Source organism: Terrapene carolina, unplaced genomic scaffold (genome assembly GCF_002925995.2).
Source record: "Terrapene carolina triunguis isolate 2854851 unplaced genomic scaffold, T_m_triunguis-2.0 Scaffold69, whole genome shotgun sequence".
In the NCBI taxonomy this organism is placed as follows: domain Eukaryota; kingdom Metazoa; phylum Chordata; order Testudines; family Emydidae; genus Terrapene; species Terrapene triunguis.
Genome location: NW_020664420.1, coordinates 9,931,333 through 10,003,421, shown reverse-complemented (window position 1 = coordinate 10,003,421; position 72,089 = coordinate 9,931,333). Strand labels below are relative to the sequence as shown.

The window sequence follows — 72,089 nt, the reverse complement described above, 5'->3', positions numbered from 1 at the left end:
CGAAAACCAGGCCCATAGAGTGTCCATTTGGTGCCGTGGGCCACTTCACTGCTCATGAAGTTCTGTGTGTTATCCAACATTTCTACTGCAAAGAAAGGCAGGGCGGGGGGAAGAGAACTTGTCAAAGTGGGAAGTCAAGGGGCCCAGCTGTTTTGTAGGGACAGGCTGGAGTGAGGCCTGGCTGTGGGGATGGGTGGGGAAGGGAGGTGGTCCAAGAAGGAGCTCAAGGATCAAGTGTGCGACCCTCTAGGAATAAAACTGAGAATGATTTGACCCTCATGTGCTGGTGATGTGTTAAATAAAGTGACTAATTAGAGATGAGCAAAATTTTTCATTGAAAACTTTTCGGGGGGGAAATACAAATTGAGCGACAACAAAACATTTTGCAAATTCATGTCGGTTTCACCAAATTGTTTGTGTGGAACCCGCCCTCCCCCCACCCCAAATCCTGAGAAAGCTAATATTTTGTTTTGACATTTTTGAAACAAAACGTTTCAATGTTTCGAGTCAAAAACAACTTTTTGTTTTAAAATTTCCTTCAGTTTTATACATTAAAAAAGAAAACTTACAAACTTTTAAAAATGCTCAAAATCTACAAAACATTTAATTTTTGGTCAAACAAAATGTTTAGATCAACCGAAATCAAAATTCTTTTTTTTTTACTTTTTGGTTTACTGAAAATTTTGAAAAAAATTCATTTCAGGTCAACCCAAAATGAATTTGGTTTTTGATTTTGCAGACCACCAGTGAACTGAAAAATCAGTTCTTCGTACAGCTCTACTCCTAATAATCTATTATTGGAAGGTCAGACGTAGTCATAACAATAATTTGCCTTGCCCTCCTACAGCAGCTTTCATAAGAAGATCTCAAAGTGTCTTAAAGACAGTGAACCTCACCAGACCCCATGTGAGGTAGATCAACATTATCATTTCTGTTCACAAATGTGCATCTGAAGCAGAGAGAATTAAGATTAATATTTTAAAATTTGGAACTATGTTCACAGGTACTGGAACTAGAGGTGCTAGGGGTGCTGCTGCACCCCCTGGATTGCAGTGGTTTCCATCCTATACAGGGTTTACAGTTTGGTTCAATAGCTCTCAGCACCCGCACTATACAAATTGTCCCAGCGCCCCTGACTATGTTGGCTACTAAAATTAGACATTTCAGTCTATGGCTAGGCCCTTAAATAAGTGACCTGCTTTTCAGAGGTGCTGAGCACACACAACTCCCAATAAACTCCCCCTTCACAGTAGCAATACCTGTATGTGTTTTGACACCAGCATCTCCTGCAGGGGAGTCACTTAATGCTGTATTTTTGGCAGGTAAGTAAAAGAGAAACTGATCTGTAATCTCTTTATTTGTAATAGTCACATGCAGACAGGCATTACGATAATGATCTGGGATCTCATACAGGGCTTACTGCATTTTTTAAACAGCATTTCAGTTCACGTCTAAGCAATAATTCCTACCAAGGCATTGTACCTGCAGCCTCTATTATGTAGGCATAAGGTGAATTATTTCCCACAATCATTTTCAAGCTGGGTAAGATGTGCAGTTTTTCAGTGCTTGGGCAAGAGAGGTATTGCTTACAGGTGAATTGAAATGCTGTTTATACATCTCAGTAAATCCTGTAGGAGTTCTTAGATGATTATCAGAGATACATGTAAAGACCAAACTATCACAAATTAACATATTCTAAAAGATGAAAAATCAGTTCCTCCTTCTCCTATCTGCCAAAACCTGAATTCAAGGTTCTGCATTTCCCCTGCAGGAGCTGAAGTGACTAACACATACAATGGTAATCGTTAACAAGCTATCATGTTAACCAAGTTATCCCACCCTCTTATCCAAATAAAACAGGTTGTCATGTTCTAAGGCTGTGCCTAGGCATGGAGGGCTTCTCTGTGGCACTGTAAGCTCACATGCTAGAAACCTGGAAGGAAACCCTAAGAATAGCCAAAACTAGACTAAAGTTTATGCTTCGAGTTCCAATAAAGACAAACACCAGTGAGGGGGTAAATTTGAGCTATATATAGTGTGTAGTTCCTCTCAAAGCAGGGATAATTTCCATCTGCTTACAATGAAGTACTGCAGCATTTCCCTATGCTTCAAACAGGAAATAGCACACAGCAATCATAAGTAACTGCACAGCAAATCAGTAAATGTTAACACTTCAATGGTGCCTACTTTATGCACTGTATAAAAACAGGACTGTAAAACTAGCACCAGGTTTCGTGGCTCTTGATCTCCTTTATTTCAAGTGCTGAACTGCTTGTTGGATCAGTAAACAATTGATATTTCAAGAGTGTCAGTCTCATTTGCACACATCATGCTTAACTCTGCCCTTTCTCTGATATTTGCACACCAATCCCACTGCCAGGGCCGGCCCACAACATTTTGGCACCTGAGGCGGGGAACTCAAATGATGCCCCCATGTCCCCTCGCTTGGGCCTAAACTTTGAAAGGTCTCAATTCTGCCTTCTTCCTGTTCTACTCCTCTCATGGTACTGCTCTGCAACCTACCCCAATAAAGGAGAACTGTGACGAAGTGGGACTGTTCTTAATGTTTCCTCTGAATACTGTGTGGGTGCCTCAGTTTCCCCTATGCATTTCTTAAGTCTCCAGTGTGCATAAATGGCCGACACTCTGTATCCTGGCAACAAATGGCCGGGGCCCTTCCCCCTTGCAAGGGAATAGCTAAAGGTAAACAAAGAGATCAGGTGACCTCCTGGCCCGGGAAAGAGACAAAGGCCAGAAAGGAGGGGCTGGAGGGGGCTTCAGTTGGGAGCTGGCTGGGGATGGGAAGTGAGTGCAGACGGGGTTGTCTGGCTCACTGGGCCCCAGAATGGACCCGGCTGAGGGGTCCCGTTCTCTGTACCTACAAGCTCTGTTTTAGACCGTGTTCCTGTCATCTAATAAACCTCTGTTTTACTGGCTGGCTAAGAGTCACATATGACTGTGAAGTGGGGGTGCGTGCAGGACCCTTTGGCTTCCCCAGGACCCCGCCTGGGCGGACTCGCTGTGGGAAGCGCATGGAGGGGCAGAGGATGCTGAATGCTCCAAGGTCAGACCCAGGAAGGTGAAGCCTTGAGCTTCTTGCCCTGAAGACAGTCTGCTCCGAGGGAGAGGAGGCTCCCCAAAGTCCTGACTGGCTTTGTGGGGAGCAGTTCCAGAGCATCACCCAGGGACTCCGTGACAAGAACTAACAACTTAAAATGCCTTGTTCAAAAATGTTAAGTAACACTTAACTTTCAAACACCTGAACAGCAAATGTAACTTTTCTTTCTTGTCTGCACAGTAAACACCGGCATTTTTATCTGTTTGAATAATCAAAGTGGTGGTTTCCGTACCTTCCTGGTTGCAAAGATCTGAACTGCTTTCTGAATGTCCACAGTCTGGGCCAGCTCATGCTCTATTGAGATGGTTACAAGGCCAACCAGCCTCTCCTGTGTCATTGTGGAGCGTAGATGTGTTTTTATTAACTTCAGCTTGGAGAAGCTGCGTTCTCCACTGGCAACTGTTACAGGAAATGTTAGAAGTATGCGCAGAGCAACAAAAGCATTTGGAAAGAGGGTGGTCATCTTATTTGTGCACATATATTCCAGAACAACCTTTGGAGTTGATCCTGCTGAAATGTATCTTGAAAGGGCTTCCAGTTCATCACCTAAATCACTCGCATCAATATTGCGCATGTCATCATGTGTCAATACTGTCTCTAGTGCCCTGCATTGCTGGTGTAGGTCTTCTTCAGGTATAGTGAGGAGTTTTGCAATATCATACAACATCCCAAATATACTGCTATGTTCCTTGAGCTGCATGAAACGTTCAACTGGCGGTATTGCACAATCTAGCACCTGGTTAAAGAATTCAACTTTGAATTGTTGTTTGGGGTCTCTTATGGGATTATCCCATGCCTCATAATCAAAATGTCTTCTTCTTCAGTGACTCTTGTATTCTTGAATGGGTAGGAAAATAGCTTCAGTGTGAAGTTCCTCTGCCAACTTCTGTGCACTCTTCAGAACGTTTTGAAATCCCTCATCTGAACAGTAAGACTGTAGGTATGACTTTGCTTTGTCCAGTTGTTCCATTGCTCCAGATATATCAAGGTCAACACCTTGGAGTCTCTTGCTTACAACATTTATTTCAAACAGTATGTCATGCCACAACACTAAGCCACACAGAAATTTGAAGTTATGTATGTTTCTGGTGATTCCATTTCCCTCTGCCACTGTTCTCCCACAAACAGTTCCTGTCATAGCATTATCCTATATAATGGCAACTATGACATCATCTGTCTTCCCAATTTGGTGTTTGACAGGCTTTATCGCCTCCACTCGACTTTCCCATCGTGTGGCACTCAGTGGTTTCAGTGTCAGAGAGGATGTTCCCAGATGTTGCTTCAATTTTTGCCACCGATAAGTTGATGCAGAGAAAAATACATAAATGCTTTGAATTACTTTAAAAAATTCAGCAGCCTCACTAGAAGCTGATGCTGCATCACTGACCACCAAGTTCAATGAATGAGAACTGCATGGGACAAAAAAAGCTCGAGGGTTTAACTCTCGGATCCGTGTCTGCACTCCTCTGTTCTTTCCTTTCATGTTGGCACCATTATCGTAGCCCTGACCTCTCATGTCAGCTATCACAATTCCCGTATCTTCCAGCTTTTTAAGAAGCACATTTGTCATACCAGCTCCTGTAGTATCATCAATATCAATAAATTCTAGAAAATGCTCTCTGACAGTCACCATTGCAGGGACATTTTCACTAGTGAAACTCTGTTGTTGTTACAAAAAGCACCATTAAACTCATTTGTTCCGTATGGCTGATGTCAGGTGTGCAGTCCAGAATAACAGAGTAATATCTTGCTGACTTCAGATCTGCCACAATCTTCTGTTTACTTTTGTTGCCAGTAACTGTATGATCTCATTTTGAATTGTTTTTCCAAGGTAGTGGTGTGTGTACATTTCTTGGGTGGTGACTCTTCTTAGATGCTCTTGGAGTACAGCATCAAACTCAGCCATCAGCTCAACAATTTTAAGGAAGTTTCCATTGTTTGGCACATACAGCTGATCTGAAGTGCCACGCAGTGCTATGTTTTGGGTAGCAAGCATTCTCACAATGGCAATGAGCCTTTTCAGAACATTTTGCCAGTAAAGAGACTCTGATGCAATCTTCTCTTGATGCTGATCATCTATGGTGGCCTTTAACCTTAGTCTCATCTCAAGCTCTTTCCACCTATGGAATGCTCTCTGGTGATTTGCTGCCTTCTCATGGCATGCCAGATTTCTAGCCAGATTTTTCCAGTCCTTTGTTCCTGTAGAACCCAATGTGGCTGGAACATTAGACTGAAAGAGTTTGCAACAAAAACAGCATGCAGCATTCTGGGTTTTTGAGTACATAAGCCATGGCCTCTCCACTTTGTCACCATTGGGGATTTCATGCAGTAATGTGTTGGATGGAAACTTCTATTTTCATTGTCTTTGGGGAACATGAAGTTTTTCACTTGCTGTCGCCCATGCAGTACAAGGAAGTCCCTCAGGCTACTGCTCAAGTGGGTCCACAGTCCTGGATCATCTAGACTTAAGGAACTAAACTCAGCAGAAGCTTTTTCTTGCGCCTCCACCACACTTTTCTTTGATCTACACTTTTCTTCAGGAATGTGCATGGTTACATCCATTTGAGATGGAGATATGGATGCTGCAGTAGCTGGCAGGTCACCTGCACTCTGACTAATTGGAAGATCAGGCATCTCCTCACCACTCACATCCTCACTGGGGCTGGAAGGCTCACCGTGAACATTTGTGTCTATGTATCTCAGGAGAGCTCCTTCCTGCTTAGACAGAAAAGATTCCTTTGCTTGCTTGCTTTTCTGAATGTTGCCCCAGCAGGGCGTTTTCTTCTTTCACGCATGACTGCTGTTCTGTGCCAGCTTTAGTTGCTCTCAACACTCAGTTGAAGGAGACAAATAAGCAGGCTGGTAGCAGGGCCTGAGTGAGGGAAGATATCAGCGTCTTAAGGGCCTAACTGGCTCCTACTACTTCAGTTGACTGCCTGTTCTCCTCAAGTGGGTTCAGGGAAGCAGCAGGAAACAGGAAGCTCCCTGAGAAGCTGGTGTTAATCAGTCCAGGCTTCTGGGGATGCTAGAGAGGTACATAAGATGCTCCTCCTCCTCTCTTTCCCTGCAGCTCCTGCTGCTTTCTGTTATTCCCTCTCACCTTTTCTCCTGTCTGCCTGTTATGTCTCTTGTGCCCTCCTTCCTCCAGCACAGCACTCCACCATCTCTGTGCATCTAGAGCAGAGAGAATACATATGCACCAGCAGCAGACACAATTTTCTGCACTCTGGGTCCTAGTGGCACCCCCCACCCCCAGTCTGGCACCTGAGGCGGCTGCCTCAGTTCGCCTCATGGTAAGGCCAGCCTTGCCCACTGCTGACAATGCAGAAATATCTGTAGAAGGATCCAAGAGGAAGAAAAGTGCTTCACATTAGAAATGCTGATGACTTGAAGTCAGTCAATGGGAGTTTCATGCATGCCTCTGGGGGACACACTTTGGCCTGTGAAATCCAAGCTTTGGTTTCCAGTGATGATCTCACAATGAAGATATGAATGTTAAGAACTCAACAAGGAGAATTCTCCATCTCGTCTGTCCTCCCCTAATGTACATTCATCAACAGATTATTTCATTTTAGGGAGTTGAGTTCCTTCTGGTTTTGCCACATTTCAAGCCCTGAGCACAGCTCACCACAAAGGGGTTTATTTCTGAAAAGCTCACTTCCACAAATGAAGTGATCTATCCGGTTCATTTCTTTCAGTCTATTGCTGAATTACTCAAACTTTCCCACTTGGCAGGAAAGTCCCAAAATACTAACTGGAATCTTTATTGCCATTAAAATTATATTACTATAGTCAAACTCACATGAGTCTTATCTCTAAAAATAGCAGAGAATCATGGCTGAAAGCTGTAGCTTCTATGTGGGATCTGAAAAGGGGGTGGAGGGGCAGTTACCTGTCACAAATTTTACACCAAGGTCTTCTTGACTCACATTCATACAACTTGAACCATTTCTCTCCCCCAACCTGTTATTTTTCTGACTAATACTTTCAAAAAGCTGCCATGTACTGTTTGTAAGGCAAACATTGGCAGCTGTACTCTGGCTATTCAAATATCTTTGTACATAATGAGAAAATTATAAGCCTGAAAATTCTTATAGAACATGAGGGCTGAAGTGCCCCTGGAACTGATATACCCATAGAGGAGTCATTAGACCAACTGTATAACAAATCCAGCTATACTTTTACTTCTTAGTTTTTAACAGCAATTTTACCTTCAGAAACACTAAAGACAAACTATTATATGGTTCTAAAAGTAAACATAATTTTTTACTCACACACTTAGCAGATATATAACTAAATCATACTACTCTATGAAACCACTTCAACAAGGAATTTGTACACAAGTACAGCATATTTAACCACACTCTGGTTAACTATAAGTTTCTTTAATTGGTTGGCTGAAAGTCCTAGTTAACCAAAACCTGGTCATGTCCCCTAACACAGTGTGCACGATGCATTGCTCCCTCATTCAGCCAACCCCCCATTTAGTCAAATGGTTTTGATGTTGCAACCTGCGCAGTTCATTTATATGTGTCCATTAACCATTTAGGAGCTGCAAGACTAACGAAGCTGCCAATGCGCTGTTTCTATTTGAGCATGTTCACACACTTCAGAAACGTAAACACTTAATTGGATTCTCTTAATATCATGCATTTGTCTGGGGTTCAGGAACTAAATGTTCTCCATACAAAGTCAAAAAAACCACCTGGTAATATGCCTGGGATGTAACATTTGGATCTAGATCTGAACTGTGTGTCCAGATGTGGGCTTTTGGTTCAGGTCTGCCTGTCTCCAGAAAATAACCATTCAATTAATTTCATTCGTATGAAATGATCAAGTGTGCTACACTCAAACTTCTAAGTTTCATATTGAAACTAATTTAAGAAAGCCCAAAATCAATGTATACAAAAAGCTGTTCAGCTATGGTGCTCAGCAGAGTCCAAAAATAAATGCCGAAAGAACAGTGAAACTTGCATTTTTACATGAAAGTGCTTCCAGCACTAACAGATCTGAATTGCTTCACTGCTGGAGAAGAAATGAAGTGCAGCAGCCAAAACCACAAAGTAGCATATGAAGATTTTTGTCTGCTTTTCCTAGGTTGTAGAGTATGCTGACGGGGCTCGCCAGCCATTTCATTCCATTCACCATTTTATAAGAATGAAATCCTCTTGTGGACCTGCTTTCCCTTACATCATCCCATTCTGTTTATTGCTTGACTCTCAGACCACCAGAAAGGAGTTCATCGACCAGAGTTTGAGAACTGTGTATACTTTGGGTCTAATTCTCCTAGTAATCTCCATTAACTTTTAGTGTTATATGGTCTATGGCACAGCAAATCAGTTCTCATTCCAGCCAGCAGAGAAGAGCGTAATGAAATGGCTAGCATGTATGGATACCAATATCACTGCAGTAATAATGGATAAAATGATGTATGCAATGTTATAATAGCCTCACCGTTTAAATGTTTCTTCTTTAAAACTAATCAGTCAAAATCTTTCTTTGAGTTTAGAATGAATTAAAACTCAGTTATATTGATCTGAATTTCATAAATGAGCACAGGGTTTTGTTTTCTATTAAAAAACAATTTTACAAATTCTCATGAATCAAAAGTTCATTTTAAAGAAAAACTTTGTGATAACATTTAAAGCAAGAGATTAATAAATGTGTTAACTACAGTTCAGATAAAGTCATGAACAGCAAACATAATTTTTCAAAGACTGAAACTCATTACTTACCTGAAGATTTTAAGAGAATAAGAAACTTTGTGCCCAGTTCTGATCTCCCTTACACTGAAATAAATAGAGTGTAGCTAACACTAATGGAGTTCACCATAGTGCAACAGGCATTAATTGGAGAAAGCCCTATCTATGGTCAACATCCCAGGGAGGAAAGTCTGCTTCCCACCTGGCAGTTCACCTCCAGCCTCTAATATCACAGAATATTCAGCTGGAGCTACGCTGCTTTACACCAGATGGATATGTGGCCCTCTAACTCTCTGGTGTCCTCACTTTCTGTCTTTCATAAAATTTCACTTCATTACCTACAACTCTGATATGGAATCTCTAGCTTACTACCCTGGGGTGACCAGTTCTGGGCAGAGGCAGAAACCACCTGCCTTTAGTTAGCATTTTTCATTATCTTTACATAGCCTCTTACGCTTGGTTTCACTAATAAAACTACTTTTAAAAGTTTAGTTGGAAAAAAAAACAGTTATGTGTACAAAATTACATTAGTAGGTTTGCTTCCTTGCCGTGAGAAAAAAATAGATCAATGGAGTTAAGTGTGTATTTCCATACCAAATCCCCCTTCAGTTCCTCTTTAAGGCACATCTGCTTTGTGCTGACGCTCACTCATTGCTCTCCGATCTTTCCTTAATTTGCCCAGTAAAAATGGACAGTTGATCATATTAGTGTTAACACTCTCAAGGCAGTAATAAGAAGTAATAATTCATAACAATTAACGTTGTTTATAGAGCAACTAGCATACTAAGTTACAGTAAAAGAAGTACAGATACTGACCCCAATCCTACAGTTCGGACTCAGACAAATCTCCCCATCAGCTTCAGTAGGGAGTTTTGCCTGAGTAAGAACTGCAGGATCAGCCCTAGAATATCTGAAAACATCTGCAGTTAAATCAGTTCAGTGCAAAGAGAAAGGGGTGAGAAGACTGTTACAGAAAGCTAGTAGTGGCAGCAGCCAAAGGACGGTCAGGGAAAGTTATCAAACTAAAGGTTCTTCTATCAAATTACCCAAAAGATGAGGCTGAGCAGCAGCAGCACTGTCTTGGAGGTGATCACGCCACAGTCCATGTTTCCTGCTGGCTTTGCAGTCGAGCTTTGTGTAGAAAGATCTGGTGGCTTCTGCTGCCTATTCAGCAGAGTCTGTGTGTGTCAGATTTCTGTGCGCTTCTCTCCCACGCCTCTCAGCTTCTTGTCTGAGCCAGGCCTGCTCAGCTATCACATGATTTGCAACTCGCTGGACCAGTCACATGCTCCTTAGCGTACAGAGCAAAACAACATCTTACTGTAGTGTTCTCTTTATTACTGTATGTAGTCTGTCTGTCTAAAAGAGATTACCGTAAACTCGCTAAACTAGCTCTGCAACTACAACTAAGTAGCTTACCATATAAACACTAATAGCAGTGCCACCACAACATAACCCTTGCCAGCATTACCACACTTGCAGGGGTGGATCAAGACCAGGGGTCGGCAAAGTTTGGCACACGGCTCGCCAGGGTAAGCACCCTGGTGGGCCGGGCCAGTTTATTTACCTGCGGATGCAGCAGGTTCGGCCGATCGCGGCCCCCACTGGCCGCGGCCAGCACATCCCTCGCCCGCACCGCTTCTCACCACCCCCATTGGCCTGGGACGGCGAACCGCGGCGAGTGGGGGGCCGCGATCGGCCGAACCTGCCACGTCAGCAGGTAAATAAACTGGCCCGGCCCGCTAGGGTGCTTACCTTAGCGAGCCACGTGCCAAACGTTGCCGACCCCTGATCAAGACTAAACAAGGCTCAAATGTAACAGAACTTTTAAGGCCACCCAGAAAGCTTCGCCCTCTGAGCCAAGTCTCCGCTTACATACAGCCAACCAGCCATATGGATTCTTGTTCTTCACCCACTCTTGAGTCTGTGGTCTTCCTGAGTGAGGCTCAGGTGGAACTGGACCTCTTACCTCCTAAAGGGGCCAGTCACCCTGTCACAGGTAATAACCCTTTAAATAGTTTGTGATCCCTGTAGTGATGCGCACTGCATTAGATCTTTTACAAGTTGCCAGAAACCAGTCAGAGTAGCAGTATCTCTGAAGTAGGGCTTGCATGTTTGTTTATAGCAGCCACAGTTCTTTGGGATCCGGATATATTTGGGAGCAGTATTACCTCTTTTAACCTTTTCCCTCTGTGCATCCCTCCTTCATCCTATGTGTTTATTTCTCACACCTTTGTTAGGGGTTTTTCACTCTCTCTCTCTCAGTTCTTGCCTAATTTATCCATCTCCTTCATTTTCTCTTTCCATCTTTTTCCCTCACCTTCTCTCTCTCCTTATTTTATAGCACTTCTTTCTTTTCCATCCATTCCACTCCGATCCCTCAGTCAAAGTCTTGAGAGGGTCAAAAACCTCTTTCCATATAGAATCACAGAAACATAGGGCTGGAAGAGACTTCAAGAGACCATCAAGTTCAGCCTTCTGAGCTGAGGCAGGACCACGTAAACCTAGATCATATCTGATAGGTGTTTGTCCACCCGGTTCTTAAAAACCTCCAGAATTTAACTACCTTTAAAGTTAGAAAGTTTTTCCTAACACCTAACCTAAATCTCCCTTGCTGCAGATTAAGCCCATTACTTCTTGTTCTACCTTCGGGGCATGGAGGACACTTGAGCACAATCCTCTTTTTAAGGGCCCTTAAGCATATTTGGAGGTTGTTATAAGATTTCCCCTCTGCCCCCAGTCTTCTTTTCTTAAAACTAAATATGCTCAGGTTTTTTTAACCTTTCTTCAAAAGGTCAGATTTTCTAAACCTTTTATCATTTTTGTTGCTGTCCCCTGGACTCTCTCCAATTTAATCACATCTTTCCTAAAGTGTGATGCCCAGAACTGGACACAGTACTCCAGCTGAGGCTTCACCAATGCCAAGTAGAGCAGGACAATCACCTCCCATGTCTGATATACTCCTGTTAATACACCCCAGAATGACAATGACTGCTTAGGAAGGAGTACTGTAGAAAGGGATCTGGGGGTCATAGTGGACCACAAGCTAAATATGAGTCAACAATATAATGCTGCTGCAAAAAAAGCGAATATCATTCTGGAATGTATTAGCAGGAGTGTTGTAAGCAAAACACGAGAAGTAATTCTTCTGCTCTACTCCATGCTGATTAGGCCTCATCTGGAGTATTCTGTCCAGTTCTGGGAACTGCATTTCAGGAAAGATGTGGACAAATTGGAGAGAGTCTAGAGAAGAGCGACAAAAATTATTAAAGGCCTAGAAAACATGACCCATGAAGGAAAATCGAAAAGATTGGGTTTGTTTAGTCTGGAAAAGAGAAGACTGAGAGGGGACATGATAACAGTTTTCAAGTATGTAAAAGGTTGTTACAAGGAGGAGGAAGAAAAATTGTTTTTCTTAACCTCTGAGGATAGGTCAAGAAGCAATGGGCTTAAATTGCAACAAGGGAGGTTTAGGTTGGACATTAGGAAAAACTTCATAACTGTCAGGATGGTTAAGCACTAGAATAAATTGCCTAGGGAGGTTGTGGAGTCTCCATCACTGGAGATTTTTAAGAGCAGGTTGGACAAACACCTGTCAGGGATGGTCTAGATAATACTTAGTCCTGCCATGAGTGCAGGGGACTGGACTGGATGACCTCTCGAGGTCCCTTCCAGTTCTATGATTCTATGATTAGCCTTTTTCACAACTGCATCATATTGTGAATTCGTATTCAATTTGTGATCCATTGTAACCCCCATATCCTTTTCAGCAGTACTACCACCTAGCCAGTTATTCACTTCATTTTACAATTATTGAATTTCATCGTCTTGATTTTTCTCCAATTTGTCAAAGTCATTTTGAATTCTAAGCCTGTCCTCCAAATTGCTTTCAAGCCCTTCCTGCTTGATGTCATCCACAAATTTTATAAGCATATTCTCCAAATCATTAATGAAAATATTGAAGGGTATCAGACCCAGGACTGACTCCTGCGAGACCCCACTAGATACACCCACCCTCCCAGTTGGACAGTGAACCATTGATAACTACTCTTTGAGTATGGTCTTTCAACCAGTTGTGCACCCACCTTATAGTAATTTTATCTAGCCCACATTTCTCTAATTTGCTTATGAGAATGTCATGTGGGACTGTGTGAAAAGGCTTATTGAAATCAAGATATAGCACATCTACTGCCTCCCTCCTATCCTCTAGGCCAGTAACCTTGCCAAAGAAGGAAATTAGGTTAGTTTTGCGTGATTTGTTCTTGACAAATCCATGTTGGCTCTTCCTCATAATAACCCTATTATCCTCTAAGTGCTTGCAAACTGATTGTTTAATAATTTGTTTCAGTATATTTCCAGGTAGTGAAGTTGTATGAATGGTCTATAATTCCCTTGGTCCTCTTTGTTCTTTTTAAAGATAGGCACTATGCTTGCCCTATTCTAGTCCTCTGGGACCTCACCCCATCCTCCATGAGTTCTCTAAGATAATTGCTAACAGTTCTGAGATTGCTTCAGCTAGTTCCTTAACTACCCTAGGATTAATTTTATCCAGGATCAGAGTGAGCAAATCAGAGCCGTAGCTACTGTCAAGCAAAGAAGCCCTCTTCTGCAGCCAGCACCGTGTGCCAGTCTAAGAAGCCCCCTTCCGTGACAAAAGACTTGGATGTCCCCAGCCAGGACTGTTCCAATTTAAGATTGCCCCCCTTGTCATATCAGTTGACTTCAGCATTGCTTTGATTGAGAGGATATATTTCACCATATCCAGCTCCTTCTGTTAGGACATTTTCACTGCACTCCATTGTGGTGGATCCTCCATCTTAAATCAAGATTGGATCTTTTTCTAAAAGATATGGTCTAGTTCAAACAGGAATTATTTAAATGGCCTGTGTTATGCAGGCAGTCAGAGTAGTGGTCCCTTCTGGCTTTATAATCCGTTAATTATGAATCATTCACTGTAACTAGGTGTAATTACCTCATCATGCTGATTATCCAATGTCCACTCAGTAACTTTTCATGTATAGTTACAGACATCTCCAAGACGTCAGGAAGCTGGACTTCAATGGTGTGAACTGCGATGGAGAATCAGTCGTATCCAGTTGTGACAGATTTGGCACTGCTCTGTAATAAATGTATGAATACTGTATGTTGACCTGGCTACTGAGATGTTTACTATATAAATATATTGGTTTAGTTCAATAGGGGGTTGTCAGGAAAAACAAGCAGGAAGGGAAAGAGTGGCTCAAGATTAACCACTTCTCAGCAAACACATGAGACTTAAGAGACAATGCCAAGACAGGAAAAGGCCTGCGAGCACAGGAGATCACAAGAACTCTATCAGGTTTATGACACGCACTCTCTCAAGAGAGGAGACTAGTTACTGGACAAATCCAGGCTGAGACACAGGGACCTACTGTGACATCTGAAGAAGTTAGGCCTGCCTAGGTTACCATCAAGAGATGCTAAGACTTTAAGTAAGATAGACATTGTGTGCAGACTGTTTGTTGTTTTAAAATCCTTTTTTTCTAAATTTTTGTTCCTACTGTTAAAATTAACAATGCTTGGGTTTAAGAAAGCTATCTGGTCACTCTATTCATCATTGGTCACTGATTCAAGAAAGGAAGAACCACAGATGCTCAAACTCACATGGATCTGCTGGGTTAGGGTAAACATGGTTGATACACAGAGTACTGTAGCCTAGAGTCTGGTCTAAGAGTGGGAGAATTGCAGAATTCCACCCCAAGATAGTTAAAGGCATGATGCCTGACACCTGTGGGGGTGCACTCAGAGAAACCAGAAAAGGGCAGAGATACAGCTAGCCCTGCAATCACGACACCAGTCATCATGACATTGGATGTAATACACACTCTATGGATTGGGCACCTCTTCTCTATCTGGCTTTTAAAATAACTTCTGAAGAAATGAAGCCTGGATATTTTACTTAGAACTGGATGTTGTCCATAACGAAATCTGACCATAATAATGTGACATGTGCCTCTGGGTACCTAGCACGCCTATCCCAGGCTCCCTTGGGGCACGCAGATCCCTGCACTTGACTGCTTTCTCATGCTAGGCAAATCAGCTTTTGCAGGAGAATTAAAGAGACATGAATAACCCTAGAAAGGAGGTCAGGAATAAGGCTGATTCCAGAAAAGAAACTCTTTGCTGCAAATAGGGGTAAACTCAAGCAATCAAACTCAGGCCTGGGTACCAATATTTCCAAAGTTCATTGTTGTTCAGATTCTGAGTCTTGGCTCAGGCCGTTGCTGTCTGGAAGCCATAGCTACTGAAGTGATTATTATTAATAATTTATATAGTCATGATTACTTTAATAATAAGAAAAACCATTGCAACAATTTCACTTTTCCCTGAAATGCAGCAGGTTGAAATATTGGAAAAGAAAGGAAATAATAGAGCTGTTCGGGAACCAGAATTTCTCTTTCATGGGAAATTCCATGATTTTGAAAAGAAAAAAAGAAGGTATACCAAACAGGAAAAAAAAAGTCAATTTTTGAAAATTCCTGAGACTTTTTCTGGAAAAAAAAATTCATTTTAGGTCCATTAAAATGTTTAAATTTTGATTTTTTGTTTTATTTGTGTTTTATTTTATAAAAAATTTTAATTTACATTATTTTTATTTTATTTTATTTTATAAAATATGTAAATATAAAATAAAAGAGAAAATACATTTCTAAAAGACATTTAATCAAAATTGACATGTTCCTGTGGAACATTTCAGTTTCAATTAATCACTGTTTTCCAAAGGAAAAACATTCCGGCTGAAAATTTTCCACCAGGTCAACACATGAACACAGGCCAAAACACAAGTTACAATTACAAGGTGAAGCTCCTATTTAAATAGGTTGCCAAGTGTCCACTTCAAAAAGGGTCAAAAAAGGACCCTGGCAGCTCCAGTCAGCACAACTGACTGGGCCATTAAGTTGGTGCGGGGCTGTTAGGCTCCCTACCCGGCTCTGTGCAGCTCCTGGGAAGCAGCCAGCAGCTCCCTCTGGGTCCTAGGCATAGGGGCATCCACGGGAGCTCCGCACGCTGCCCCCACCCCAAGTGCCGGCTCTGCAGCTCCCATTGGCCAGGAATCACGGCCAATGGGAGCTGCAGGGGCAGCGACTGCAGTGGGGGCAGTAGCAGTGCGCAGAGCCCCTTGGCTGCCCATATACCTAGGAGTGGGAGGGACATGTTGCCGCTTCCCAGTAGCTGTCTCAGGTAAGCATCACCTGGAGCCTACACCCCTCACTCCCTCCGTACCTCTGCCCCAGCCCTAAACCCCCTCCTGCACTCCGAACCCTGGCCCCATCCCAGAGCCCGCACCCCTAGCGGGAGCCCTCACCCCCCCCCACCCTGCACTCCAAACCCCTCGGCCCCAGCCCAGAGCCCCCTCCTGCACCCCAAACTCCTCATCCCCGGCGCCACCCCAGAGCCCACACCCCTGCCCCAGCCCAAAACCCCCTCCCACACTCCAAACCCCTTGGCCCCCTCCTGCAACCCAAATCCCTCATCCCCATCCCCACCCCTGAGCCCGCACCCCCAGCCAGAGCCCAAGCCCCCTCCCGCACTCTAAACCACCGATTTCTGACCCCACCTCCGAGTCTGCACCCCCAGCCGGAGCCCTCACCCCCACCCACACCCCAACCCCCTGCACCAGCCTGGTGAAAATGAGAAAGTGAAGGGGGGGGGAGCGAGCAACGGAGGGAGGGGGGATGGAGTGAGTGGGGGGCAGGGGCTCAGAGAAGGGGTGGGAGAGGGGGCGGGGCAAAGGTGTTCGGTTTTCTGCTATTAGAAAGTTGGCAACCCTATATTTAAATCAGATCAGGTGATATTCAAGTCATTCATATAAAGGTCTATGGCTGAAATAGCAACTAGCCACAGCACCCCTGCACTGTTTACATGGAGTGCTAGGACTACTGAATTGATTCTTAACATTAATCCCAAGGCCTACCTTCTTTCCAGCCCTCCTTTACTGTTGACTGGATTTAGAATGGCCGGAGACCAGTCGAGAGATTCGTCTCCCTACCCACCTCTATCATCAGGGTTTAAGATTGCCCAAAATAAAAACTAACAACGAAGTGCAGGAGTAAAACTCAGGTACGATTATTAAACTAACAACAGTTCAACAAGGTAAGTAAACTGGGTATACTATAAAGAACTCCCAACACAGGTAAGTAAAGCAAACAGGTAAAGGTGATATTATAAGTACACTGACTGTGACCAAAAGGGTTTACTCCCTCCCCAAGACGGGTCCCAGGTATAGGGTATGGAGAACTTAAAAGGTCTCTATCATCTCTTGCAGCTTGTCTGGAGCCTCCTGACCTCATGGCGTGAATCAGGTCCGGAACTGACCAGATGACTCAGCACGGTGAGAAGTGGACCTCAGATGACAGGTAGGTGGTAACTCTGTGGTTTTATTTCCTTCCTCCCTGCAGCGTCGTGGGTGCAAGTAAGATCCAGATGAGAGGGTGGCAGCTAGCAGCTCACCCTTGTGTGCAAGTATGTTAAACCCTCCCACAACCCTATGGTGTGATGCTCTGGCATACACACCTGAGTACAGCACTCTGCCACTCAGATGGGCAGCCCCTCTCTCAGACTTGCTAGCCCTTATATGCCCTGCTGTTACTGGGCAGATTGCATGTCACATGGTTGCCTGGTTGCCTGCCTTTTGGCAAAAAGGGCGGGAAACTATCCCTGAGGAGGGGGAAGAAGGGCAGCCAAGATGGATTCCCAGTTGTTGTTGTTAGGAATTCAAGATGATGTGTGGGTATTAACAACTAGAACAGAAATACAAAAATTCTTCCCCTGAAGCCTCACTTCAGTACCGGGCAAATTGGTTGAAACTATCATAAAGAACAAAATTGTCAGACACATAGATGAACATAAATTGTTAGGAAATAGTCAACATGGTTTTTGTAAAGGGAAATCATGCCTCACCAATCTACTAGAATTCTTTGAGGGGGTCGACAAGCATGCAGACAAAGGAGATACAGTGGATATAGTGAATTTAGATTTTCAGAAAGCCTTTGACAAGGTCCCTCACCAGAGGCTCTTAAGCAAAATAAGCAGTCATGGGATAAGAGAGAAGGTTCTCTCATGGATTGGTAACTGGTTAAAAGATAGGAAACAAAGGGTAGGAATAAATGGTCAGTTTTGAGAATGGAGAAAGGTAAATAGTGGTATACCCGAGGGAACTGTATTGGGCCCAGTCCTATTTAACATATTCATAAACGATCTGGAAAAAGGGGTAAACAGTGAGGTGGCAAAATTTGCAGATGATACAAAACTACTCAAGATAGTTAAGTCCCAGGCAGAATGCAAAGAGCTACAAAAGGATCTCACAAAACTGGGTGACTGAGCAACAAAATGGCAGATGAAATTTAATGTTGATAAATGCAAAGTAATGCACATTGAAAAACATAATCCTAACTATACATATACAATGATGGGGTCTAAATTAGCTGTTACCACTCAAGAAAGAGATCTTGGAGTCATTGTAGATAGTTGTCTGAAATCATCCACCCAATGTGCAAGCGGCAGTCAAAAAAGGTCACCTATCAGGCTGAAATTTTTCAGTTCTGCTCTCTGCCTTAAAGTGTGCTTGTGTTTTAAGTTTGAAGAGTTCGGCTGTTTTGAGGAAAAGTGTGTGTGTGTGTGGGGGGGGAGATACACTTTTGCCATTATTTAAAAAAAATGTTTCCAACCTTTTATTTAATAGCTCTAGTGAGTCGGCAGTTTTGGACACAAACTTGAAAATTGGGAGGAAGCTTAATACAACAGAGATTTATAATTCATTCTCAGGCCAAAACTTAACATACAAGCCACAGCCCAAATGTACTGGGCCAAATGTATTCCTGGTGCAACTTCACTGAAGTAAATAATGCCTTATATCAGGGGCGGCCAACCTGTGGCTCCGGAACCACATACGGCTCTTCAGAAGTCAATATGCGGCTCCTTGTATAGGCACCGACTCCGGGGCTGGAGCTACAGGCGCCAACTTTCCAATCTGCCGGGGGGTGCTCACTGCTCAACCACTGGCTCTGCCACAGGCCCTGCCCCCACTCCACCCCTTCCCGCCCCCTCCCCTGAGTCTGCCGTGCCCTCGCTCCTCTCACCTTCCCCTCAGAGCCTCCTGCACACAACAAAACAGCTGATCAGGAGGTGCGGGGAGGGAGGGGAAGACGCTGATCCATGGGGCTGCCAGTGGGTGGGAGGCGCTGGGAGCCGGGGGGTAGCTCATGGGGGGCTGCTGACGTATTACTGTGGCTCTTTGGCAATGTACATTGGTAAATTCTGGCTGCTTCTCAGGCTCAGGTTGGCCACCCCTGCCCTATATCCTTTCTGTAGTGGAAACTTTGAAAAAACAACCCGTAATTTAGAACATAAGAATGGCCACACTGGGCCAGACCAATAGTTCATCTAGCACAGTTTCCTTTCTTCTGACAGTAGTCAATGCCCGATACTTCGGAGGCAGGGCCGGCTCCAGGGTTTTGGCCGCCCCAAGCAGTCAAAAAAAAAAAAAGCCGCGATCGTGGTCTGCGGCGGCAATTCGGCGGGAGGTCCTTCGTTCCAAGCGGGAGTGAGGGACCGTCCGCCGAATTGCTGCTGAATACCTGGACATGCAGCCCCCCTCCAGAGCGGCCGCCCCAAGCACCTGCTTGCCAGGCTGGTGCCTGGAGCCAGCCTTGTTCAGAGGGAATGAAGAGAACAGGGCTATCAGCAAGTGACCTATTCCTTGTCGCCCAGTCCCAGCATCTGGCAGCAAAATGTTTACGGACATGACCTGACTAATAGCCATTGATAGCCTTATTGTCCAGGAACTTATTTAATTCTTTTTTTAACTCAATTATACTTTTGGCCTTCACAACATCCGCTGGCAATCAGTTCCCCTTGTGGTTTCCAGGACTAGCTGCTCCAAGAAGCAGTCATTAATGGTGTCTAGAAACTTTATCTCTACATCCCATCCCAAGGTGACATGTACCCAGTCCATGTGGGGATAGTTGAAGTCCCTCATTAATGTTGAGTTTTCTGTTTTAAAAGCCTTTCTAATTTCCCTGAGCACTTCACAATCAACATCACCATCCTGGTCAGGTGGTCAGTAGTATATTCCTACTGCTATACTCTTATTATTCAAGCATGGAATTTCTATGTATAGAGATTCTGAGGTACAGTTTGATTCATTTCAGATTTTTAGTATATTTGACTCTATGGTTTCTTTCACATTTGGTGCCACTCCCCAACCAGCACAACCTACTCTGTCATTCCTATATATTTTGTACCTGGTATTACTATGTCCCATTGATTATCATCATTCCAACAAGTTTCTGTGATGCCTATTATATCAATATCCTCATTTAATACTAGGTATTGTAGTTCACCCATCTTCGTATTTAGACTTCTACCATTTGTATAGAAGCACTTATACAATTTGTAACTTTTTAGTTGTCTACTTTCATTTGATGTAATTGGATGGAACTCTTTTTAATTTGATTGTTTCTATTCAGTTTGTACTTGTATTTTGTCAGCTTCTATTCTCTCATCTTTACTAGGATATAGAGAATCCCCGTTAATAGATCCACCCCTAACAAATGTCTCTTTCCAAACCACGTGCTCCTCCGCACCTGTCATATTTCCCCCAGTCCTTCATTTAAAAAATCCTCTATGACCTTTTTAATTTTACATGTCAGCAATCTGGTTCCCTTTTGGCTTAGGTGGAGCCCATACTTCCTGTATAGGCTCCTCCTTTCCCAAAAGGTTCCCCAGTTCCTAATAAACCTAAATTCCTCCTCCCTGCACCATCATCTCATCCATGCATTGGGACCCTGCAGTTCAGCCTAACTGGCCCTGTGCGTGGAACTGGAACCATTTCAGAAAATGCTGCCATGGAAGTCCTGAACTTTAATCTCTTACCTAGCAGCCTAAATTTGACCTCCAGGACCTCTCTCTTACCTTTCCCTATGTCACTGGTTCCTAAGTGTACCACAATCACCAGCTCCTCCCCAGCACTGCACATAAGTCTGTCTAGAGGTCTCAAGAGATCTTCAACCTTTGCACTTGGCAGGCAATTCACCATGTTGTTCTCCTGGTCATTACAAACCCAGCTATATATATGTCTAATGATCAAATTCCCCATTACTATTACCTGTCTCTTCCTAATAACTGGGATTCCCTCCCCTAGAGAAGTATGCTCAGTGTGAGAGGATACCATGAGATCATCTGGAAGGAGGGTCCCAACTATAGGACTGTTTCCCTCCACTCCAGTTTGATGTTCTCCTTCCCCAAGATTTTCATCGTCCCCAAAAGCACAGAAGCTGTCAGACTGGGGGTGGGACTGCTCTAGTGCATCCTGGAAAATCTCATCTATGTACCTCTCTGTCTTCCAGTTCAGACACTCTGGTCTCAAGAGCCTATACTGAGTCTCTGAGGACCATGACCTCTTTGCACGGAATGCACACATACGCCACCTGCCCATATGGCAGGTAATCATTTGTGCTGCATTCAGTGCAGTAAACTGGATAGCCCATCTTTGAGCTATTGGTGTGTTATAAATAAAGTCTAACTTGGATTAGCTGCACCTAGGATTGTTAACTGTGTGCACCCTACTATTTGTTAAAACAAGAACCACACTCTTCATTGGACAAATGACCCATCTAGTGTGAGCTTTTCAGTTGTACATTACTGGAACTTCAGCTAGGAAAGTGCTACATGGATTTGTAGAGCTGTACAAAAGAAGAGTTAACTGAAAATATGTAAACAGGATTGTTCCACATGTAAGCAGAGTCAGGATGAGCTCTACCCTGACATCTGGTGGTGAATTATGGCGAGTGTGGAAAAGAACTCCAGGGGCTGATCTTATTTGCATAGGCACACCCACTCGCCTGGCAGGAAACACAGCAACTGAAAGTGGTTACTTTGGCTGGTGTGGGATCCCCAGTTTCTCTATTATTGGGGCAGGAAGAATAAAGTTTTGTTACCCTGATTCTGTGAATCAAGGCCAGTGGAACTGTTGTATGACAGAAGGACTGAGTGAATCCGTCACCATTACCTAAGTAGCATTCGCTTGTCAAGGGGCATGGGTTACAAAACCCAGTGAATTGAGAGAGGATGGGGACAGGTATTTGTACCTGATGGTATGGGCCCCCTCTGAGGGTCCGAAACACCAATTGCACCACCTCCTCTCTCCACTGTGGAATATCAGAGCTAACTTTGATTCCCTTAGGAGTCTAGTTACAGGCTGCTGAGCTGAATTCACTTTGGGCCAATGGTGCACCAGCACTGGGGCTCCCCTACTATACTATGAGCTGAAATCGCTAAGAGCTGAAATCACAAAAGAGCTGATGTTATTAAGAGCTGAGATCACTGAGGCTATGTTAACTAGCGGGGGAGCCTGAAGCTTATTGCTCAGCAGCTGGTGGAGCAATTTGTGGGGACGACTGGAGGAGCAGCGAGCGGTGTGGAGCCTTGCGGGGCCGGTTGGAGTGGCCCTAGGAACGGCGAGCGGAGCTGTTTGCGGGGACGGCTGGAACGGCTCACAGGTCGGTGAGCGGAGCGGAGCGGAGTGGAGCGGAGCAGCTTGTAGAGCGGAGCAGTTCGTGGGATGGCAGGAAAGTGGACTGGCTCGTGGTAAAGGCTGCGGCGGAACCCCCACGGAGAAACAGACGGCTGGCCAGCCTCGGATCACGTAAGGTGCCCCTTAACACCCTGCGTGCCCCCCCCTTTTACTCTGGGGCTGCACTGACCAGGGGCAGAGACTTTGGGGGTTGTTGAACTTTTGGGACTTTGGGTGGTTGCTGGACCCCAGAGACTTTGGGGATGTTGGACTTTGGGGACTCTGGGTGATTTTTGGGTTGCTGGATTCAAGAACCAAAGGGAAAGGACACAGCCCAATTTGCTGGGGTGGGTTTTGCTCATGGTTTGTGTTATGAATCCTGTTTGTGGTGTTTTTCCAATTTTATGCTGATGTCGTTTACCTCATGTCATTAAACATTTTCTGCTACACTCAGACTCCGTGCTTGCGAGAGGGGAAGTATTGCCTCTTAGAGGTACCCAGGGGGGTGGTATGTAATTGTCCCAGGTCACTGGGTGGGGGCTCGAGCCGGTTTTGCATTGTGTTATTGAAACGGAACCCCTAGATACAGAACCCGGCCCTTGTTGCTGCCAACTTAGATGGGCAGAAGGGTTACACACAGATTCATAGATTTTAAGGCCAGAAGGTACCATTGTGATCATCTAGTCTGAGCTCCTATAGAGGCCATAGAACTTCCTCAAAATAATTCCTAGACTATATCTTTTAGAAAAACATCTCATCTGGATATTAAAAACTGTCAGTGATGGAAAATCCACCACGATCCTTGGCAAATTGTTCCAGTGGTTAATTACTCTTAGCATTAAAAAATTATGCCTTATTTCCAGTCTGAATTTGTCTAGCTTCAACTTCCAGCCATTGGATCATGTTATAACTTTCTCTACTAGATTGGAGAGCCCATTACCAAATATTTGTTTCCCATATAGGTACTTCTAAACTGGAATCAACTCACCCCTTAACCTTCTCTTTGTTAAACTAAATAAATTGAGTTCCTTGAGTCTCACTATAAGGCATGTTTTCTGATCCTTTAATCATTCTTGGGGCTCTTCTCTGAACCCTCTCCAATTTATCAACCTCCTTCTTGAATTGTGGGCACCAGAACTAGACACAGTATTCCAGCAGCAGTCACACCAATATCAAAGACAGAGGTAAAATAACCTCTTTACTTCTACTCAAGATTTGTATGCATCCCAGGATCACATTAGCTCTTGTGACACAGCATCACATTGGGAGCTTATGTTCAGCTGATTAGCTACTACAACCCCCAAATCTTTTTCAGAGTCACTGCTTCCCAGGATAAATTCCCCTGTCCTGTAAGTATGGCCTACCTTCTTTGTTCCCAGATGTATACATTTACATTTTGCTGTATTAAAATTTATATTGTTTGCTTGCGCCCAGTTTACCAAGCAATGCAGATCGCTCTGAATCAGTGACCTTCCTCTTCATTATTTACCATTCCCCCGATTTGTGTGTAATCTACAAATTTTATCAGTGATGATTTTAGGTTTTCTTCCAGGTTATTAACAAAAATGTTAAATACCATAGAGCCAAGAGCCAATCCCTGCAGGGCTCCACTGGAAACTGACCAGCTCAATGATGATTCCCAGGCTTGGTCTACACTTACCCCCCAATTCGAACTAAGGTACGCAACTTCAGCTACGTGAATAACGTAGCTGAAGTTCGAAGTACCTTAGTTCGAAGTACCTTAGTTCGAACTTACCTCGGTCCACACGCGGCAGGCAGGCTCCCCCGTCGACGCCGCGGTACTCTTCTCGTCTAGCTGGAGTACCACAGTTGACGGCGATCACTTCCTGGTTCGACTTATCGCGTCCAGACAAGATGCGATAAGTCGAACCCAGAACTTCGATTCCCAGCCGCCGAACTAGCGGCTGGGTGTAGACATACCCCCAGTCTACATTCGCATTTAGAGACCTATTAGTTAGTCAGCTTTTAATCCATTTAAGATGTGTCATGTTAATTTTATAGAATTCTAGTTTTTTAGTCAGAATGTGGTGTGGTACCAAGGCAAACACTTTAAAAAGTCTATTACATCAACAGTATCACCTTTATCAACCAAATTTGTAATCTCATAAAAAATATCAAGTTAGTTTGACAGGATCTATTTTCCATAAACACAGGTTGATTTGAATTAATTACATTACCCTTCTTTAGTTCTTTATCAATCAAGTCTCATGCCAGTTGCTCTATTATCTTACTCGGGATCCATCTCAGGCTGACAGGCCTATAATTACCCATGTGATCCAGTTTACTTTTTTAAACACTGACACATAAGCTTTCTTCCAGTTTTCTGGAACTTCCCCAGTATTATTGAAAATTAACATTAATGGTCCAGCAAGATCCTCAGCCAGCTCTTTTAAAACTCTTGGACAAAACTTATCTGATCTGAGGATTTAAAATGTCTAATTTTAGTAGCTATTGTTTAACATCCTCCAGAGATACTAGTGGAATGGAAAGCATGTTATCACAATATTATGAGACTGTACCATCTGTTTTTTCCCCAAATACGGAATAGAAATATTTATTGAACACTTCTATCTTTCCTACACTATTAGTGATAATTCTATCATATCCATCTAGTAGCAGACCAATATGATTGTCGGGATTCTTTTTGTTCCTAATATATTTAAAAAACTCCTTCGTGTTGTCCTTAACTCCGATAGCCATAAATTTCTCCCCGAGTCACTTGGCTTCCCTTATCAATTTTCAACTTCTGATTTATATTCATTAATATCAACTTCCCCTTTCTTCTACTGGTTATATTTTATTTTTTACAACTGCTTTCATTTCTCCTCTTTTTAACCAGCATAGCTTTCTTGATGATGGCTTTTTGGCATCTAGTAGCCCAGTTTGGAAGGGAGCAGGGTAAATGACATTTAAGACTGAAGTTTACTTTTGTGAAATATTTGAAGATCAAATTCTGGAGATGGACATAGCTATGTCATTGTTAAGGTTCTATGTTAACTGCACCTTTAATTCTCCAAAAGGTTTGTCTACGACACTGTCAGCCATGTTATGTTCAAATCATACAAATGAGACCCACACAGCTCTCTCCGAGACTTTACTTTTGTTTTTTTATCTTAACCTAAACTGAAAGTCATTCAGACTGAAAATCTCTTTGTTCTTTATGTATAAAATCTCAATGTTCTACAACAAGGCAGAAAACATGGTTGTAAATGACAGCCCATATACTTGCTGTCATATAGAAAACTGTGATCTGTGCATTAGAGAGGTGCCGTGGAAGGAGCTAAAAGTAGACAAAGGCTAATTGATCTGACAGTAACAGCTATCATAATGCAGGATAAAGGGGGGAAATCTTAATATTAATAAAAGTCAAATTGTTTTATACTCTGCTAGCTCAAAAAAGTGTCTTATATTTAAAATAAATAAAAAAATCTTGCCTTCAATTCCTAGTATTAATTGATGCTTCGGACTATTTTGTTTGTAAATAAAATAAAATGAAATAAAATAAAATAAAAATATACATTCACTTTACAAGCTTCCTGGTACTTTATGTCTGAATATCTGAGCTCAGGATCAAGCCAGGGATGCTCTGTGAAAGCTTCAGGGTCAGGTTTTCTCAAAATTCAAGGCAAAAAAGGAAAACTGTTTGGTGACTCAGAAAACCTATGTGCTGTCCAGCAAATGGAACTGGAATAAATTGTTTTCCTGTTTAGGGAAGGGAAGACATGACTCAGAAAGGGCTGCCTATTAGGAACTGAGCAGCTCAGCAAGGGGGAAAAGCAATTTTTTAAAAGTGCTTTTCATCTACTCCCTTGGCCAAATCCTCAGCTGATACAAACTGGTGTAGCTCCATTGACTTTGCAAGGCTATGCCAATTTATACCTGCTCATTAGTCTCCTTGGTTATAGAGACTTTCGTATAGGCCATCTGGCCTCACATGGGAGTCACCGAGTAACCATCTGAAAAGTCCCTTTTAGCCTCAGACCAGTTCCCAATGAACAAGGGTACGCATCCCCAAACCCATCACCACAACTGGCACTCGTTAGCTCATGGATGGCAGTGTCAGTAAAGAAGCTGAGGACTGAATAGGTATGGGACCTAAAGAACCTTGTAGATGAGGTCCCTGTAGATGAGTCTTGAGGTCAAGGCAGATTGATGGAATGGTGTCACTTGCGCTTTATTTCTGGTCTGCAGTATGTACCTGGGACTGTCAGGCCAGCACCTTTCCCTAGAAGTAAATTCACTTTACAATCAGAAAGTAGATAAGTAGCTATTTATGTATTGATTACATTTATTATTATTTGTATAATGTCCCTCTTCTGGAACCTAGATGCTAGTATTACAATATTAAAAAATACACAGTTACAAATAATGCCCAGATAAAATCTACCCATGGTCATTCTAAGGCAGGGGTGGGCAAACTAAGGCCCGCGGGCCACATCCGGCCCATCAGACCTTTTAATCTGGCCCTCAAGCTCCCACCGGGGACTGGGGTCGGGGGCTTGCCCCGCTCTGGTGCTCCAGCCATGGAGTGGGGTTGGAGGCTTGTCCTGCTCCACGCAGCTCCTGGAAGCAGTAGCATGTCCCGCCTCCGGCTCCTATATGTAGGGGCAGCCAGGGGGCTCTGCATGCTGCCCCCGCCCCAAGTGCTGGCTCTGCAGCTCCCATTGGCCAGGAACCGCAGCCAATGGGAGCTGCAGGGGCGGTGCCTGCGGACAGGACAGCGCGCAGAGCTGCCTGGCCACGCCTCCACGTAGGAGACAGAGGGGGGACATGCTGCTGCTTCCAGGAGCTGCTTGAGGTAAGTGCCACCTGGAGCCTGCACCCCTGACCTCCTCCTGTACCCCAATTCCCTTCCCCAGCCCTGATCCCCCTCCCACCCTCCAAACCCCTCGGTCCCAGCCCGGAGCACCCTCCTACACCCCAACGCCCAATTGCGTGAGCATTCATGGCCTCCATGCAATTTCCATACCCAGATGTGGTCCTCAGGCCAAAATGTTTGCCCACCCCTGTTTTAATGACTGCAAGCAACTTGAAAATAGTTTCAGTCATCTCGTATAGTTACTACCTTCTCTGTTCATTCAAATCTTTCCATATCAAATCCTTCTGCTCCTAGAAGGACCTCTGTACTTAATGAAGAGGAGGTAAGATCTGCCCATATGTGTCTTTGTATTGTCTATTAAAGTGTAAGCAAACCAGCCAGAATATTTGTCTCCTGTGTTTTGTACATGGCTAAGCATGCTGCCAAGCTCCATAAATATTGCATCATTGTCAGAAATACTATAATGATCTTATTTCACAGCCTAAAGTTATGGACAATATGTAGACGTGGCATTTTAACTACAAACAAAACTGTACTTGGAAATATTGGCCAGTACTCTAAAGTGATCTCTTGTGATGGCGATTGCCTATTGGACATTGACTTAGCACGTGTTCCTCTGTAAATGACAACTGAAAAGCTCAAATACAGAAGTGTTTCTTACAGATGCCTTTCAGTTCCTGTTTAAGTTTCCCATCTGGTTTCAGAGATTCATCAACTTATGTCCCAGTAGTGAAAATATAAGTATTTTCTCAGCAATTTTTCTTTATTCTCATTTCTAAAATAGGCAAATTATTGCAATACTGGATTTAAGTAATAAACCAAGGACTCTGCATACTGACAAGTATGAAGTCTTTATAAAAGATTAAACTGTAACATGACAGCATTTGCATTCATCAGTGCATTCATGTATGTTCGCTTGCATTTCAAAGGTCATCACCTCACTAAAAATAGAATTTGGTTTCCTGTAGCACCTTTCACAACCAAACATCCTAAACCAGGGATTCTCAAACTGGGGGTCGGGACCCCTCAGGAGGTCGCGAGGTTATTACATCGGGGGTCGCGAGTTGTCAGCCTCCACCCCAAACCCTGCTTTGCCTCCAGCATTTATAATGGTGTTAAATATATAAAAAAGTGTTTTCAATTTATAAAGGGGGGTCGCACTCAGAGGCTTATTATGTGAAAGGGGTCACCAATACAAAAGTTTGAGAACCACTGTCCTAAAGTATTTGTACAGAGCCACCAGATACTATTAATACACTGTGCAGACAAACCCAATAGCAACTATAGTGATGCTTTCTGCAACAGCTCACACACAGCTTTGGCCATTCAACCCTGATTCATTGTGAGAGGGAATTTTGGCCAAGGCACAAACCTTACTTGTTCCTAAAAGTGACATCTGTAATCTCCACAGAGATGGCAACCAAGGATGAGCAAGAAGGACCCAGCTTTTTTAATTTACCGCATCCCCATAGTACTGCACTGAAATAAAAGCATTGGATAGGAGCCCATGTCCTAATGTGAGACTTGAACATCACTAGCCCAGCGGCGAGATTACTACCAGCTAAGCTAGGGGTGGGCAAACTTTTTGGCCCAAGGGCCTCATCGTGGTTGCAAAACGGTATGGAGGGCTGGGTAGGGAAGGCTGTGCCCCCCCAAACAGCCTGCCTCCCACCCCCATCTGCCCCCTCCCACTTCCCACCCCGATTGCCCCCCTCAGAAGCCCCAACCCATCCAACCCCTCCTGCTTCCTGTCCCCTGACCACTCCCTGCAGGGGCCCCCTGACCCTAACCACCCCCCTGGGACCTCCCCCCATCCACTCCCCGCAGCCCCTTTCGCAATGTGGCCCTGCGAACATGGGCGGAGGACTCTGGAGGAGCAGGGGTAGCCGAGCAGCTGGAGAGAAGCGGCGGTTTCCCCTTCAAAGCGCCACTTCTCTCCGGTGGGCCGCGTGGCCGACCAGTGCACCTCCTGAGTCCTCCACCCGTGTTTCCCGCGCTCCTGCCACCCGCACCGCCCGCCTGCTCCCCTGCCCCTGCAGTGCAGCCCCTGCCCCCGCAGGGGGTGCGCTGGTGCTGAGCTGCCTGAGTGCCCGGTCCTGGGTCCCTCTGTTGTTGGGGGGCCCGTGCCAGGGCACCCTGTGTTCACTTGTAAATCTGCCCCTGAGCCATGCCGCCCGGCCGGAGCCAGCCACGCCACTGCACTGCCGCCACGGCAAGCTGAGGCTGCGGGGGAGGGGGGACAGCAGGGGAGGGGCCAGGGCTGGCCGGGAGCTCAGGGGCTGGGCAGGATGGCCCCGTGGGCCACATGTGGCCCACGGGCCATAGTTTGCCCACCTCTGAGCTAAGCCATACTGTGTCACGATACCTTCCAAACACATTTGACTCTGATGTATATTAGGACACATCATATTGTGTTTATGATTTAATACATATCAGCTTTAAATTGCTAGGATTATTCATTCCTCCCTCCTTTCCTTTTCATTCCCTTTCCTCTAGTTACCCTTTGCCCCTCCATGATTGAGAGAGAACTCTTCCATCTGCCAGTGGGGGGAGAGAGAAAAGCAGCTGATCTTCCTCATCCGCATGTGATGGTCAGGGTAAGAGAGAAAGCCTGACTGACAGGACTTTTCCCAGAGCATGCAAGCAAAGCAAATTGATCTTGTGCTGCCCTAAACTAGGCACAAATACCAGAGTGTCAATCAGTGCACTCAGACTGTAGCAGACCCCACTACCCCTTGTTAAATTTAGAACTTTTCCACTAACTGCCCCACATCTCACCTAATCAACAATTTCTTCCAAGTCAGCAATTTCACAGATCCCCAAAATTACTTCTGCAATTAACATTTGAGGCTCAGCCAGCTTTGGGGTGGCTGCTGCTTCTCACAGCAGCTCCTTTAAGCTTCTTGTGAGCACTGAGTTGATTAAACATGGAGAACTAGTTATCCCCACATTCTCTACTACACTATCCAGCTGGTGTCCAAACACTCAAGACTTAATTTTCCTCTCACCTTGTCCTGTTGTGGGGCCACCAAGAGAACTGAGCACAGAAAGACACAGATGATTCCAACAGAAGTAACTGCTTTATTAAAGATAACCTGATACTCGATGCTATTTCCAGAAGCAGTGACACTCCATTATCATTAATTCTTCAAATGCATATCAGCACCTCACTTACACCAGTTTAAATTTAACATAACTCCATGAGAGTAGAATCAAGCCTGGAGCATGGACTTGATCATTGGAAATAGCACACCCTTCCATGGATAGACTTGTGCCTTTGTGTATGGCCTTTTGCACTTCAGCTGAGACCCAAAATGGCATATCCCTGGTCTGCAAGCATTAACTATACCAAACGAGTGGAAGCCAAGCCTTTTCTTCTTATGACCAAACCATATGAGACATTAAAAGTTTAAATCACTATTACACACATAGTATATGCCTATAGATAGATACTTATGAAGATTTCTGACTCACTCTGACCTTTCAGCCAGTCATGTGGATCTGATCACACAATAGGGAGGAACTCTACCAATCACACACACACAAAAATCTGATGATAGACATAAGAATCCAGGAGGCATGATTTCCTCAAGTGTAAATATTGCCTGCAGCCACTGTTATTGAGGGCTTATGAGAACATGATGGGATATATTATCTGTCAGAGACCTGAGACCGTTAGAAGTGTGAGTGGGTGAAAAAGCCACAGGGGAGCTCAAACTCCACTTGGTGGAGATACTCAGCCTGGAACCCGCATGAGGAAGGAGAAAATCAGATGTTAGAGCTGCTGGGATTGGATTAACAGCCATGTTATCACTCCAAGGACATGGAGAGCCAACAACAGGTGTGTTTTTGGCACGGGAGAAGGTTAGTTCTAATTTAAAAGATGTTGTTTCCTCTTTCAGAGGAAGAAGTGAAAGCTCTTTTCTGCAGCAAGAAAGGAGTTATAGACTGAATAGAAAGACTGTTGGCCAGATCCTCAGCTGGTGTATATCAGTGTAACTCCATTGACTTCATTGATTACACCAACTAGGGAATTGGCTTTGTCTTCTTCCTCCTGGAGCAGGGAGAACCTACAGACCTTGTTTGGTTTTTCTTTTCTGGCCAGAAAGGGCTTTAGAGAGGGGGGGTAAAGACTAGGAAACTGATTTGCTCTGCTAAAGTCTATTGCTCTGATCTTTGTTTACTTATTTACACCTGTGAAAAAAAAGTATAAAACACTATTATTTTGATTTTGTAACTAGCTGTAAATAACTATACAAGGTGCAGAGCAGTGAGGAATCGGGCCCTGTGTCTGGATTCGCCTCTGAAGCAAAAAGAAGCCATGTATCTGTTGCTTGTGAAGGTCTTTGATTCCTCCTTGAAGTGAGAGGATCTAGGGAGCACAGTTAATTTCCATCTGGTGAAAGCTTTAGTGCCTTTCATAAGGGGGTAGAACCAAGGAACTGGGACTGTTCCAATCTGTTGAAAGCTTACCTGTACTCTGGGATCTCTGTTAGGGAACATGATGGGTAAAGGCAGAGCGGGAACACTTGAAAGGAAAAATCAAATTACTACTCTGTTCCTGGGCCCTAGCCAGGGCCGGCTCCAGGCACCAGGCAACCAAGCTGGTGCTTGGGGCGGCACCTGGAGGGGGGCGGCGCGGCGCTCCGGCCGCCGGGGACAGCGGGGCCACAGCCGGGCTCGCCGCCCTCCCCCCGGCCGCTGGGGGGAGAGCCAAGCCCTAGCCGGAGCTCGCCGCCCTCTTGCCGCCCTGCCCCCGGCGCTCTGGCCGCCGGGGGGGGGGAGGGCCGGGCCCCCGCCGGGGCTCGCCGCCCTCCCCCCGGGGCTCCGGCCGCCCCCCCCCCCCGGCGCCCTCCCCTGGGGCGGCAAAAAAGCCAGAGCCGGCCCTGGCCCTAGCTTTGAGCTCAAAGGTGTGGGTGGACTGGAGAGCCCCTTTTCCTCTGGTATGGAAGAACCACAGGAAGATCCTGCTTGAGCACGTGGAAGAGGGACAAAGCCTTCCTTCAAAATAAGATAGAGTGCGTCTTGACAAAATCAAAGACCTTAATCTTTCTCATCATCTGTCTGATCTCCCAGTCAGCTAGCCACTAAGTCACAAGGCACCCTGTGACAGTGAACTGGGGAATAGCAGCTGAACCAGCTCTGTGGTTACTGAAACTCCAATTAATTACTCTAGAGTAGACCTCAGTAAAAAGAGCTGTGCCCAGTTGATGGATGAGGATGGGCTGAAAAGAACTAAGAGGCACAGGAAGGACCTGAGAATAGGGTAGCAGGACAGTGTGTGTGCCAATGGTCTGTCTAGCCCAGTATTCTGTCTCTAACAGTGGCTTCAGAGGGAATGAATAAAACAGGACAATTATTGAGTGATACATCCTCCATTGTCCAGTCCAGGCTTCTGGCAGTTAGAGGTTTAAGGGCACCTAGAGCTAGGGTGACCAGACAGCAAATGTGAAAAATCGGGATGGGGGTGGGGGGTAATAAGAGCCTATATAAGAAAAAGACCCAAAAATCAGGACTGTCCCTATAAAATCGGGACATCTGGTCACCCTACCTAGAGCATGGAGGTGTATCCCTGACTATCTTGGCTAAAAGCCAGTGATGGACCAATCCTCTATGAACTTATCTAATTGTTATCTGAACCCAGTTATACTTTTGGCCTTTACAACATCCCCTGGCAACTAGTTTGACAGGTTGCCTGTGTTGTGTGAAGAAGTATTTCCTTTTGTTGGTTTTAAACTTGTTGCCTATTCATTTCTTTGGGTGATCCCTAGTTGTTGTGTTACATTAAGGTATAAACAACACTTTCTTATTTGCTTTCTCCACACCATTCATGATTTTATAGACCTCTATCATACCCCAACTTAGTTGTCTCTTTTCTAAGATGAACAGTCCCAATTTTTAAAATCTCTCCTTGTGTGAAAGCTATTCATTGTTGCTGCCCTTCTCTGTACCGTTTTTCCCAATTCCACTATATCTTTTTTGAGATAGGCTGACCAGAACTTCACACATTATTCAAGGTGTGGGTGCCCCATGGATTTATATAGTGGCATTACGGTATTTTCTGTTTTATTATCTATCCCTTTCCTAATGATTCTTAACATTCTGTTAACTTTTTTTTTTTTTTTGACTGCTGCTGCACATTGAGCAGATGTTCTCAGAGAACTATCTATGATGATTCCAAGATCTCTTTCTTGAGTGGTAACAAAGCTAATTTAGACCCCATAATTTTGTATGGATAGCTTGGGTTATTTTTTCCAATGTGCATATCAACATTTAATTTCAGCTGCCATTTTGTTGCCCAATCACCCAGTTTTGTGAGATCTCTTTGTAACTTTTCACAGTCTGCTTTGGACTTACCTATCTTGAGTAATTTTGTATCATCTGTAAACTTTCCCACCTCACTGTTTACCCCCTTTTCCAGATCATTTATGAATACGCTGAATGCACAGACCCCAGTATAGATACTTGATGGATCCAGCTATTTACCTCTGTCCACTGTGAAAACTGAGCATTTAGTCTTGCCCTTTGTTTCCTAGCTTTTAAACAGTTACGGATCCATGAGAGGACCTTCTCTCTTATCCCATGACTGCTTTGTTTTCTTAAGAGGCTTTGATGAGGGACCTTGTCAAAGGCTTATGAAAGTGCAAGTTCACTATATTGACTCTATCACCCTTGTCCACGTGCTCGTTGACCCCCTCAAAGAATTTGAATAGATTGGTGAGGCATAATTTCCCTTTACAAAAATCATGTTGACTCTTTCCAAAATATCATGTTTATCTGTGTCTGATAATTCTGTTTTTTACTATAGTTTTAACCAATTTGCCTAGTACTGCAGTTAGGCTTACTGGCCTATAATTGCCAGGATCACCTCTGGAACCTTTTTTTAAAAAGTGGCATTACATTAGCTACCCTCCAGTGATCTGGTACAGAAGCTGATTTAAGTGATAGGGTACATACCACAGGTAGTATTTCTGCAATTTCATATTTGAGTTCCTTCAGAACTCCTGGGTGAATATCATCTCGTCCTGGTGACTTATTACTATTTGTTTTATCAGTTTGTTCCAAAACCTCCTCTACTGACACCTCAGTCTGGGACGGTTCCTTTAGATCTGTCACCTAAAAAGAATGGCCCAGGTGTGGAAATCTGTCATCCTCTGCAGTGAGGACCAATGCAAAGAATTGATTTAGCATCTCCGCAATGGCTTTGTCTTCCTTGAGTGCTCCTTTAGCACCTTGGTCATCCAGAGGCCCCAGTGATTGTTTGGCAGGCTTTCTGCTTCTGATGTACTTTAAAAATGCAGTTAGTTTTTGTGTCTTTTGCTAGTTGCTCGTCAAATTCTTTTTTGGTCTGTCTAATTTTACTTTTACATGTGACTTGCTAGAGTTAATGCTCTTTTATTTTTTCCACAGTAGGATTTGACTAGCAATCTTTAAAAGATGCCTTTTTGCCTCTAACCACCTCTTTTACTCAGCTGTTTAGCCATGGTGGTATTCTTTTGTTCCTTGTACTGTTTTTGTCAAGTCGCCGCTGGCAGAGGGTACCCCACAGCTCCTGGCTGCCACAAGCGGTGGGGCCGCCCCGGAGCTCCAAGCCACCGCGGGCAGCGGGGGAGCCATGGGGCTCCTAGCTGTGGGCAGCAGGGGACCCTGGAGCTCTGAGCCCCTACAAGTGGTGGGGGCCCCTGGAGCTCTGAGCCGGGCCCACCGCAGCTGCTGTGGGCATTGTGGGGACCCCACAGCTCCCCATTTTGTCACGCATATTTTTAGTAAAAGTCACGGACAGGTCACAGGCATCTGTGAATTTTTCTTCATTGCCCGTGAGCTGTCTGTGACTTTTACTAAAAATATACATGACAAAATCTTAGCCTTATTTATGATGTCCAGAAATTTTATTTCTGCATCCCTTCCTGAGGTGGCATATACCCAGTCATTATGGGGATAGCTGAAATTCCCCATTAGTATTGCATTTTCTTCCTTTGTAACCTCTCTAATCTCACTGAGTATTGCAAAATCACTGTCGCCATCCTATTCCTACTGCTATACTCTTATTCAAGCGTGGAATTTCTGTCCATAGAGATTCTATTGTACAGTTTGGTTCATTTATAATTTTTACTATATTTGACTCAATGCCTTTTTTTTTTTTTTTCACATATAGTGCCTCTCCAGCTCAACCTACTCTGTCATTCCTATATATTTTGTACCATGGTATTACCATGTCCCATGGATTATCTTCATTCCACCAAGTTTCTACGATGCTTATTAAATCAATATCCTCATTTAATGCCAGACACTCTAGTTCATATATCTTAGTGTATATATTACTTATGCGGAAAGTGTGACCCCTAAAGTTACATCCCTAAAGCCATCTTTTTATACTCTACTTGCTTATCAGTAAATAGTACTGTATATATGACCCGAAATTGGATTAAATTAATCAGCATTTTACCTTGTTTGTTTCTGGTACCATGGTGTACCCCTTTATCTTTTGTTCATGAACCCATGAATTCCAAGGCACGATGAAACCTTGTCTTTGTTCTGAGAACATTCATTCCAGGTACTAAGGGATGTGAAGACACCTCCTAGGCCTGTGTCAGGATAAATAGGTTTGTGAGGGTAACTCGCTTTCTGTTCGTATAAGGAAACAATTGTATGTCCTGATACTGACAGTTTACCTATCTTCTTAAGTCAAAACTTACTTCAGCTACTGCAAGGTGTTATGGGATACACAGCATAGGTGAACAGGATTATAATAAAGGTACAGGCCAATTGGGGCTATATAATGCTTAATAATAAGTATACTTAAATGCTTTGAATATATATTTCAGGTAATATTGTCAATATAGCATATATGTATGCTAGCTAGCATATATTAATCAACAATTAGGAACCAGGGAATCTTTTGGGAAATGAGGAGCCTATACAGGAAGGATGGGCTTCACAGAAATGAAAGCAGAACCAGATTGCTGGCATGTAAGATTAAAAAATTATAGAGATTTTTTTTTTAAGCTAAGGGCTGGGGGAAAGCTGAGTGGTGCAGAGGAGCACAGGGTTTAGGCCGAGACATCTCATAAGGAAGAATTTATTAAAGAGGGAATTGTATCTACTAGTAAAGAGGATAGGAAAGAAATTGATAAGTACAGGTAAGAGCTAGTGAGGAATAGTCAAACATAAAAGACCCATTTAAATACAACACATGAAGACAAGCAACGGAATATTGACAAAATGTATAAATGCTTTTATATATAGAAGCATTTCAGAGAAACCGATGTTTGCTTCTCTTCAGCTAAGATCAAGTGCAGTGTATCAGTTCAATATCTGAGACATTCTCTATTAGGGAGACTATATACTGCCCTTGCAGCAGGATAGTAAAGCTAGTAGGGTTTGGGTTTTTTTGGTTAATCTTGTAATTTCTACACTTCTGTGCCATGATACTGCCTCATATACTGTATCATCCGCTGCATTTCCAGACTACACAACTACAATGAATCAAATGGCCACTAGATGTCACAAACGCATCACAGAAGGAGTTTAACTGAAATGAAAATAGCAAGCACTATGCTGTACCTAGGACCTTGGTTTAAGCATGAACTGACACAAGAGCCCAGATTCTGAATTATCTACAGAGAAAAAGGATCTAAATTAAAAGCAATATTCTAAACATTTTATAATGCTAAAGTGCACTTAGATGTTAGCTCTCAAAAATATATGTGTCTGTATGTATTAAAGGTAGATGTTCATAGCTACAGTATTTTTAATATTCCATTCCTTGTAGAACATATTCCATAGGCGAACATAAAGGTTCTATTCCCAACTCTGCTACTGACTCACTATGTGACTCTAGACAAGTCACATAAATGTACATTTTCATAGTGAGTGTAGCAGTGGTGGTGCCCTAGAAGTGCTAACTCCATACCCAGTGGTAACACATGGGTCTGTGAGAGCATGGTATTAGCAGCAATGGCTCCATATGTTGTGGCAATATATGTGCTGATGGGAGCATGGTGGTGATGAGGCTCCAGGCTTGGTGGCAGTATGTGCATGTGTGCTGGCGGGAGCATGGTGGTGGTGCACAGCCCCATGCTCTGGCCCCATATCTCATGGCAGTGTGTGCTGGTGGGAGTATGGTAGTAACACCACCCTGGACTCGACAGCCCCATACATGGTCATGGTGGTGTGTTGGCTGGTGGGTGAATGGTAGCGGCAGGGCTCTGTGGTGGTGCTGTGTGTGCTGATGGGGGTAGCGGACCCCGTGCCGAGGAGCGGTGCTGTGTGTGCAGGTGGCAGGGCCGGCTCCAGGCACCAGCTTGCCAAGCAGGTGCTTGGGGCGGCCACTCTGGAGAGGAGCGGCACATCCAGCTATTCGGCGGCAATTCAGCGGACGGTCCCTCACTCCCGCTCGGAGCGAAGGACCTCCCGCCGAATTGCCGCCGCAGATCGCGATCAAGGCTTTTTTTTTTTTGCCACTTGGGGCGGCAAAAACCCTGGAGCCGGCCCTGGCAGGTGGGAACATGCTGGGTGTGACAGGAGCCAGGGCTCAGTGGCCCGATAGACAGGGGCAGTGAGGCAGGCTGCTGCAGTGTGCGGAGCAGAGCCCCCGGCATACGGTGGCAGCCTGGCCTGAAGCTTTTCCGTGTGGAAGGAGACTCAGGCTGCCCTGCTCTGACAGTGGTAGCCACGCACTAGCCCCGCCCTCTGCTTCCCTTAGCACTGACTGCGGGCACCTAGCAACCACGCCAGGCCTGGGCTTCCACCACGAACCACAACGTCATTATGCGCATGCTTACTGCTGCATTTGTGTTCCCCCACATACCTAGCCTTCTCGCCGCCCACTCGTGCGCATGCGCCGCTTGCTTGCTGTCGCTTCGTCCTCAGGGGCCGGCTCACAGAGCGCTCGCTCCTGAGGTCACTTCCGCTGTGCTCCGCCAATTGTCATAGCAACGGGTCGCGCGTCCCGGAAGTGTCGGCGGCGGCCGGGCAGTCTCCCCGCGGGTCCAGCAACGGCCGGGGGAGTGATGCTGGGCCAGTGGAGCCAGCGCCCCCGGGAGGTGACGGGCCCCACCCCGCACTCAGTGGCGCTGGTGAGACGCTTGGGCTGAGGCGCAGACGAAGGGCCGGGGCACGGGAGTGGACGCAGGTGCTGCGGTTCGGTGGGAGGTGGGGCGGCAGTGGGCGCAGGCGCAGAGGTACGGTGTGGGGCGCGGGGGACGGGAGTGGGTGCCATAGGTGCTGGAACGAGGGGTACTGGGGCTGCTGCACCCCCGGGCTTGCAGTGGTTTCCATCATATCCAGGGTTTGCAGTTTGGTTCAATGGCTCTCAGCGCCCCCGGGGCAGCAGGACCCCAGAGCATGTGATGTTTCCGCTGCGGGGTGGGTGCTCCGAAGCCGGGGACATGGCAGCGCAGCCGCCAGGTCGGTGTGGGGCAGGGACAACTCAGCCTCCCCTCTGCGTTACAGCGAAGTGCAGCGGGACTCTTCTCCCTGGCCTGAAATAGCAGGGCTGCCTGCAAGGCTTTGCAGTGTTTATGGTGCTGTGGGTAACTGGACACAACCATGCTGTCAGATGAGAACAACTTATTATCGTTATCATTATTCATTTGAATTACCATAGCGACTAGGAGCCCTAGACCTGGACCAGGACCCCAGCACAGATCGATAAAGGAAGGTCCCTGCTCCAAGGAGCTTACAGTCTGAGTATATGGCAAGGGACACAAATGGATGCATACAGAAAAGTAAAGTAGATAAGTAGAGTACAAGTAAGGCTGTGTTTATACGTACAGCACTGCAGTGGGGCAGCAGAACCGATACAGCTGCGCTGCTGCAGCACATCTGGTGAAGATGTTCTATGCCGATGGGAGAGAGCTCTCCCATCGGCATAAAAAATTCACGTCTGTGAGCAGCAGAAACTACGTCAGTGGGAGAAGCTGTAGTACCGTATACACAAGCGCTTATGTTGGTGTAATTGATGTCGCTCATGGGGTGGTTATTTACAACCCTGAGTGACCTAAGTTATGACGACGTAGGCTGTAATGTGGACAGAGCCCAAGGAGTGAGTCATTTTTAGTCAGCACAGTAAACTGTGGTCTCTGTGACGTAGAGGTGAATGGATCCTAATCCCATTGCCTACCCCCTGAGCTATCTAGTCCTTCCTAGAATGGTGGCTTGTATTTACTGAAAAGTGTAGTTTTTGAATTTTACATTTAACATTACTTTGAACTCCTATTAATACCTGCTCTATGATTGGTCATTACCTGTTTGAGATGATAAATTAAAAGAGCCATTGGTCTTGTTTCCATTGTTAAAGACATTTTCTTTTACAGAGGGCCAAGTTTCCTAAACCTGATAAGTCTGAATGTTTCGTCTTGGAATGCAGACGTAAAGAAAAAGAACGTCTTGAATACTTGGCTTTCACAAAGGCTCACAACAGAGGTCTGCAGGTCAGTCAGTGGGAGAATCACAATGAACGCAGAAGGCTTCACAGTATTGTACAGAAGAAGGTCGATCAGACAATGCAGGCGTACCTGGCAGGAACTGAGGATAGAAGAGAGAGGTAACAAATCAAAAAGCTGGAGCCAATTGATAAACGGATTTCAGGTTCTTCTCATCCTCATTTCCATGCAAGCAAAATTGATTTAGAATAATATCGATGGGAACAAAAGAAACTTTAAAGTTTAAGTTATTAGGGCACGTATGTTCAGTCTAGTGACTGCCAAAACAAAATCACTCAACAGATTTCTGCTGTGTGTGTGTAATGAACTGGGGCCATGTATATAGTGATGCTATTTTCATTGGTGACCCCAGGGCAGAAGCATAGACTGCTTGAGCTAAAAGAGAACTAATTTAGCTGTCAGTTAAATAGCGGGCTGTACAGTTACTGGGCCAAACATTAGAGACAGACATGGTCACACACATTATATCAGTGTGTTAGGGTCATATCTGCTGAATTCACTGACAAAAATAATTTTTCAACACTCCTCACTCCAGTTAGCTTTTTTGGTTCTTTAGGACTAAGAGAGCGTGAACTGCATTCTGGCTCATGTGTCAATACTGTTATTAAAACTTCCAACTGCAGGGCTGTCATACTCTTGGGAGTGGTTCATGACCATGAGTGCCAACCTCAGGGCAGACTGTCAAAAGCAGGGCAGAGACCCCAAACTGGTGGCATATTATGTAATTAAATTTCACCAACCCAGTAACAAATATTAACTCCTGGATCACTGTAACAGCCTTACCATGGAGTCACAGACAGTCCTCTTGGGCACTCCAGTCTATCTTGCCACTCGGGCAAGCTGGGCTTAGTGATAAATGGTCACTTACACTGAAAATCACAAAATATTCAGGTTGCTCCCAGTCCCAAGAGACCAGTCATTTATCCCAGATCATTTTGTACCTTAGATCTCACACCAGACATAAAGCTGGTAGCTAATCCTATAATAAACTAATTAAGGATTTATTAACTAGGAAAAAGAAACAAGGGAGTTATTTACAGATTAAAGCAGATGGCATATATATGCAAATGAGTTCGGTCTAGGGTTCTAAAAGCACTGTCTTTTTAGGGCTAACCCAGGTTGACCATGGGGTCTCTGTGTTTTGTTTCTTAGCTCCATCCCTTGAAAGAGACCAAACAGCAAAGAGATGAAAAATCTTCATGTCAGCTATCTGTTCCAGAATTCAAGCTGATAGGATGTGCTTTCTGGCATGTAGCACCTTCATGGGTGTAAGAAGGCCATTAAATGAGCCTTTGTGTTGGATGGCCCATTTAATCTTGATAGTTCTTCTGGATGGATGGGGGAACCACTTTTCCTGCCTAGGTTCACAAGCTCAGAGCAGACATTTTTACAATTATAAAGCAAAACTTACACATTGCCTTATAGCATGGAATACAGACAAAAGAAGTAAGATTAATGCATGCAGCAACTTTACAACCATTTTATAGAGTCTAAACACTAAACACATCCTTACAAGCTCATCATCTGTCTCAAACAATATTAACATACAAGTGAGCTGGTCTGTTTTCCAGCTATGAATTTGTCAGTGCTCAGCTGACACCTACAGCCATGGCAAGAGCTGGCACCTGGTTTACCAATGTCACAACAGTCAAATTGTGTTCTTAGTTATGCCAATACAACCTCTTTAATTTAACGTTTAGATCCCAGGGCCCACTTGCAGGGCAAGCAGTTAGAAAAAAATATTGTTCCTAGTGAATAAGTAAATTCAATCCAGAAATTGTTGATAAACAATACATGTGAGACTTCATGATGCCATTTTATGTTTTTATGGAGTAGAACTGAACTTGAATCATCCTAGAATATAGTCAAATGCTTTAATTTCTTAGTCAGTGTACATCTTTTTCATTAAGTGAATTCAGTGTTGTGAAAAATGCTGGTTTGATAGCCCTGAAGATTAATCTTCTGTCTGTTCGGAGAGTAGGCACTGCACAATGACTAGTAGGGCAAGTTTCCCTACGCTGTCTTTCAAGCATGACTTAACCCTGACTTGGAGGGGCCATGAGAAGGAAGTTCAGTCTCCATCACCAGTGAGTCCTTATAGCAAAAATTCTGGTTGTTAGATACTTTGCTTTACAAATAATAACTAATATTATATTTACTAGTCTCCTCAGAAGTCCTCCTGTGATGTAAGTAAGTGTTGTCATCCCCATTTTACAGGCGGAAAAAGTGACTTGCCCAAGGTCACAAAAAGTGTCATTGTGAGAACGAGGTTTAGAATTTATGAGTTCACTGCTCTTCTGGGCCAAATACAGAGGTAAATGGTGATGCATATTACGAGTCATTGATATAATTTATGTGTTCTGGGGGCAAAAAGGTATTGTGCCAGGAAAAGCAAGTAACAGGTGATTGTAAGAATGTCTCAGAATGTCTTCTCTTACTTCTTATACCCTATTGTTGCTTTTCCTAGTAAAACGTCCCCTCAAAACATAAAATAGTCTAGTATGGAGCCGCTTATACTTTCACAGACCTACAACTGTGTACCCTTCACTACATGAGTCATTGACTGCAATGCTTTCCCAGTCACAACGTGAGGAAGAAACCAGGCTAAACCAGAGCATAGTTGCAGCAACTCTGGACAATCCACAGAGTACCCTGTTGAGCTGGTCCAGGATCTAAGATCAAGTAGACAAGGAGGCAGGTGCAGCGATGGACTCCTAAATTTATTTACTGTTTTAGACTCTCTTTTTTGCTGATGCTTCTACTCTGTAAGGACGTAGTTTTCAGGTCTCTGGAAGCGCTGATCAGTCAAGCACGGTAAAGGGCCAGTAGCACTCTTATCCAAGGATGCATGTGCTGCCATAGCAAAGGGGAGGTAGTGATCAGCTGTGGTGTCACACAGGGGTGTGATTCCTTCCCAGAATACAAGCAGACCTTTGAGTTGGTGCTGTGTTTTTTCTGTCTGAGAATGGGGCATCAGTCAACTGGAGATGTAATGGGTTGGTTTCATTTGTCACAGATGTCCAGGTAGGTAGACTTAACGGAAAGAGCAACTCGTCGAAGATCAGGCAGAGCTATGTGTGCTAGCACATACAGACTGGAAATTGGTCTATAATTCAAACAGCTACTAATAATGAGTGGCTGAATTCAGTTCAGTGTCAACAATATGAGTGTGACACCTGTGCCTCCAAACTGCAGAGCAGCATTCAGTAGGAGCAATCACAGAGGCCAATACAGATGAATGAAGGACTGAAGGGTCTCCTCTCCAGGGGGCTCCTGATAGTTTTCATATCAAGGCGGTATGGGAAGAAATCTTCATTTGCGGGTGTTCCAAGTGGGACTGGTATGTCAGGCTATGGTCGAGTTTTACTCCCAAATATGTGACAACTGGATGGAATGTCAGCAGTCATCCATGGACACAGATTGAGATCAGTCAATTGGCAAGATGATTGTTTAGATGGAAAGTAATTGCCACTGTCTTATTTTCACTAGGATTAGTCTCCATTGCTGGAAGTAAATTGTCAGAATATCCACGTTGGCTGAGATTCCCTTTGATCCCATGGAAATAATTTCCAGTGTCAGCAATACGGATGTTCTCACCATACATATACTTCTCGGCCAGTGTTCCAGGGAGGCTGGATGTGTATACCTTGGACAAAATGAGAGCCAAAACTGACTCTTGTGGAAGGCCATTATGGAGACATTTAAGGTGACTGATTTTTCTCCCCAATTTACAGGAGGAAGTTTCAGCTGGGAACCATTTCTCAGTCACTTATCCCAAGAAATAGGCTGACTGCTAAGATGCTGCAAGTTAACATGCCACACAGTGTCATAGGCTGCTGTCAGATCAGTAGGGACTGCACAAACTTTCTTTCTTTTCTCATGCATTTTCTATATTTTGAGTCCGACAAAGTTCCTGATCTTGGATGCATCGTCCCCTCCTGAATCTAGCCTGAAGGCAAGGCAGCTGAGAATTGACTACCTCATTAATCCACATCAGGATTAATCTCTTCATTGGCTTGTAGTTAACGCACAGCAGAGAAATCGGTCAGTAGCTCTCTGGGTCTGTCAATAGTTTTCCTGGCTTGGGAACAGCTACGACCTCTGCTCTGCACCAGGCTTTTGGAATACTGCAATTCTCAGTACAATTCAGAATTCGAAGCAGCCAGTTTTTGCTGATTGACCAAAATTGAGAAACAAACTCATTGTGAATGGTATCTAGACTAGGAGCCTTATTAGGCTGCAGTTGATGTATAGCCAGGTTGAGCTCTTGATGAGTAAAAGGCGTCATCGGGTTCATATCCACTCCCTGAACCTGCCATTTCTCAGGAACCATCATTTTAACTGTGTGACTGAAAGCTTTGTCTTGATTAGGAGCTCTGCCATTGGCTACCAGCTGGGATGTGGTGGAGTTTGCTGTGGCTGGGTATTCCTTCTTGACCAGCCTAGAAGCTCCACTCAATCTCTTAATAGTTTGCTAGACTTTGCAACTGGAAAGTGTGAAGTTCAATTTGGAGATAGTTTCTTTCCATCGTTTTTGTCTTGTTTAAGCTAGAAGGTAAAGAAGGTCTCTGCTTTTTGTCACAAACCTGTTCATTCTTACTGGATTTAAATTCCTGATATAGTCTGGTTGCATCAGACGACCATCCAGGAATGAATTGTTAACAAAATCCTAGGGGGGAGTGGAGGGGTATATATTTCTTTGCAGTGGCTAGAATTTTATCATAGAAACTTGGGAGACTGCACTGATGTTATTCCAATGATTGGATGTGTGGGTAAAGACTCAGAGAGCTTGAACTCAGATTGGAACAGATCCCAGGCTGCTTTCTGGAAATTCCACTGAGGTTTCCAAATGCCACTTGTGGGAATTTGTGTGCTTGTTGTGATTAGGCTGATGCTGGGTTCGAGGAAGCATATCAAGCATTTTATGCTCTGTGGCCACCGGAGAGTACTGACCAGCTGTTGTTTGTTTGTTTTTTAAAGTGAGCTCAGGGAAGAATCTGAGGTTCATTGTTTGCTATGGAAAGTGGGTGACAGCTTAGGATCATATAAAAGCTGCATATCGACCATTGATTTCCACTCTAGCCTCACACCATCCATATCCTCATCTGTGTATCCCCAGTGGGAATGATGTGAATTAAAAGCACCACAATGGACAGAAGATCCTTAAAAGATGGGTAACATAGGAGTTTGCCAGTTGGCAGATGGAGATTTGTAGACATTGGTAAGAGTCACGTCCTTCACTTTTATATAGCCTACCATTCAGTGACATCATTTGGACCTGGTGATTAGACTGGAGTTGCTGGAATACCTTCCCTGATGTAGAATGCTATCCCATACTGCCTATGATGGAGGTGAGACATAATGGCACAAGTTGAGAATCAGTGATGGAGGATGTTTCCTGAAGCAAGATGATGAGTGCTTTGTGTTCTACAGCCAGCTGGAGGAGGACATCCCTCTTGGCCACTGAACTTCCTTCGATATTGAGGTGCAGCACTTTGAGCCGACCCCAGAGCTAGGGTTTGTGATGCCAACTCTGAAAGGGACTCCCTTGGAGAACAACTCATTTGGGTTGTATTTGTTTTTCACTTTTTACAATGAGAACTTGAGCTCCAATTTTGTCTTTTTGTATAGCAGTAGACTTGCTCCCCACCTCTTTAAGATCCATTGATTCCAGAGTGAATTACAACACTTCTGAAGTATGTCATATTTTGGCCTAAATGTCATATTTAACCATGTGCTTTTCACATAGTATAATGTTTAAAAATAAATTCCAAGAATCATTGCCTAGGCAGGTTTCCAAGGATTTGATCTCTGAACAATGCCCTGACTTTTTTTTTTTTTTTTGGTTTGAAAGTGGCAGCGTATTTTAACTGCTTCATCTTTTAGAGAAACAGACCCGGCAGAGATGCACTAGGGTCCGTCCATTCTCGGGTGATTATCAGAATTTCAATGGCGTAACTATCTTTCATACCAATGCTTGAGTGGGCCCTAAATGACCATAGAGATTTATCTATTGCTTTGTCAGTGTGCTAAACTGACATGCCATCAGATAAGAAAATGATTGAGGCAGCTACTTGTCTCTCATGGATTGTGTATAATAGATTATACACACACAAACACACACACACACACACTTCTGAGCATAGATTCTGTTGGACAAGATTAACTAAAAACTTTCAATCTGATAATCTCATAGTAAATGTACTAAAGCTGCAGCATTCAACAGACAGGATTGTTTAGCTTTTGTTGAAATATTTTCTTCCTTTCAGGCTTCGGGCACTTCTGGAAGCAGAAGAAAAGAGCTATTTCACTGAGATGGAGTCAATGGAAGAAACCATGCTGGAAAGAGAAGCAAAAATGAGAGAGCGAGCAAAAGTGCTGAGAGAGAAGAGAGAGGAAGAAAGACAAAAATTGGTTGCTCTAAAGCGAGAGCAACAGTTCAGGTAACTCAGTGAAAAAATCTTCTCAGACTGAAAGTGGTAAGTAAATAATCTGACAGGAATGGAGACTGTAAATTAAGGAGGGAAAGATAAATATAACTGAACTGATGCATATTTAAGTTTCAACACGGTTTATGGCAGAGGTGTCCAAACTTTGTCCAGTTGATGGCCATGCTGACTACTTGCCAAGAGTTGAAGGGCCTCACCTAACTTGAATACAGTGGAGCAGATTGTAGTCCTCATTTTCAATAAAGAGGTGCAGTCTGTGAGGACAAGGGGTCCAAGCTTGCAATGCTGGTCCAGATCAAGATAGGTCCTAGCAAGCAATACTCCCTATTGTGTGTAAACTACACATTTTATTCTAAACAAACATGGCAGCAGGCCACATTGAGCTGCACTTTGACCATCCCTTGATACAAACATTCAGAAACAATGAAAGTTTCTTTCATTCATAAAGACTAAAAATAATTTCACATGTGAACGTCTCAGCACTTTACCCTGCAAAATCAATCACTTTTGTAGTTCCTCAACAGGATGTAAAGTTATATTTTAGTTTGGTACACGTAGTGTGTAAATGCCCAGAAGTGAATGTGGCCTAAAAATAGGTTTGTGTAGCTCAGCTGAATATATTCTTTCATGAGTTTCAATGAGAAAAAGTTGAAACTATCCACAAAAAGTCAGGGTTTAAATTCATTGCACAACTCTTTAGAAGTGATATAACTGGCCATTTTGAGCTAAGGATCTAACTTTTTTTCCTTCTCATGCAGGGCGATCTGACATTCTGGGCTAAATCTTCATGGGTGCTGAGCCCTGCACCTTCCTTTGAAGTCAGTGGGTGTTGTAGGTGCTCATCACAGGAGTTGGCACAATAAATCTAACTAGCTCAGTTCTTTGAATCTTTAGTTTTCTGGGGAAGAGAGGGAAATAACTCAAATATAGGTGAATTATAATTCTTTCTGAAGGGTCCCTCTCAAGCCTCAATGTTTGGGAATCCTTAGCTCCTACTCTCCACCATATAGAAGCTGGAGAGGAAAATCAAGGGTGGAAGACTTGAGCGTACCCTCTCCTTAAACTCCAAAGTACCCAATTCAAACAAACAAATGTCCTTTTACTCTCTCAGATATTGATCTTGTGTGCTGGGATAGGTGCTCATGCAACATATGCAGGTGCAAATTCAGATGCCGACTCAAAAATGTGGCCCTTGCAATTTACACTATATCCCTCCTCTCCGTCTGCTCCTAATTTAAGCTGTTAAAACTCACTTTGGTCTTAAAATTGTTCCAAGGTCACATTTCCTGACTGCCTCAGTAGTTTGCACATGCAACCATTTTCACACCCCAGTTAAGCAATTGCATGGTGAACTGTTCAAATTGCGTGTGTCAGCAGTGGGTGCACAGTTTTTGGAAGGCGTTTGAAAATTAGGTTTACAAAGTTGTCATTGGAGCATTGGAGAGAGTAACATAAAGCTAAGACAATTGGAGTTGGGCTAGTTTTTGAACAATGGAATGCAAAATGCTACCAAAGTGAAAGAATAGGCTCTGTCCACGAGTGATGATTGTATCAATTACGGCATGTCTTTGCTGTGTGTGATCGGAAAAGGTTGTCATCCCTCATATTATCCCTTTTCACTTGAGAGACAAAATATTTAGGTGAAAAATTGACTTTTTATTGGATAATAAACATTTCTTAACACAGATAATGATTTATTCCTAAATAGTTATGCTGAAACATGGGATTTGGGCATTTTTTTGTTTGTACCACAGCTCTTGCAGTGCTGTATGAGCATTTTCATTAGTCACGTCATGGTTTGCAGTAATCATATTGTGTTAATATATTTGAACTGTTGCTCAGAATTTACTAAGCTTATTTATAGGATAATGAAAAGGTAAGTGCAACCTACAAAGATGTAATGTGATGGAGAGGATTCTGATGGCACCTGGGACCTTTTGCACATGGAAACCTCCTCCCCTGACTGCATGTAACCCTTTGCACTGGTTTTGCTGGCACAAAGGAAGTACAGTTCTGCAGTGAATTCCCATCTCGTTCAACTGTCACTTTTATATGAGTGCCTTTAAAAAAAATGCAATACAGCCAGCACAAACTGTCAACAGATTGAATTATCTTTTGATCTCCTTCTTAAGACAGGTATCATCCTTCTTTCTTCCAGTTTCATGCATTTGCTTAGTATTTTTTAATCCTTTTTTCCCCCCAATGAGTGGAGATGGTTAGTGTCATAGTATATGGGGAGAAAGGGTCTCTTCCTCTTAAAGTCTCCAAAAGCTGATGTCATTCTAATCTGTGGTAGGGTACTCTATCACCATGAATTAAAGCTTTGTCCCCTGTACTCACAAGCAATATTTCCATTGCTTCAGATTATCTTGGTGGTTGTGTTTATGGCCTGGTCATGGGAGAGAGGTTATTCTTGAGATATTTTGGGCTCAGATATTTGAAAACTTTGAAGAGGAAGAACAAGTCCTTGAGTTTAATCCTGGATTCTCTGGGGAGCAAGTGCAATGGCCAGGGTAGAGATGGCACCTGTTCTTTTACTTGGGTTTCTCTCAGAAGCTTGTAGTAGCCAGTTGTACCTCAGCCATAATCATTCTCCCGGGTGTAGTTCTGCAAAGCTTCATATTCTCTCTCACCTAGTTCATGAAACCGCAGGGGGTGATGGTGAGAAGTTATGAACTCAAATGTGAGCAATTAACAATGTGGACAACAACAGGTTCTATTTCTATCACATCTATCACTGGAAGCATTTTATCCTAGCTATCTTGATGCCTAAATGAGATTGGAACCTGGATGAAGGACATCTTGCTGAAGTTAAACCTAGGAAAGATGGGGATGACTTTTGTAGAAACATTTTGGAAGATTCTTCTAATTTAGAGGGTGGTGCTAATCTCTGCTGCTTTGGGCCTGGTTATTTATTGAAATATGGTTTTATAACTTTTTTTTTAAATCACTGGCAACTTTAATTTTTGAGTCATTCCATTTTCTCTTCCTCCCCAGCCTATTAGTTGCAGCCAAAGAGAACTTTCCTTACTGATATATTTTAGAGAAAATTACAATGCCAGAATTTGCATAAAAATATATCCCCCCCTTTCTTGTGATAACACTACAAGCATCTCACAGAGAAGGCTGTTATCACAGCAGTTTTGTCTCAGATCCATTAAATGGATAAATCCCTGTGAGGGAAGTAAATTTGGCTTCTGTCTTCTGGAAATTCCTATATACAGTCTGCAATTTTAATGTTAAGAGGCTTAGGACAGCAAAGTGAAGAGGTAAAACAGCCATCTGGGGGAGCAGATGTTCATATGTTGCTGTAAAATTTGCTTTGAAAGAATTATTTTGATGGAATCAAGCAATTATAGTTATTTTATATTAAAATTCTAACCATGGCAAACTTTTTTCCCCTTTTCCCCTTGAGAATTCTACTAAATTCAGGTTGTGTGAAACTACTAAACTACTTGAAACTACTAAATTCAGATTGCGTGAAATAAAATAACAAAATTTTAATCCCTTCACGGCTGAGGGAACTTTGAACCCCTTGTATTAAGGGAGTATAGTTTTCCTTAGGGTAATACCTTTCAGATCTCAAGAACTATACATTTCCTTTGGAACACTATGAAAACAGTACATTTTCTCATTAATACTGATTATTTTAAGTGTCTAGTCACCAAATTCTACCCAAAAGTTAAAATGCAGGTTAACTATAACTAAAATGCAAAAGAACTGGAAACAGCATTTTATAGTTGTTTAACACTTCATACATGCAGCAAGATCCCAGTGAGCCTAATTTATAATTCTTAGCACTTACCTTGCATTTCATACCTTCAGAGCATTTTATAGAACTGAACTCATCCTCAGGACAGCATATGAAAAAGGGAAGTATTATCCATCCTTTTGTTACAAAGGAGGAAATAAACTTAAGTCCGAGAAGGTGTCCAATGTCCTAACCACACCCTCATGCTGGCTCCCTAGATGTGGTAGTAGCATATAATGGCATGTTAGCTGTATTAAGGCAGGGCATCAATTAAAGTGCTAGAGATAACTCGACACAATCCAAGGCATCTGTGGACTTTTATAAAAAGGCCAGGTTATAAAATAAGTAGTTTCGTTCTTCTGTATGTTCCTTTTTAAGTCACAATTTAAATGTCTAAAGGCCAATATTTTTGTTAGAAAAGATGTGATTCTATTTCACGGAACTGGATATTATACCAGCTACTCAAATGTTGCCCACAATCAAAAGTGTAATTCCTAGAAAATGATCTATCAGCAAGTACTTCTTTATGCAACACTCAGAATCTCTGTATTATCACAGAATTTGCATCTTGTTCAGTCTCCTCTCACCTGACCTACAAGCCATGCTGAGCTCTATGAAAAGCAAAAAAAAAAAAGACTGTTGTGAGAAAAGGCAACCGGAACTAAAATGTTGTTGTGAGGCATGTTAACCAAAGCATCCAACAAGCTGGAAAGGTGCTGAGCACTGCTGCTAACTTGAAGTGCCAACACAAAGCAACATCAGTGTGGGCAGCCAGGCTTGCAATGTCTAAAAGCTTTATTTGTCCAAGCTCTTAAACTGAATTCATGCTACTGCAAGGCCTCAAATGTCTATGCCTTTCATTTATCATATGTGATATCAAGGCCATGGTTATCTATAGCTTCTGGAATGCCCAGAGTACATATATAAGTTTCCCAATTTTGTTGGCTTAGATGAGAGGTTATCAGTTCTCCCTACTAGGTTAGATACCCCACCACTCTTTCCAGATTCTTCTCCCACCCTCCCCTTCATGCCTTCTTCGATGCTGCCTCCCTTCAGTCCCTATCCCCGTGCACCAGGTGTTCCACCTTCTGTTCACATAGATCCCTCTTTAAAACTCACGTCTCCCCTCAAGGCCATCCGTGCTAACCCTGCTAACTAAAAATGTTGCCACCAACTGGTTCAGTTAAGGAAAAACCCTACAATGTAAAGCAGTGATCCTCAGAAGCATGTATGATTAGTTTCTTGTGTGACAGCTGTCATCTTGGCTGAAACACAAGGGATTGAACCCAGGACCTCCAGAGCTAAAAAGCATGAGCTACTACAACTTGAGCTAAAGAGCCATACCTCTGTACTGTGGGGCTATAATAATAGAGCAAATAATTAAGCAATCAATTTGCAACCACTTAGAAGATAATGTGGTAAATAACAGTCAACATGGATTTATCAAGAACAAATTGTGTCAAACCAACATAATAGCTTTTTTTTTGACAGGGTAACAAGCCTTGTGGATGGGGGGAAGCGGTAGATGTGGTACATTTTGACTTTAGTAAGGCTTTTGTTACTGTCTCACAAACAAACTAGGGAAATACAACCTAGATGGAGCTACTATATGGTGGGTGCATAACCGGTTGAAAAACTCTTCCCAAAGAGTAGTTATCAGTGGTTCGCAGTCAAGCTGGAAGGGCATAATGAGTGTGGTCCCACAATGATCAGTTCTGGGTCCAGTTCTGTTCAATATCTTCATCAGTGATTTAGATAATGGCATAGAGAGTACACTTACAGAGTTTGCAAATTATACTAAACTGGGAGGGGTTGCAAGTGCTTTGGAGGATAGGATTAAAATTGAAAATGATCTGGACAAACTGGAGAAATGGTCTGAAGTAAAAAGGATGAAATTCAATATGGACAAATGCAAGGTACTTCACTTAGGAAGGAACAATCAGTTGCACACATACAAAATGGGAAATTACTGCCTAGGAAGGAGTACTGGGGGTCATAGTGGATTACAAGCTAAATATGAGTCAACAGTGTAACACGTTGCAAAAAAAAAAAAAAGCAATCATCATTCTGGGATATATTAGCAGGAGTATTGTAAGCAAGACCTGAGAAGTAATTCTTCTGCTCTACTCTGCCCTGATTAGGTCTCAACTGGAGTATTGTGGCCAGTTCTGGGTGCCACATTTCAGGAAAGATGTGGACAAATTGGAGAAAGTCCAGAGAAAAGCAACAAAAATGATTAAAGGTCTAGAAAACATGACCTATGAGGGAAGATTGAAAAAACTGGGATGGGATGGTCTGGATAATACTTAGTTCTGCCACGAGTGCAGGGGACTGGACTAGATGGCTTCTCGCAGTCCTTTCCAGTCCTACGATTATATGAACTCCTATCCTACATGGACAGGTGTAATGCTGACAGACCCCAGTCATCAGCAGGCAGAATTGAACCTGGGATCTCTGAAGCTTAGGGTAGGTCTACGCTACCACTTAAATCAATCTAACTTATGTAAGAAAAAGATCTCCCTCCACCCAAGCAACACAAGTGACAGTGACCTAAGCGCTGTCAACACCGGCGCTATGTCAGCAGGAGACGCTCTCCCGCTGACATAGCTTCTGTCTGTCATGGAGGTGGAGTAATTATGCCAACAGGAGAGCGCTCTTCCATCAGCATAGAGTGTCTTCCTCAGACGCACTACAGCAGCGCAGCTGTGCCAATGTAGTGCTTCTAGTGTAGACCTGCCCTCAGTGTATGAGTCTCTACTGCATGAGCTAAAACCAGTTGGCTTTTAGCTAAGGCTGTAGCAGACTCATCAATCTCTAGCTGTGCTAGGTGCTACTAGAGGGGGACAGAGTGCCACACCAAGCAGGCATGGGTTACATACTTCCCATAACTGAGGAAGCATGTCCTGAGCTTCCGAGACTTCCCAGTTGATATCCCAGAAGAGCCCCCACTTGTAATGCTGACACAGGCCCAGGTCATCGGTGGAGGGAGTGACCCTGGGACCTCTGGAGCTAAATGCATGGGCTTCTACTGCATGAGCTTAGAGAGGGATATGCATGCAGAGTTCTACTGAAGTTCATGAGAATTAGTGTGAGAGTAAGGGTCTGTGCATGTGAATCCCATTGTAGGCATGGGACCTAAGGCATAACCATCTTCTGAGGCGCCTGGAGCATTTTGTGTCTGATTTGTACGGTTCTATTTATTTAGACTGTAATCTCATTGGAGCAGAGGAAGTGTTTTTCTTTGTATCTTGTACAGCACCGTACTCACTGTCAGTGCTTAGCAGATGATAATAGAGCCAGAAGGGGCAATGTTCATTATGGACAGGTCCTCAGTAGCAACATCCAAATCTGTTACTTTCACTTTCAGGGCTGACAAACAAAATTTTAATTGTATCTTTTTAGGTGAGAAAAAATCCTAAATAATGGGATTTCTTTGGTATTTGTTCCATTATTGCAGTTATGACTCTTCTATGTCCCATCCTGATAACTGCAATACTAGAAGATAGTTGTTTGATGAATATTTAATAATTTTTGCTATACAAAATTATCAAACTAAATAGTCAATGTATAAAATAATAATTGCACATTATACAAATAACTACCAGTTAGTTGTCATACAGTAGTTCCTGAAATACAGTAAATGATCTATCTATATTGATGATCACAATGAATTCCTAAGTGACCACTGCAATAATCTGTTGAAGATGGTTTTCTATGAGCATTAAATAATGTGGGATATTTTTAGTTAATAACATGCATATATGCTCTTCAGGATGGTAATTCTTCATGCTGATAAATATTCACCACTATCTGTTACCTTCCTTTTTGTTTTTACTGTATGTTGATGGTGAACAATGAAACTGCACAACTTGTTTATAGAGTGAATTAAAATGCTTGAATATTGTTCACACTAAATATACATTGATAGCATACGTTGATATTAATTGGAGTTCACTTATAAAAATTAAAGTAGAAGTGCTCTTGAAATATCCATTTTTTTCTCTTAAATTGAAGGTAAAATATTCATTTTATATAACTCAGGTGCAGTGAATAAATGAAAGCTAAAATTGTGTTATTGATGTCATATCATTAAACAGGTGTGTTGCTTGTTTGTTGAATGATACTTAATATCTATCCATGGTTTTTCCTGCCATTTTCCTAAATGATCCTGCAAAATGTCTGAATTTATTTAATCAAATGTTCTTCCTGAACAGTGTAACAGAGTTTCCAGCACTGGTGATCAGTTTCTGAATGTGATTCAGCTTCAAAGTTATTAGCAAATGCTAAGACAGAAAGTTGGAATGTGTATAATTATATATTATCTTTATTTTAAAGATGGGTAAACTGAGGCACGTAGCTTAAGGACTTGCTCCTACTCCCATTAATGTCAATGGAAAAATTCCTATTGACTTCACTGGTGCAAGATGAGGTGCTTAGTGACTTTCCCAGGCCTTAGCAAGAGTTGGTGTTAGAATCAGTTTTAGAATTCAGCAATTTCTGGCTCTGTGTCCTGTGCTTAGATCATTGGACCCTAACTTTGTCTCCATCAAAAGTCACCAAACTAGCTGCTATTATCTTATGACTTTTTTTGTCTTTATATACATGTTCAGAGAACAGTGCGAAGAGGTTCGTTTACAATGGAGTCAGAGACATCAGAGAGAGGTGTGTTCAGACCGACTGGCCCAACTGGCCCTTAAGGAAGAATTGAAGAAGCAAGAGAAGAGGGAGGAACAGATATTTGCAGAGCTTTGGGAAGAGGACCGATTGGCCAAGGAAAAACGAGGGGTTGAGGACTTCCAGAAAAAATCTGAACAGAATCAAGAATTGCTGAATGTGCTTGATGCCCAGGTAGCCGCACTGGATGCTCAAAAAGAGGAGGCCAAGCGACTGAAAGAAGAAGAGGCTCGATTAGTGGTAATTTGATGGTTTTCAATGCAGGGTCATCATTAAAGTTTTATCTTCCACGGATATTTAAATTAGAGTGCACCTGACTTGAGTCTTCTGCTGATTTTTCACGGCAGGCTACAAAGCTCACCTGTGTTAATAAAAATTTTCTGAAGGAACAGGTTGAAGGATAAATGTTTTTAGTCTGGCTGGGCTGGGAGTGGTTGGAAATTGACCCTGGAGTGAACAGAATCTTCTTATGTGTGGTTTTCAATGACTGAAATGCTCAGATGCTAGCTTTGGGGAAGGGACTGTCTACTACTCATTATACTCCACACCCAAATATAGCCACTTTATGAACTTCATACCCTCATATCTCAATGTCTGTACTTTGACCCATCAACCTTTTACTCGCAATCGGGGATATTGCAGATTATGTATTCCTCATGCCACCTTATCTTAAACCAAACTTTGCACCCTCGATAATCTGTATGTTATTCCCTGATAACCAGAAACTTCTATGCTCAAACTCTGTTCACAATTTTTTTTAACATCATCTTAATAAAATTTTAAAATTTGGCTGTGATTTTCAAAGAGAAAATGGAAATTGGGCATCCAGCTCCGTCAGGTTGCTTTGAAAATAGCCTATATTGCTACAGCATCTAGTACAGTGAACCTGGGTGTGGCCTAAAGCACTGCTGTAATACAAGCAATACTGGGCACTCGATAATAATAGATGCATATTATAAATCACAAGGTACTTAAGGGTACTTAAAGCTCTCTTTCATTTAAAATAGTGGGAATTAAGCATCCAAATCCCTTTGGTCTCTTTGAAAATCTCTGCCATGTAGCAGTAAACAGTCCATGCACCATTTCAGTCATTTCAAACCACACATAGGAAAATTTCTGTTTGCTCCAGGGCAACTTTCAGGGCAGACCCAGCCAAACTAGAATCACTTGTCTTTCAACGTGCTCCTTTAGGGAAAAAAATATTAAAACAGATAGGCTTTGCAGCCTGCTCTAAAAGTCATTTCCGTGAAGGAAGAGGTGGAAGTTGGTAACATCATTTTTTCAATGCTGTGTCTGCCTCTACTACTACTGAGAGGTTTCATTTAGGTTCAGCACAGGCCAATGGACAGCAAAGTATGTCTGTGTATCCTTGTTTTATCAACATGTTTATGTGAGGGCCTAGCACAAATTATTTGAAAGCTGTTTTCTCTCTACGCAATAATATCATAGTATTTTATTGCTTTGAAGACAATTTTGCTCCTTCTACTAAACTCCTCTAATATTCAGAAATGCTTTGAAGGCATTGATAAATAGGCACAGTATAGCCAATTTCTACTAGCCATTGCAATGGAAATCGATTATTTAGGGAGAAAAATAATTCTATCTTTGCTGTCTTGGACCCTGTCCATCTTACAGCACCAACCTGTGCTTGCTGTAGCTCTTAGAAAATGGTTGCTAAGTGCTGTTCTGTTTAATATGATTTACATGCACGGTGCAGAGTTGTGTTTTGCAGAAACATGCTTCAGCCCTTCTGGAATGTCCCACATTCAATCCTGCTAAAACTATGTCCATATCCTCCAGAGGATGAACACTGGGGGAGTTTTGTGCTGCCATCACATGATGCCACACCATCATACAGTGGATGCAGTGCACTGCAGACATTATCCAACATGGATGCAGATCAGTCCTTTGTCACAGCTGCTACTGCTCATTTTTTTTGCCATTCATAGGCATCAGACTGCTTCTAGCTGGAGAAGTCAGTTGAGAGCAGGAAGGTTAAATACCCTGCTCCAGCATTATTACTATTATACAGCTCTGTTTTATCTCATGGGCCTGGTTTGGCAGTAGTGTTGTGTATGCTGTGTATCAAATACTAGACAATCAATCTACTCTTTGGAGGCTGAGAGAGTGGAGCTGGCAAACTAATCTGTCTGCAACCTGCATCTGTTTTGAGGAGGGTACCCCTAAACGAAGAGTGTTGTACATTAGCACACTTACTTGGTGTTGGCAGCTGGGATATCAGTCAGTGGGATGATTGGTATGGCTTTGGCTGATGTTGCACAAGGGTAACAAACATTTATGTTTTGGACTCAGGCACTCAGATGCTACAATGATGAGTTTGGGATAAATGCCTAAACAGATAATTTGCTTGCTGGTGTTAAGGAAGCTTGGAGAATGGGGTAAATAATTCTGGCATTAGCATCTCTATCATATGTTGGCAAAGTTTACAGTTGTTACTAGAGATGTATTTACTAATTCACTCCTCATCCCGTCCCACCCTTGATCTTTATTCCATTGTTGTCGTTTATCCTGTATATCCATTCATTGATGATCACGATGGTCCCTTCTGGCCTTACGATACATAAGCTATGAATCTCTCATTAATTCTTGATTTTTCTGATGTCTGACAGTGGTTCCCTGTGAAATCTTTTTGGAATTTGACTTACTGCTCTCTGAAGCTGACGGCTCAGCTACTCTTTCCACTGACTGGTGACACGATGCTGTTAATTTTTTCTTCAGCCTCCTCTGAAGATGTATTGTAAACATGAATTTACCCACATAGGCCTCCATTTTCAAAAGTGAATAGTGATTGTTTTTGCGTGCCCAACTTAAGACACCTTAAAGGGGCCTGATTTTGAGACATGCTAAGACATCTTTAAGGTGTCTCAGGTTAGGCACCCAAAAACTGAGGTAGCCAGCAATCACTTGTCACTCTTGAATTAGTCTTTATTATTTATCCACATTGCCTCCTTTTCCCCCAGTTCCCCATTTTAGTGATAAATGTAGTGCTCGTGAAAGTGGCAATGATCATGCTATTCTGGCTGGGAGTCGGACAAGCACTACACAAGTGTCCCTGTACATCTCTTCCATTGCACTTCAGTCCTCACTTGCTATAAGACTGTCAATTTTTTAACATATTTACAGTGTTTCAGTACCACAACTATATAAACATATGTAGAATAAACACTGTGGATCAAATTCCACCCTCATACTCATGCAATTACACTGAAGATAGAATTTGGCCAAAAACCTGTATAAACTGCCTCCTCCTCCAATAACTTGCCATTACTCTGCATCATTCTTCTCTCCTTTACTGTTCAACATCTTCTTCATCATATGTGGGGTGACTCAGATATAGTGATTTCTGATATTTTTATTTTTACAGTGCTCAAAAGTGTGCTGGACTCTTCCCAGTTCAGATTAAAAGGCTCCATCTCTGCCCTGGAGAGCTTACATAGCCATCAGTAACTTTGAATCAGAATTGCAGGCTCCATGCACAGTTTATGTCCCAGCATGGTATCCAGTTGTTTTCTTAAACAGGGGAGCTTTTCCACTGTGTAGGAACGATAGGAAGTATGGCAAGAGACCACCCTGGCTTAACCAGGAGATCTTCAATGATCTAAAAATCAAAAAAGAATCCTACAGAAAGTGGAAACTAGGTCAAATTACACAGGATAAATCTAAACAAATGGCACAAGTATATAAGGACAAAATTAGAAAGGCCAAGGCACAAAACAAGCTCAAACTAGCTAGAGACATAAAGGGTAACAAGAAAACATTCTACAAATGCATTAGAAGCAAGAGGAAGGCCAAGGACAGGGTAGTCTTGTTACTCAATTTGGGGGGGGGGGGGAATAACAACAGAAAATGGAAGTGGCAGAGGTGCTTAATGACTTATTTGTTTCGGTTTTCACCAATAAGGTTGGTGGTGACTGGACATCTAACAGTGAACACCAGTGAAAATGAGGTAGAATCAGAAGAGGCTAAAATAGGGAAAGAACAAGTTAAAAATTACTTAGACAAATTAGATGTCTTCAAGTCACCAGGGCCTGATGAAGTGCATCCTAGAATACTCAAGGAGCTGACTGAGGAGATATCTGAGCCATTAGCGATTATCTTTGAAAAGTCATGGAAGACGGGAGAGATTCCAGAAGACTGGAAAAGGGCAAATATAGTGCCAATCTATAAAAAGGGAAATAAGGATAACCCGGGGAATTACAGACCAGTCAGTTTAACTTCTGTACCCAGAAAGATAATGGAGCAAATAATTAAGCAATCAATTTGCAAACATCTAGAAGATAATAAGGTGATAAGTAACAGTCAGCATGGATTTGTCAAAAACAAATTGTGTCAAACCAACCTGATAGCTTTGTTTGACAGGGTAACAAGCCTTGTGGATGGGGGGTAAGCAGTAGACGTGGAATATCTTGACTTTAGTACAGTAACTCCTCACTTAAAGTCGTCCTGGTTAACATTGTTACGTTGCTGATCAATTAGGGAACATGCTTGTTTAAAGTTGTGCAATGCTCCCTTCTAATGTTGTTTGGCAGCCGCCTGCTTTGTTCACTGCTTGCAAGAAGAGCAGCCCGTTGCAGCTGGCTGGTGGGGGCCTGGAACCAGGATGGACTGGCAGCCCCCCATCAGCTCCCCCTATCAGGTCCCCGCTCTCCTAAGTTCCCTGTGCTGCAGCTGCCCAGCAGGCTAGCAATTGCCGGCATTCAGCTGTCCCTCCCGCAGCTGCCATGTGCTGCTCCTGCCCTCTGCCTTGGAGCTGCTCCCAGAGACTCCTGCTTGCTGTACAGGGGGAAGGGGGGGGCTAATGTCAGGGTGTCCCCCTCCCCCCTGCTCCTGCACACCCCATTTCCATAGAGCAAGCAGGGGTACACACGACAGGGTTCAGGACGGAGGGAGCTTCCAGGCAGCAGCTGCGGTCTCAGCAAGCTGATCTAATTAACAAGGCAGTGTACTTAAGACTGGGGTCAGCTACTTAAAGGGGAAATGTGCATCTCACACACACTCACTCACTCACTCTGTGTCTCTCTGTCTGCTATGCTCTCTCCCCTCCCTGCTGCCTTGTAGAGTGAGGCTACATTAACAATGAGTCAACCCTTGAGGGCTCAGTTAATCATTTAGCAGTAAGGCATTCTCTGCGAAATTTCCCACCCTCTGACTTCACCACCTCAACCAAGCTTCACAATCATCATTGCTGTGTACCAGTATTAAATTGTTTGTTTAAAACTTATACTGCGTGTGTGTGTGTGTGTGTGTGTGTGTGTGTGTGTGTATATATATATATATATATATATATATATATATATATATATGTGTATATATATATAGGCTTTTGTCTGGTGAAAAAAATTTCCCTGGAACCTAACCCCCTCATTTACATTAAATCTTATGGGGAAATTGGATTCACTTAACATTGTTTTGCTTAAAGTCGCATTTTTCAGGAACATAACTACAACGTTAAGTGAGGAGTTACTGTAAAGCTATTGATGCTGTTTCGCATGACCTTCTCATAAACAAACTAGGGAAATGCAACCTAGATGGAGATACTATAAGGTGGGTGCAAAACTGGTTGGAAAACCGTTCCCACAGAGTAGTTATCAGTGGTTCACAGTCATGCTGGAAGGGCATAACGAGTGGGGTCCCACAGGGATCAGTTCTGGGTCCGGTTCTGTTCAATATCTTCATCAATTATTTAGATAATGACATAGAGAGTACACTTACAAAGTTTGCGGACGCTACCAAGCTGGGAGGGATTGCAAGTGCTTTGGAGGATAGGATTATCATTCAAAATGATCCTGACCTACTGGAGAAATGGTCTGAAGTAAATAGGACGAAATTCAATAAGGACAAATGCAAAAGGAGGGAACAATCAGTTGCACACATACAAAATGGGAAATGACTGCATAGGAAGGAGTATCTGGAAAGGGATCTGGGAGTCATAGTGGACCACAAGCTAAATATGAGTCAACAGTGTAGCGCAGTGGAGCTACTCTGAATTTACACTGGTGTAACAGGAAACAGAGGTTGGCTCCATTATTAGAAATGGCTCTAGTTAATATTTATTGTACACAGATTCTTTTGTGTGAAAATTTGAAAGTGTTCAGATACAAATAATGAATTGATGTTACTCTTGATTTGCAACACTATATGAATCATTGCCCATCGTAAGTATTTAGAGAGCGCCAATCTCTCCATTTGGCAATGAAACATACATGATAATTAGAAAGAAAATCCTGAATTCTAATGAATAATATGCTAAAATATTCATGCTTTAACAACTGTATTAGATGACAATAGTAAATCTGAAATCCCCTAGCATCAGCAAGCAAAATCTTCAATATTTATCTTCCCACTTATATGTTCCAATTAAACTAATCCCAGCCATTTTTTTTTTTTTTTTGGAAGTTATACAGTGATCTTGCAAGTTGGCTACTCTTCTTTTATTGTTGCAGGAAGAGGAAATGAAGCTGTTTAAACTAGAAAATGAGCGAGTTCAGATGGAGAAATTACAGAAACAGAAGGAACACAGGGACATGTTGATCAATTCAGCTCGGGCAAAGATGAAGCGTCTTAATCGGGAAAAACAAGAGGAACTTGCTCTAGACATGAAGATCCTAGAACAACTTTCCCATGAATCCCAGGAAGACACAGAGGGAAAAAATCAAAGAAAGGTAAGAGCAAAGGGCATTTGATTTTTTTCAAATTGTGTCTGATCTCCTGATTTGGACTAATTCCATTGACCTCAATGGAGTTACATAGGTGTGAGATTGGAATCAAGCCCTATTCTGTTTATAAATTGATTTTTTTGTTGGAAATCTTTTTATATTTTATTAAGATCTTTGACTGCATATTTTTTAAAATGAATACCATTAGCTAGGTTTGCACTTGACCAGATTAGAGGTCTGGGGCAAAAGACTGGAATCCCAGAGGATCATGGAATCTAATCTGGTCTGACCCACATGCTGCTTCTACTGTGTTCAAGTCAGTGGCTCTTTTGGGGCTTTACACTACCTGGCTGGGAATATAAGTTAGAAAGTCTAATGCTAAGCTTTCTGCAGTTTCATGGATGTTGTTGACTGGATATTTGTAACCGCAGAGAAAAATAAATCTTATTTAAACTGAACTGAAATGTATTTAAATACTAACAAAATTGTTTAAAATCTTTAATTATTAGCTAGATATATGTGTAGTTTAAGTTTGCAATTGAGATGCTTTAAATGGCACAAGCTGACTTGAATTCAGACTTCTCTGTCTCTACTACAAATTCACTAGCACTTAAGGTTCAGTCTTGCATTGTGCTTTTGGGCTTTTGCTTTTTTATGATTTATAAAGATAGCCTGAAGGAAAAAAGGGAAGGGAATCCTGTTTGCTTTATACTGAAATTGAAGTCTTGTTTTTAATCTGGCTGTTCGCAACAATTTTTTTAAACAACTATTTATCTCCAGCTTCCTTTCCTGGTATTGAAAGGATGTTTCTGTTAAAGTTCAACACCTGTCTCCTTCAGTTAAGGTATTAGAGCTTGTAATAAACATCTCTGTTTCCTGAAAACATCTGAGTTCAAGAAACTTGCTATTTCTTAAATTAAAAACAAGTAGATTCACCACCGCCTGGAAACCAAAAAATCTTTTGCAGGTTACCATTAAAGCTGAGCAAGGAACTGCACTCTTTACTCTGCTTTAGGTGTTTATAAGCTAATGCATGTTAGGGAAATGCTGCAAATATTTCCTGCATTCATAGCATTGGTTCAGTTCCACTGGGGTTAGGCAACAGTGGGAACCCTGGTATAGAAAGGGTACAGGTCTGCCACTGGCATTTAAAGCACTATGTTAGTTAGACCTGTTCAGAGCAAAGTTAGATGACCTGGTGCTTAAAACACTGGTGGTACCCAGCATTGCTAGCGCTGAACTGGTGTTATTAACAGCGTGATGTTTTTGCAAAGCTTTCGGCATAGACAAGACTGGTAAAGTTAATGGCTGTTACAGGAAAAAGTCAGAGTCCTAAACTCAGATTCTGGCACATAATTGAAAGAAAAAATAATTTTGAACTATGTAGTTAGAAAATGTATGTATTTGTATGAATGAGTCTACGTATTCTGTAAATGATTTACTATAGGATTTTAAGGAGTTTTTTCATATTTAAAAGCACTGCAGTTTACTTTCAAAATAGGGCTAGAGTGTCTTTAGAAGATAGGTTGTTGTACTAAAAGTCACTAGTCTGGGTTCTATTCCTGGCTTTGCCACAAAGCTGCTGTGTGACTTTGGGCAAGGTACTTCATTTCTCAATGCCTCAGTTTCCCCAGCTGCAAAATGGGGATCATGATTACAAAAAAAAGGTAAAGAGCTTTGAGATCTACAGAAGAAAGTGCTATAGATGACCTAAGTTGGATCATGCTGGCTCAAATTATTCTTCTGTGTTCAAATTTACTATCTAGATTCATCAATTCAAAATATTACGTTATGCTTTAAGAAACTTTTTTCTTTATTTCATCAAAAATGTAAATTTTAGCCTAATGATGCTTCCGACGCTAAAGAAAGGTTTTCAGTCTTGATAAGATGCAATAATGCTGGAAATATTTCATAATTTGAACTAGAGTTTTGTTTCAAATTCAGGTTTAATTTATTTTTACAGTAATTGGCCAAGCTTGTGAGTTCCTACATTCAACTTGATGGCTTTTCTCTGTCTGTATGTAATGCAATAACTTTTGAACACCGCATCCAACCAATTCCAAAATGTCAGGAAGTGTTGTGGGTGTCAAGGGGCAGAATCCTATTAATTTTGGCAAAAATGGGAAAACTGGCAGGGGGGAATAGGGGATTGTGACAGGGTATACGAACCCTGCACCGGGCAGAAAGGAGTTAAGGAGTTGCTCTTGGCTGGAGTGGCCTGCCCTGCCACACCTGCAAGTCATGTCAGGAATGGAGGAGGGGTTTGACATTGGGGAAGCTCACTACCTCCTGGGCAGCTCTGGGAGGACAGCAGAGTGCTGAGCTGCCCGCCTCCCAGGGAGAGGCCTGGAAGAGAGCAGAGTCTCAAAGAAGGCTTAAGTCCCCTGAGGTGAAGGGCCCTGTATCCTGTTCCTTGTGCTAGGGAACCAGTGGACTTTGAGCCATACCCTTCAGGGTGCTACTGAACATCCCACTTGAGTGACTGGATACAGAGTGAGCACACAATTCCATCACCTCCCCAAGAGGCACTGTTGAAGGACCAAAACCCTGCCAGAGAGACACCGAGCCCATTGCATCTGATCAACAGACCTATCAGCTTCAGAGGGGATCAGCTTCAGAGGGGAATACACACAGCCGCTGCCAATGTTGGGGGGAGAGCAATGGTATGGGGGAAAGGGAAACCTGGGAGGGACACAGGGCCCCGGCCACCAGGCAAAGGGGCAGCAAACAGAGCCCTTAACATGTGAGAAGAATGAGGGATGTTGGTATGGGGGAAGGAAGGAGTGTGGAGCACACAGAACCCCTGGCATGATGGAGGGGTGGGGGATTGCAGGGAGTCCCTGAAATAGAGGGAGGGTAGCACACAGGGAGTTTATGCAGGCTGTGGAGGGATGCAAGGAGCCCCTGCTGTGTACAATGCGCTCGTCCTACAGATGCTATGAAGTGCACAACTCTCTGGTAATAATACTTTTCAGTGATAGGGCGTGATTCTCTTCTCACATCAGTGTAAATCCAGTATAATTCCTTTTGAACTCAATAGAATGACCAGTGTAAAACTGGAACACAAAGTGATTAAGTGACAGCAAGATGTGGCAGAGTTTGGAAAAGAAGCCAAGGGCATGTCTGTGCTGCATCTGGGAGCAAGCCTCCCAGCCATGGTCAACTGACTTCTACGAGTGGAGCTTATGCTAGTGCGCTAAAAACAGCTGTGTAGATGGTGCTGCTTTGGCTGGGAGCTTGGGGTCTGAAGCCTGGGGTGGCTTGAGAAGTCAAGCTCCAGCCTGAGCCACAACATCTACACAGCTGTTTTTAGTGCACTCGCACAAGTCTGTGGATCCAGGCTGGGAGTCTCGCTCTCAGCTGCAGCGTAGACATGCTTCCAGTCTTTTTTCCCAGTCCACCACCAGACACTGCTTTCCATGAATAAAATGATTTTGAAATGCCTTTTTGAACTAGCTTATTGAAAGTCTATATACCGTCCACATTTTGTAGCAAGAGCTGTTCAAGGAGCAGCAGATGTATCGGGAATATCTGGCTCAACAATTGGAAGAGGAGACACGTCGAGAGAAAGAAATGGACAAGCTGCTGGAGGAAGAGATGGAGAAGTCTTGGGCCAAGAAGGCTGAGCAAATGAGATTGGAAAAGGAAGCTAGGAAACGGCTAATGAAAGATGTCCTGGATACAAGACGACTGCAGATTGAGGAGAAGTGTAAGAAATTTCAGCACAATTAGTCTGTGGGTCAAGTACTGCCCATGGTAAAGTGAATGCAAGTTCTGTCATAGTCAATGGAGATGGCACATGCTTTCCCTGAAAGCGGAATTTGGCCCCAAGTGCATGTAGGGGACAAATGGGGGACCCTGGTATGGGGTAGAGAGGGGAGCACACAAAGAATTGGGGACACATACTGCATAGACACTATTACAACAGACAGTGCTATTGCATTAGGGCCCAATCCTACAGCCTTACTCATACAAACAGTCTTTACTTATGCTAGTTATCCCATTGACATGAGTGAAACAAAGACTAATCAAATAAAGATTGTAGGAGTAAGCCCTTATTTCAGAACATTCTGAAATTGTATATGTGAAATCCTCTCTTCTAAGTGACAGATGTGGGTGGAAAAATACCAGCAACATCTCTCCTATTGCTTTTGTGCCTTTCCAGAAGCAGCAAGACTCAAGCCTGCCATTTAGAATAAGCTATTTGGGTTTAAGTTTACATCCTTCCAAGGTTAGCAGTGCATTTATTTTTCCTTTTGCAGTGGAGAGAAATGCAAAGCAGCAGGAAGAACTTGCTCAGGACAAGGAACTATTAGCTGAAGCCATTAAAGAACTCAATTCTATAGAAGAAGAAAAATATTTAAGGTATGTTTTCCTTCTGATGTCAGTAAGTTTTGTAATAAAGTTGAGTCTTAAACTCTTCAGAATTGAATAATTCTCATTTTGAAGTAGTAGTGTAATAGCAATGGGCTTTGTTCTGCACAAATTTTCTCTGCAGGTGCTATACTGTGTAGCCAATTTGCTATTGACTATTCAGTAGTACCTATGTTATACTGAAATTGGTATTACACAACCACCCAAACCTAGTTGTTCATATACAGTTGTATTCCACCAAGTGTAATTGTCTTGAGCTTACTGGTTGTTTTTAGTAAGTACATACCCATATTCTGTGACTTAAGAGGTGTATTCCTTAAATTCTGTTAATAAAAGTTATTAAGGATTGTAACATTAGCTGAGTTTTGAGAGAGATTAATTCAACTACTTAAGCATAAGAGTTGGAATGTTCTGGCTTATTGCAAAACTCTGTCCACCCTTGAAGAATATCGACTGACAGTGCATTCAGGCATTGAAACACAAGACCACACCATCAGAACAAATTCTCACTAGCTTATCATCGCCTGAGGAAAGAATACTAGTACTTAGCACTATCTGAAATACAGCGGTTCTAGATGTCATGTACACAGGCCTTTCTTTACAGTTTCATTTTACTATCCATAATGTTTTATCCGCTTGATTCCTTTTCCATACTATTGCCCACTCTGATGCTTATTTGGAGAAAGTAATCGAGTAGCCCCTTCCAGAGCCAATATCTGTTTCATTCCATGGTGTTTGGGTAACATGGTTAACAGAAAAGTTCTCAGACCATCTCTAGGCTTTGGTGGCAGTCACACTCTGCAGAGGAAGAGGTGCTGGCCATATCACTTAGAATAGATGTGCTGCACTTTTTTGTGTCAGGAAGCAGAGTCTTGCCACGTGGCTCACACAGCACCTCATTAATGCACTGGTTTTGAGGAAACTGTTGACACGTAAGTACCATGGTGATGCATGCTTTAGAAATACCTGAGGTAGGTAGGTGGGCTGTTCAAACAGCACTCCAGAGGATAGCAAAGATTAAGTGCAGGTCTTGGGGTAGAACTCACTTTCTTCTCCCAAGCCATTTCTCAGAGTAATGTTAGCATAAGGCCATGGCAGGAATCTCTGGCCTGCCTTCTTAGATGGAAGTACAATAAAAGAATCATAGAATATCAGGGTTGGAAGGGACCTCAGGAGGTCATCTAGTCCCACCCCCTGCTCAAAGCAGGACCAATCCCCAGACAGATTTTTGCCCCAGATCCCTAAATGGCCCCCTCAAGGATTGAACTCACAACCCTGGGTTTAGCAGGCCAATGCTCAAACCACTGAGCTATCCCCCCCCCCCGAGTTATTTTAAAAACAAGAGGGGGGAAATTGGATATTAGGGTGCGACAGGCATGAAACATAGCCAGATAAAGACCTAGACCTAACATTTAAGTATAGTCTGCATAATCCTCAGTCATCTCCTCACCACAATAACAGACAGATAAAGAGTTACACAGATTTTGTGGGGGGAAAGCATACAACTTATTTGATTAATGATTGTTTGTTCATTGATCATTGTTTGTTAAGCACTGAGATTTTACTCTGATTTATAAGCCACAGTAAAGACATATTGGGCCCCCAAAGAGTTTACAGTTTATTAAAATGTGGTGGTTGTTCATTAGAATAGTAGTTAATGATAAGTTTTAAGCAGTATTTCACATAAGATTGATCAATGATACCTCAAGAAATCTGAGCTGTTAATTTTCTATCTTTAGCTTCTAAGAGTAGGTCTACACTGCCCACGTTACAGCATGGCCATGGCATGCTTTATCGATAGGGAAGAACTCTCCCGGCGATAAAAAATAACCACCCCGAATGAGTGGTGGTAGCTTTATCGCCAGGAGTGCAGCTCCCGGCGATAAAGCGCTGTCTATACTGGTGCTTTTCAGCACTAAAACTTTTGTCACTCAGGGGGGTGTTTTTTCACACCCCTGAATGACTAAAGTTTAGCGCTGAAAGTGGCAGTGTAGACACAGCCTAACTGAGACATTGGCCATGTCATTTGCAGACGAATGCAGGAGGCAAAGGAATATCGGGAGCAGTTGCAGGCTCAGATTACCTATCAGCAGCAGGCCCACGTTGCTGAGGAAGAAGAGAAGCAGCGAGAATATGAATCAGGACTAGCAGCAGAGAGAGTGTACCAAGAAAAGATGAAAGACATTCTATCAAGACCCTACATGAAATTAGCAGAAATCCATCCCTTGAGAAGAAAACTAATGTCTAATCTGCAAGTATAGCATTTACTTATTGTGATGTATACAACTTCAGCTCCCTTTAGACTGTATTTAAAACAGTATATATGAATTTGTACTTTTCATACTAATTAATATATCTGGTTCCACTTTCCCTGTATTTGTATGCAAATCATTTTAAGGCGCATATACGTATAAGAATTAGACACCTTTTCAAAGGGCTATTTTTCCCCCTTTGGATTTTCTTGGAGACAATAACTTTTCCTCCGTTTAGATTTAGACATTTTTACATTTTAAATAAAACAACATTGTGTATGAATAGCATCTATGAAATGAACTGCATGTAAGTGTTCCTCAAAAATCTACAGAAAGGCACATTTATAGAAGAATTTCAGGAAACTTTAATTGGGCCATACAAATAGTTCAGCTTTTAAAGGGTCATTTTAATTATGTATTTAAACAAAAAACACTTGATACACATTTTTAGTATCTTTGAAAAATATGTAGTGTGTGTCCACTTTATGTCTGAGACTCTTTCAAAGGGATAGTAAATATAAATCTTTATAGACCCTGGTGGTTAATAAGGATCTGTGGAACTTCAGGATCTCCAAAACTGATCTGTGAAATTATTGCTGGGAGAAATTTACTGCATAAGATGACTAAAATCACTCTTTCTTCCAAAAAGGGTTATTCTCCACCTGTATAGGGTTCAGTCCTGCATTTCTTGCATACCTCAGATGGTCACAAATACTTTATTTTGCTTGCACAAGATACAGAGGATCAGGCTGTGTCTCAGGGTGGTTGACCCCTTTAAGGGGAGTCAGGGCCCAAGCTACCTGTGACAGGCTCCTGTAAGGGAGAATGAGCCAACCCAGACACACATGGCTGGCTGGCTGGCTGGCAGGCAGCTAATGAGGCTGATAAAGGGGTACCAGTGCTGGGGTGGGAGTTTCTGGAGACAGGGAGCTCTTGAGGAGATGTGCTCCTAAGAGAGCTGATAAGGAGAGCCCACAAGAGTAGGGAACGTAGAAGGTGTGCTCCTGGAGACAGGGAACTCCCAGGACAGCTGATCAGGAAGGCTCATGTAAGCAAAGACCCTAGATGTGCTTCTAGAGAGGGGAGATTTCTGAGGGCAGAGTTACTTCTGGCAGCCCTCCAAGAAGGCCTATTCCCAGCAAAAGGTTCTCCCAAACAGTGGTGACAAGCACAGCCCATCAAGAACTACGTGCTGTCCCAGAGAAGGGATTCAATTGACAGATCTCTACCAACTCTGGCTCCAGGGAAGGATTCTACCGAGGTAGCAGCAAGAGGCCTGACTCCAGGGAAGAGTGCAGAGTCAAGAAAACTCTGCTGATAAAGAACCCAGGTAGAGGGAAGAGGTGGACTCAGGTGGGAACAGATAAACTGACTGATTCCCAGCTAAGACACTAGGTGAAGGTGTGCTTGTATTCTCGTTGGGACACTGATTAATAAACTAGACCCCTCAGAAAGGGTTCTGTTCCTTATGTAAAGCCTCATTGAACTTATTGATGGCACATTAGGGGAAACTGAGGCAGGGAACACCTAGCTACAGGCAGCGCAGGGGCCAGCGGCACACTCCATAACATACCACTAACAGGATGGTCAGATTCTTAAAGCAAAAAAACTGGAAAAATGTCAGTACGTGGTTATATCCATTGCAGAAGGGTTTTGGCAGTGGGTCGATGGGAAGCTTCTCTTCCCCCATCTGTGGCTTCAATCCACAAGTCCTCCCCAATTAGCACCTGCTTCCCCTTCAGAGTGGGGTGGCCGAAGAGTGGCGGCTGCTGACTGAGGGCCTAATTTTGCAGGCAGAAGTGCAGAAGTAAGGGTGGCAATACCATAGCGTGGCAGCTCTGCCTTCAGAGCTGGGATCCCAGCCAGCAGCCGCTGCTCTCCAGCTGCCCATCTCTGAAGGCAGCACCACCCTCAGTAGCAGCGCAGAAGTAAGGGGAGCAGTACCGTAACCCCCACCATCACCACCAACTCCTTTTTGAATCAGGATCCCTACCATTACCACAGTGTAAAATTTCAGATTTAAATAGCTGAAATCATGAAATTTATGATTTTCAAAATCGTTTGACTGTGAAATTGACCAAAATGGACCGTGAATTCGGTAGGGCTGTAGGCATGGGATAAATGTCCTTTCCTAGGGGGAAATCCTACACCATCATCTCTATATTTTTGCTAATGCCTTGTCATCTGCTCCTCTGTCTGGGACTAAAAAACAACAACAAGAAATAGGATTTTCTCTAGTGTTTTACTTCATGATTGATTATGCTTTAATAATGAACTGAGAGACACACAATGCTTTGTTTTTCTGTTGTATTTAGCTTAAAGGAAGGGACATACCTGGGTACAGTCTAGACTAATGAGCATCTGTGCCACCCTTGCACTGCAACCTTGGGTGCCTTACAATGCCTTGCTGAAGGAGTTCCCACATGGGCCGCTCACAAACACCCTTCCAGCATGCAAACCACACCCTGAGTGTTTGTGTTACACTCTGGCTCTCACCAGCCTGGGTTATACTGCAGGGTGACCCCAACACACTCCCAGTCTTAGATTTCCCCCCCAGAAATGTATGTCCCAGCTCTCTCCTGGAAAATACCTGTTTATATAAAAGTCTGTTATTTTTGTAATAGAAATAACATGCACACATCTTGCCACCCCAAATGGAGTTTCCCAAGCACTTCAATTTAAACACACTGGATTAGATAAAACAAGTTTATTAACTACATAGAGATTTTAAGTGAGCACACGTAATAAGGCATAAAAGTCAGAAATGGTTACAAGAAAACTAAAGATAAAATGCAACCAGTGTATAACTTAAACTATGTTAAATTCAAAGCAAGGTTTTCTCACCACATGCTCTCAGCAGTCTTACTGACTGAACTTCTTAGATCAGGAGCCCTTCTCTAGTCCAACAGCTTCTTACTTTGTCCCTTCAGGCACAGTGAATCAATGGACAGGAGGATGGGGTGGGGGGCCTTGAGGTGTTTGTCCCTCCATTTATAATTTCAGTCTCCATTTTGAAAAACATTTCCAGCTGGGTACCAGGAGACAAAAAGTCTCTAGGGAAGAATGTTTCCTGCTGCTTTTTCTTCATCTGTTTGAGCTTCCTTTGGTTCCCTTCCTGCTTGATGCAAATTAAGCAGAGCACACATTCCTTGGTTTGAGACAGTTTGGAACATACGTTAACACTGCCATACAGTGGAATCTTATAACTTTACATACAGTGTTGCCACACACATTTTATCAGGATGGTACCAATCAGCAAATTATGAGTTTTCAAATGATACAAGGCATACTTTGTACAATGATTATTACAATAGTGTGTAGGATGTGAATACAGGGGTATGTTTTATCACAGCTCCCATATATAAGACAGCAATCCAGTTTGTGAATGGATAAAACAGGAGGCCAAAGTCATGGTCCTTTATCCTAAACAGAGAAGCACATTGCCTCAAGTCATTAAACAGGATGTTGGACAATCCGTCCTCCAACCCGCAAATGGTCTGGAGAAGTCCAGGAACGGAGGGAGTAATCAGCCAACAGAAAAGCCTCAAGCTATTCAACTTCCTATTGTAGGCCAATACGGACCCATTCAGCTCCGTGAGCTCTTTGAGCCACTCATAGCTGATGATGGATGAAATCAACGTGAAGAGCAAAACTTGGGCAGGAAAGAGTCACTTTATACGCTTTGCACACACACCCCCTTCTCAGCCCCCCAAAATGCAGGCTGAAACCAGAGAATGAAGACCTATTTGGCCAGAAGGAGGTGGATTAAAAGTTGGGCTCCTAACCAGTGGTGAGATTGTGGGGCGGATAAGAAAGTAGTAGTGCTCTGCTCTAGATCTATCCAGAGTCCACGAGTTTCTGGATATTTCTACTAAAACAAGTGGCACAGTGAACTAGTTAACTATTACAGTCTTCACTGCTAAAACCCCATTGAGATGACTGGTGCAGGTAGCACCGGGTTTAGAATGAAGTGCTGCCTTCCTCCCTTCACACACAGGCTGAGAGAGAAGTCTACCACAACAATAGGTTGCCAATCCTCCAGGATTGTCCCGGAGTCTCCAGGAATTAAAGATTAATTGGACACAGACTGGCTAACCTAGTGAGGAGGGCTTTAAACTAGGTTCGACGGGGACAGGTGAGCAAAGCCCACAGGTAAGTGGGGAACATGGAGACCTGGGAGATGGGTCGGAAACGAGAGGGAGTGTGGGCTATATTGGCAGAGAGAAAGGAGGGTCAGGACAAAACTGGGAGGAA

General features: G+C 43.1%; 2 protein-coding genes across 3 annotated transcripts in view; one reads left to right on the top strand and one right to left on the bottom strand.

Moving 5' to 3' along the window:
• LOC112109672 (tetraspanin-36-like) overlaps window positions 1-10,140 on the bottom strand; it is a 54,760-nt gene extending 44,620 nt beyond the window's left edge. Inside the window, exon 1 of the mRNA XM_024204259.2 lies at window positions 9,867-10,140. Within this exon, the coding sequence (XP_024060027.2) occupies window positions 9,867-9,926 (60 nt within the window). The 5' untranslated portion in view covers window positions 9,927-10,140. The remainder of the gene's footprint in view (window positions 1-9,866) is intronic.
• A 28,070-nt stretch (window positions 10,141-38,210) lies between these two features.
• CFAP53 (cilia and flagella associated protein 53) lies at window positions 38,211-67,890 on the top strand. 2 transcript variants are annotated; one of them, XM_026649262.1, is made up of 8 exons: window positions 38,211-38,290; window positions 39,530-39,759; window positions 45,928-46,101; window positions 54,469-54,772; window positions 60,997-61,215; window positions 64,702-64,918; window positions 65,472-65,574; window positions 67,616-67,890. In XM_026649262.1, exons 1-8 carry the CDS (start codon window positions 38,225-38,227, stop codon window positions 67,842-67,844), a joined length of 1,542 nt encoding a protein of 513 aa, XP_026505047.1. In that variant the 5' UTR covers window positions 38,211-38,224; the 3' UTR covers window positions 67,845-67,890. The 2 variants fall into 2 exon arrangements, with proteins under 2 accessions (XP_026505047.1, XP_026505048.1); XM_026649263.1 differs by lacking the exon at window positions 38,211-38,290 and having other exon boundaries at window positions 39,583-39,646.
• The last annotated feature ends 4,199 nt before the right edge of the window (window positions 67,891-72,089 follow it).

What these genes read in the sequence shown, in the direction of transcription:
- CFAP53 (XM_026649262.1), top strand. Translation starts at nt 38,225, where the DNA reads ATGCTGGGCCAGTGGAGCCAGCGCCCCCGGGAGGTGACGGGCCCCACC. An exon ending in AGGGAAAAAATCAAAGAAAG is followed by an intron (nt 61,216 to 64,701) that starts GTAAGAGCAAAG and finishes CACATTTTGTAG; the next exon opens with CAAGAGCTGTTCAAGGAGCA. An exon ending in ACTGCAGATTGAGGAGAAGT is followed by an intron (nt 64,919 to 65,471) that starts GTAAGAAATTTC and finishes TTCCTTTTGCAG; the next exon opens with TGGAGAGAAATGCAAAGCAG.